The 66050-nt window shown below is 47.5% G+C and overlaps 1 protein-coding gene and 1 long non-coding RNA gene across 2 annotated transcripts; both read right to left on the minus strand.

Moving 5' to 3' along the window:
- Positions 1-14758: 14758 nt before the first annotated feature.
- On the minus strand, positions 14759-39771 carry sec22bb (SEC22 homolog B, vesicle trafficking protein b). The gene is made up of 5 exons (XM_085982127.1): positions 39404-39771; positions 35325-35434; positions 29775-29935; positions 20145-20291; positions 14759-15436 (listed from the first exon to the last, which is right to left on the minus strand). The coding sequence occupies exons 1-5, from the start codon at positions 39476-39478 to the stop codon at positions 15282-15284; spliced, it is 648 nt and encodes a 215-aa protein (XP_085838253.1). The 5' UTR covers positions 39479-39771; the 3' UTR covers positions 14759-15281.
- A 3676-nt stretch (positions 39772-43447) lies between these two features.
- On the minus strand, positions 43448-56451 carry LOC147121676 (uncharacterized). The gene is made up of 3 exons (XR_015077594.1): positions 55917-56451; positions 55721-55789; positions 43448-44842 (listed from the first exon to the last, which is right to left on the minus strand). It is a non-coding gene; the product is annotated as an uncharacterized LOC147121676 (long non-coding RNA).
- Between the last annotated feature and the right edge of the window lie 9599 nt (positions 56452-66050).

Genomic DNA, 66050 nt, shown 5'->3' on the forward strand with positions numbered 1-66050 from the left:
CGGCTTCTTTACGTCGGGCTCTCGGTCTGTTTGCATACTACGCTAAATGGATTCCTCATTTTTCGGACAAAATCCAACCCTTGCTGCATGCTAGATCATTTCCACTGGGAACAGCGGCTGTTGCAGCCTTTAACCTTCTCAAAAAACAGTTGGAGAAAGCGGCTCTTCACTCCATTGATGAGAATCTCCCTTTCGTGGTTGAATGTGATGCCTCGGAGGTGGCGATCTCGGCTACTCTGAATCAGGAAGGTCGTCCTGTAGCATTTATGTCCAGGACCTTACAAGGTGCCGAGCTACATTATCCTCCGGTTGAGAAAGAAGCCACAGCCATCATAGAGGCAGTACGGAAGTGGAACCATTTTCTAGCTCGCCAGCACTTTACATTGATCACGGACCAACGATCAGTCGCCTTCATGCTCGATAATCGAAAACGAACCAAAATTAAGAATAATAAAATACAACTTTGGAGGATGGAACTGGCCTCTTTTGGTTATACCATTCTCTATCGGCCTGGCAAGGAGAATGTGGCCCCGGACACCCTCACACGGGCATTCTGCTCCACTATGTCATCCTCCACCCTCATGGATGTCCACAATGGTTTGTGCCATCCTGGCGTTACGCGCATGCTACATTTCGTACGATCACGGAATCTCCCTTTTTCCACTGGAGATGTAAAGAAAATATGCTCAGAATGCCAGCTTTGTGCGGAATTAAAACCTCAGTTCTTCCGCCCCTCAGATGGTATACTCATACATGCAACCCAACCGATGCAACGACTTAGCATCGATTTTAAGGGCCCAGTGCCCTCTTCAACTCGGAACACATATTTGCTCGCCATGATCGACGAATATTCACGTTTTCCGTTTGCCTTCCCCTGCTCCAATATGCTGGCGTCCACAGTAATCTCCTGCCTTGAGCAGGTATTTTCTCTCTGTGGCATGCCGGCTTATATTCACTCAGATCGGGGTCCATCCTTTATGTCGAGGGAACTCAAGGACTACCTCTCAGAACGGGGAATTGCTACAAGCAAAACAACACCATACCATCCCATCGGAAATGGGCAGGTAGAGAGGTATAACGGTATCATCTGGAATTCCATACGTCTCGCTTTAAGATCTCGGGGCCTACCAGACCAGCAATGGGAAACAGTGCTTCCGGATGCATTGCACTCTATACGGTCCCTGCTTTCTACAGCCACAAATACTACACCTCATGAGCGGTTCTTTGGATTCCAGCGTCGCTCATCTCATGGGACATCACTCCCGTCATGGCTAACTACTCCTGGACCTGTATTACTCCGAAGATATGTTCGGACGTCTAAAAATGACCCTCTTGTAGACGAGGTCGAACTAACTGATGCCAACCCCACCTATGCAAACATACGATATTCCGACGGCCGAGAATCTACCGTATCATTACGGGATCTGGCTCCCTGCCCACCAGGACCTAGTGGGACATCGGGTGATGGCATTTCACCAGGAAACTCTTGGGACCTATCGGGTACCCCTCTCCAGGATCCTGATCGGACACCAACTAGCTTGGTGCCGGTAGAACCCCGTGCTCAAGGTTGCGACCCTCCCAGTACCACGCATGAAAGTACTGGTCTGCCACAGACCAGCTCTGCACCTCCCTCTGAACAGAGGCAGTCTGACTTTGAACCTATTGGGGCTCGTACTCGAAGCCATGATCTCCCCGACCCTTCACAGGGCAATCCAGGCCACACGGACTCTGGCCAATGGCCAACCGCATGTAAGCGGACCAGCGACCCTCTACGACGGGAATCCAAACGGGTGCGACTCTTCCTTGTTCGGCGGCTGCGGACCAAAAGGTAGACCACAGCCTCCTAAACCTGCAGGAGGGAAGAATGTGATAAAAATAATAACTTCCGGGAAGTTATGTCATCACTTCCTGTGAACTGTGAACTATGAACTATGAACTGTGTACATACCTCACTTCCTGTCATGTGTCACTTCCTGTTGGACTGGTATAAATACTGGTCTGTTCAATATTGTAAGAGGCTTCTACCAGAGGCATGGTAAAGACCTCTCTTGTATATAGTGTGTTTATAAGTTACTTAAAGCTTACTTTAAAGTTACTTGATGGTAAGCCTCCTTTTTCTTACATCACCTTCGGTCCCTTCATCCAAGTCATTTATATAAATTGTAAAAAGTTGAGGCCCCAGCACTGATCCCTGGGCACACCACTCATTACATCTTGCCAACCAGAAAATGACCCATTTATGCCTAATCTCTGTTTCCTGTTAGCTAGCCAATCTTCTATCCGTGCCAATATGTTACCCCCTACACCATGAGCTTTTATTTTCCGCAATAACCTTTGATGTGGCACCTTATCAAATGCCTTCTGGAAATCCAAGTACAGTACATCAATCCGGTTCCCCTTTATCCACAACACATGTTACTTCCTCAAAGAACTCCAATAAAGTGGTTAAACATGATTTCCCTTGCTCAAAACTGTGTTGACTCTGCCTGATTACCTTGAACTTTTCCAAGTGCTCTGCTATAAAGTCTTTAATAACAGCTTCTAACATCTTCCCTATGACAGATGTTAAGCTAACTGGCCTGTAGTTTCCTGCTTTCTGTCTCCCTCCCTTTTTGAATAAAGGAGTTACATTCGCTATTTTCCAATCTAATGGAACCTTCCCCAAATCTAGGGAATTTTGGAAAATTAAAACCAACGCATCAACTATCTCACTAGCCACTTAGTTTAAGACCCTAGGATGAAGTCCATCAGGACCCGCAGCTCCAACAATTTGCTCAGTACCACTTCCCTGGTGATTGTAATTTTCTTGAGTTCCTCCCTCCCTTCCATTTCCTGATTTACAGCTATTTCAGGGATGTTACTTGTATTCTCTATAGTGAAGACCGATGCAAAATACCTGTTCAATTCAACTGCCATCTCCTTATTTTCCATTATTAATTCCCCAGACTCACTTTTTATAGGACCAACGCTCACTTTGTTAATGCTTTTCTTTTTTAAATATCTATAGACACTCTTACTATCTGTTTTTATATTTCTAGCTAGCTTTCTCTCGTACTCTAATTTTTCTCTCATTAATCTTTGCTGTTTTTTATATTCTGTCCAATCTTCTGACCTGCCACCCATCTTTGCGCAATTATATGCTTTTTCTTTAAGTTTGATACTATCTTTAACTTTTTCAGTTAACCACGGATGGTGGGTCCTCCCCTTGGAATTTTTCTTTTTCATTGGAATGTATATATTCTGTGTATTTTGAAATATCCCCTTAAATGTCTGCCACTGCAACTCTATTGACCTATCCCTTAATTTGCCAGTTCACTTTAGCTAGCAATCCAAAGAACACTACCTTTGAGATCCTGCTTTTTTACTTCCTCACTAGCTCTTGAAACTCTGACTGCAGGACCTCAACCCTTTTCCTTCCTATGGATCCACAGGGGCTACGGCTTCTGGTTCTTCCCCTTCCCCCCTCAAAATGTTCTGCACCCTCTCAGTAATATCCTTCACCCTGGCACCAGGGAGGGAATACACCATGCAGGACTCATGTTGCAGAAATGCCTGTATATTCCCCTGACTATCGAATCCCCTATGACCACTGCATTTCTACACTTTGCTGTGGCTCCCTGTGCAGTCATTTGCCCCACAATGTTGTGGATATGCTCTGGATTGCATTCCCCCAGGTGTCGACACCCTCATCGATATTCAGCGCTGAAAACCAGTTCGAGAGTGCCACACTCCAGAGGATTCTTGCACTGCCTGCCTTTTCCTACCATGCCGGATTGCCACCCACTTACTATTCTTCTGAACTCTCTGTAGCTGCAGGGTGACCACCTCCTGGAACGTGCGCTCCAGGAAATTTGCAGCCTCCCATATACTCTGCTGTGACTCCATCCATTCCTCAAGCTCGAGCTCAAGTTCGAGCAATTTCACACGTGGTTATCCAGAACATATCCTGGAGTTCCCACATGGCACAGGAATTGCAGGCAATGGGCCTCAGCTGTCCCATCATTTTTCTTTAAAAAATCCCTTTAGATCTAATTGATTACTGATTATTTATATATTTACTGTTGCTCCTTGGTTTAAAGCACTTAAAGAAAGACTTGCATTTATATAGCGCCTTTTGAAACCACTGGACCTCCCAGAGCACTTTACAGCCAATGACATACTTTTTGAAGTGTAGTCACTGTTGTAATATAGCCCCTCCTTCCCCCTCTGCACCGAATTCCCACTCTCACCAAATTCCTGTTGCCACTCCATTTAGTAGATTCTCCCAGCTGTGTGTGTTTGGCAAATATCCTTCAAATATATACCTTTTAGAAACACCCTAATTACAACTACAACTTGGGGAAATAAAATGGACAACAATATTGGCAAACAATGATGTAGAACAGCAATGGGAAACATTTAAAACCGTGTTCAACAGACTCCAGGAAAAATATATTCCACTAAAAAAGAACTAAGCACTAATGAGACACCATGGATGAATAAAGACATAAGGGAAAATTGAGGCTAAGTAAAGAGACATACACTAACTACATGGACAGCAGGGAAGAGCATGACAAGGGAGAATACGAAGGGATTAGGTGAGAAGTCAAGAAAATAATTAGGAAAGCAAAAAGGAACCATGAAATTAAATTATCAAGGAACATAAAATAAAATAGGAAAAATATCCTACAGGCACATCAATAAAAAAAGGTCAGGATGGGAATAGGGCCACTAAGGGACGGTCAGGATAAAATCACAGGCAGCGATAGTGAAATGGCAGAAATATTAAATAATTATTTTGCTTCAGTATTTACCAGGGAGATAGATCAGGTGGACATGACATTGTAAGATTAGAAATGATATAACCACATTTAAAATAAAGAGAAATATTAAATAAACGAATTAAACTCAGAGGATAAAACCCCTGGTCCAGATGGATTGCATCCGCGCATTTTAAAAGAATCTAGGGAAGAGATAGCAGAGGCGTTATTACACATATTTAATAATTCATTAGAAAAAGGTGTAGTGCCAGAGGACTGGCGGATAGCTAACATTATACTTATATTTAAGAAGGGAGATAGAATATGTCCAGGGAACTATAGAGCAGTCAGCTTAACATCGGTGGTAGTAAAGATAATGGAATTCCTACTAAAAGGAGAAAATAGAAAAATATCTAGAAATCAAAAGAAAAATGATTGCTCAATTCAATTCAATTTTATTTGCCATATGTAACCAGTACTAGTACAATTACAATGGAATGCTTACTCCCCGTAGGGACACGTCAGCTATTCTTACAGCGCCATGTTCAGAAAGTCAGTTCAATGGCTTCCAGTGGCAGTGGGAGCACGATGTCCCTCAGCTGCTCCGTCCTCCTTGTCACCGCGGCCTCCTCCTCACTGTTGCCGGCTCCACGTGTGGTGGCCTGCTTCTCCCGCTCACGATCCGACCTCTGGCCGCTATGCCTGGCTTCCCTCCTCCCAGTCGGACTGCGAGCTTCCCGCCATGGAGCTGCTGGCCGACGTGCTGCAGCGGGTCATCGTGGCTGCTGCTCGTTGCGCTGCGCTGCCTCCGCCCGACTCGCCGAACACATCGTCGGGATGTGAATGCTCCGGTCGCCGGCTCCACGGTCCGACAGCCCGGGGCCTGCTTCTCCCACTCACGGCCTGGCCTCTGGCCGCTATGCTCGGCTTCCCTCCTCCCAGTCAGAATGCCTTCCCGCCGAGGAGCTGCCGGCCGACGTGCTCCAGCGGGTCGTCGTGGCTGCTGCTGCTGGTCGCGCTGCGCTGCCTCCGCCCGTCTCACCGAACACTTCGCTCTGGTTGCGGGAGCGAGCGGCGAGAGCGGGCCGCCCAAAGCAGGGAGAGCGCGCTAGCACCGGACCGTCTCGGCTGCCATCTTGACTTGGCTCGGCGTGGATTTCAAAAGGGAAAGTCTTGCTTGACCAACCTCATTGAATTCTTTGAAGACGTAACAGACAGTAGACAAAGGTAATGCGGTAGGCATAATATATCTAGATTTCCAAAAGGCCTTCGATAAGTTACCACATAAAAGACTAATGAATGTCAGAGCATGCGGAGTCAGGGGACAAGCAGCAGAATGAATAGCTAGCTGACTGCAAGAAAAGTAGAGAGTTGGGGTAAAGGGTATCTACTCAGTGGCAGAGTGGCAGAAGGTGGGAAATGGGGTCCCACAAGGATTAGTGCTGGGACCACTGTTGTTCACAATTTATAGTAAAGATTTAGACTTTGGAATCAAAAACACAATTTCTAAATTTACGGACGACACCATTTTTTTTGGGAGGGGGCGCGGAGATAGTCAATTCTGAGGACGACTGCAACAAATTACAAGAAGACATTAATAAACTTGCCGAATGGGCATATAATTGGCAAATGACTTTCAACATAGATAAGTGTGAGGTATTACATTTTGGTAAGAAAAATAAGGTCCACATATTACTTGGAAAATAAGAATCAAAATGGGGTAGAGGAGAAAAGAGATCTGGGAGTACAAATGCACAAATCACTAAAAGTAGCGAAACAGGTTAATAAGGCCATAAAAAACACAAACCAAGCACTAGGGTTTATTTCTAGAGGGATGGAATTGAAAAGTACAGAAGTTATGCTAAACTTGTATCAAACCTTGGTTAGGCCACACTTGGTGTACTGTGTACAGTTCTGGTCACCATATTATAAAAAGGACATAGAGGCACTGGAGAGGGCGCAAAACAGATTTACAAGGATGGTACCAGAATATCAGGAAAGAATGAACAGGCTGGGTCTCTTTTCTCTTGAAAAGAAAAGGCTGAGGGGTGACCTAATAAAGGTCTTTAAAATTATGAAACGTGTTGATAAGAGTGGATAGAGAGAGAATGTTTCCACTTGTGGGGAAGAGCAAAACCAGAGGCCATCAATATAAGATAGTCACCAAGAAATCCAATAGGGAATTCAGAAGAAACTTCTTTACCCAAAGAGTGGCGAGAATGTAGAACTCACTACCACAGGGAGTGGTTGAAGCAAATAGTATAGATGCATTTAAGGGGAGGCTGGACAAGCATATGAGGAAGAAAAGAAGAGGGTTATGCGAGTTAGATGAGGAAGGATGGGAGGATAATCGAGTGGAGCATAAACACCGGCATGGACTGGTTGGGCCAAATGGCCCATTTCTGTGTGGTGTATTCTATGTATTCAGTCAACAGCCAACATAACAATTAACACCTAAACACCTAGTGAGACACACTTACAGCTGATTGACTATTAATTGCCACTGACTTGCAGTTTTAAAATTTAAAAAAATTAAATTTCAGGTTGATAACAGTATCTGTACTATTTACCCATTACTTACCAGTGAATTCCCACTCTCACCAAATTCCCTTTGCCACTCCGTATAGCAGATACATCTAGCTTGAGCACACAGCTACCCAAATTGAGCTCTACCCAAATCCCAGCTTTCTCTGACGAAGGGTCATCGATAGGGTTGCAAAATTCTGGGAATTTTTAAAAGAGGAAACTTTCCATGGGAATTTTCGGGAATTTAGAGTTTTTTTGCACACTGATGGTTTTTGTCTCTGACCCTTATATTATCTTTGTCGTCAAAATAGACGTACTGTTCCATACAAATAAAAACAGGCTTTCAAAACTTTATTTAGGTTATCATTTTGAACTTTATTGAACCCCCACAAAAAAGACCCATCTAAAATAAAATAAAAAGAGCGTCAGCTTATTTAGCCTGTAATTTGTCCTTATTTTGTCCCTTTGAGTCTTCTACTCATGAGTCTTCTACTCTTCATTGCTCCTCCTGATTCTCTGACTCTGACCTGTCCATTTCCTCCTCTGTGTCAGTGTCTAGCTGTGTGGTGGACACTTCTGTATCTGGCTCAATAAGTTGTAGGTTCGCCCGGATAGCCACCAGTTTCTCCACTCTCTTGTTAGTCAGCCTGTTGCGCACCTTTGTATGCATATTCCCAAAAAGTGACCAGTTTCGTTCAGAGGCCGCTGATGAAGGTGGGATTTGGAGTATCACCGATGCAATAGGTGACAGGGCCTCAGATGCACAAAGTCCCTTCCACCAGGTATGTGCACTGATATGCTTGCATGATTCCCATATCCCATCCCCATTCCAAAGACCTTGCTTGGTAGAGAACTTTGCCAGACTTCCCAGAACTTTGCCCACATCCAGATTGAGATGGTGTGAGAGGGTAGAAATCACACTGTAAGCGCTGTTGATCTGTTCTCCAGAAAGCATTGGTCTCCCAACATGCTTTGGGTCCAACATGTATGCTGCAGCATGAATCGGCTTGACACAAAATTCTTGACGCGTCTGTATGAATTGAACAATTGCCTTCTCCTCTGCTTTGAGCAGCAGGGATGTGGGTAGGGCAATGCTGATTTGTTCTTTTAAATCAGTAAAAAGCCTGAGAACATCTGACAAGACAGCGTCATCTCCTTCAATCTGAGCAATTGCAGATGCTACTGGTGAGAGTAGTTTAAGGCTGCAAACCACTCTCTCCCAAAACACATCATCCAGCAGTATTTTCTTGATGGTGGTTTCCATATCCCCAGACTGGGATATTGCCATTTCTTGCAGCGACTCCTTACCCTCCAGAAGGCTGTTGTACATTATGACAACGCCACCCCATCTAGTGTTGTTGGGCAGCTTCAGTGTGGTGTTCTTGTTCTTTGTCATTTGCTTGGAGTTGTAGGTTGCTGCAACTACCTGTTTTCCCCTGACATACTTAACAACTTGCTTGGCTCTCTTGTACAGTGCTTCCATGGTTCTCAAACCCATGATGTCCTTGAGGAGCAGGTTAAGCCCATGAGCTGCGCACCCAATAGACGTAATATGAGGGTAGGCCTCCTCCACTTGAGCCCAAGCAGCCTTCATATTCGCAGCATTGTCAGTAACTACTGCAAAGACCTTTTGTGATCCAAGAGCGTTGATGACCGCTTTCAGCTCATCAGCAATGTATGTGCCTGTGTGTCTGTTGTCCTTCGTGTCTGTGCTCTTGAAGAACACTGGGAGAGGAGTGGAGACGATGTAGTTTATGATGCCCTTCCCTCGTACATTTGACCACCCACAAGTGACTGGTTTATTTGGTATAAAGTCTGATTTACTTACTGCATCATCACAACATCAGCAGAAAACAAAATGACTTCCCTCAGGACCCCTAACCTGGATCTTAAAAAAGCTATAGCAGTCTTACAGATGCCTGCAGGCCAATCACAATTCGATATGCAAATATTACAAATAGAGGGAGCTAATCGCTCATCCAACCAATCAGGACACATTTGTTCACAGTCACACACAAAACTTGTAATTATTAAAACAAGCCAAGTAAGAAGATAAACATATATTGATTAAGAAATTCCTTAATAATTAAGATTCCATCTCTGTTAGTAATTTTGAGAGAGGACCTGTGGAAAAAAAAGAAATACAAAAAAAACAATATTATGCTAGCATGTGCTTTTTTGGGCAAAATTCCCAAGCTAAACTTCCCGTGGAAAATTACCGGAAACTTTTCACCCCTTTGCAACCCTAGTCATCCACCTGAAACGTTAACTCCGTTTCTCTCTCCACAGATACTGCCTGACCTGCTGAGTATTTCCAGTTTTTATTTCAGATTTCCAGCATCTGCAGTATTTTGCTTTTTGTCCCAGCTTTATGTGGATAGTGGCTGGTCTTCAATCTCCCACCTTGAGCTCGAGCACCCATTTCATACTGTGACCCCTCTCCAACCTCCTTTCCCTGATACTATACAAGCATGTAGAACATTTAAGTGCCTCAGTGAACTAATACTTTTAGCTGAACAGCCCTTCAGTTTTTAAAAAAAATGTACCTTTACAGTCTGCAAATACACAATAATCACCCGTAGCGCTTTGAACAGAATACCTGTAGTAAGACCAGTGTCACTTTGGAGCTGTAGAGGCAGGAAGTAGCAGCAGCCAAGGAGATTAATTCACTGCTGCGCGATGGCATGGCCAATGTGCTCTGAATTCACCATTGCCCGCTGCTCCATTTATTAATTAACTGACATCGACAAAGCTCTGCTGCAATCTTCATCACAGTCCATTCATTGTCAGTGTGATTTGCTTATTTCTGTGGTTCATCGTTCCTGTTTTAATTGCATGGTATCCAAAAAATAAGTTTTGTTCAAATTTAATTTCTCCAAAGTATTCTGTGTTTTAATCCCCATGTTAGTGCAGTGGCACCTTCTGTTGCCTGCTGTTTTTTAGTGTGCATTGTTATTTTGTTCTTTGGGAAACATCAGAATAAAACTGGTCAACACAATACAGGTCTGAGCTCGCTGTATACAATGCTACAGCAAATCGAGTATTCAAATTCTTGCCAGTTGCATGCACAATGTCACTTTTTGGATAATGCTTTTTGGGTAAGCATTTTATCAGTGTTTCACAGAAATCACAGAAACCCCACAGTGCAGATAGAGGCCATTTCGGCCCATCGAGCCTGCACCGACACATATCCCACCCGATCCCCGTAACCCCTACACCAACACATATTCCCACCCTATCCCCGTAACCCCACGTATTTAACCTCCCTAACACTAAGGGTCAATTTATCATAGCCAATCAACCTAACCCGCACATCTTTGGACTGTGGGAGGAAACCGGAGCACCCGGAGGAAACCCACGCAAACACGGGGAGAATGAGTTAAAGAATAATTGATTGACAAAATACTTTTTGGAAAAAAATTTCAACCGCTAATTTTCTTGAGTAACTGAAATTTCAATTATCTAAAATAAGGTTTAAAACAAAATTAAATAAAAAAATATGTTCATTGATTCACTGAATGTGTTTTTTAAAACTGTCATTGTTTAATTGAAGGCGGCAAATTCGGCAGCTTTGATGGCGATACTTTTGGCCAGAGGGCGGTCTGAGCATGTGCAGTGGGCACAATTCCACCGAATGCAACAGCAGCATTCGGCAAGTCAAAGGACAGAAAACCTCTTCGTCTCAACAAAAATGCATTTGGTTGTTTTTCAAAATTATTTGAAGACAAGCCAGAGGAGATTTCAGAAAGCTTGAGTCATGTAAAATTTAGTGTTTTAAAAAAAAGAGGGTTCCGTAGATACTTTCTCTGATTTAGTGACATCGCTTGAGCAGTCTGAACACCTGACTTTTCTGCGAGCTAGTATTTCGTCAATCCCTCTGATGGCATACCAAGTTTCCACTAGACTTGACACAAAACCTTAAGTTGCTTTATTCTACAGTAAGGTGAGCATGTAGAGCAACAGTTATGACTAGGTTCATGGAGGTTTAACTGGGAAACCTCATCTCCAAGTAAGTATTCAAAAGTAATTAACGCGTTACACTAACCTACCTTAGTTCAGTGGATCATCTTAATTACATAGCATTTTACAGCCAAATAGGTCCATGAGCCTCCTCCCACCTTACTTCATCTAACCCCGTCAACATATTCTATTCCTTCCTCCTTCATGTACTCACTAGTTTCCCTTTAAATGCGTCTATACTATTCGTCTCAACTACTCCGTGATAGAGTTCCACATTCTAATCAGAGTAAAGAAGTTTCTTACCTCACCACGACCTCTGTTGACCCCTCCACTGCCCCCGATTTGTCACGCTACTCGTCTAACATCCAGTATTAGATGAGCAGAAATTTCCTCCAATTAAATATTGGGAAAACCAAAGCCATTGCCGTTGGTCCCCGCCACAAGCTCCGTCCCCTAGCCAATGACTCCATCCCTCTCCCTGGTCACTGTCTGAGGCTGAAGCAGACTGTTCACAAACTTGGTGTCGTATTTGACCCCGAGCTGAGCTTCTCATCACATATTCACGCCATCACCAAGTACGCCTATTTCCACCTTCCTAACATCACCAGTCTCCACCCCTGCCTCAGCTCATCTGCTGAAACCCTCATCCATGCCTTTGTTACCTATAGACTTGACTATTCCAACGCACTCCTGGCCGACCTCCCATCTTACACCATCCATAAGCTAGAGCTCATCCAAAACACTGTCCATATCCTAACTCACACCAAGTTCTGTTCACCCGTCACCCCTGCGCTTGCTGGCCTACATAGACTCCTGATCCGGCAATGCCTCGAATTTAAAATTCTCATCCTCGTTTTCAAATCCCTCCATGGTCTTGCCCCACCCTATCTCTAACCTCTTCCAGCCCCACAAAACCCTCAAAGATCTCTGCGCTCCGACAATTCTGGCCTTTTTTCTGATCCCCGATTTTAAAATCGCTCCACCAATGGTGGCCGTGCCTTCAGCTGCCGAGGCCCTAAGCTCTGGAATTCCCTCCCTGAACCTCTCCGCCTCTCTCCTCCTTTAAGACGCTCCTTAAAACCTACCTCTGCCTATAATTTTGGTCACCCGTCCCAATATCTCCTTTTGTGGCTCCGTGTCAAATTTTGTTTGATAATCGGCCCTGTGAAGCACCTTGGGACATTACATTCATTAAAAGCGTTATATAAATGTAAGTTGTTGAATTCCTTATTGGTGACCATATTATATTCAGACTCCCCCACAAGTGGAAACATCTTCTCTGCGTCTACCCTATCAAACCTATTCATAACTTTAAAGACCTCTATTAGGTCACCCCTCAGCCTTCTCGGGGGGGGGGGGGGGGGCGGTTCCGAGGTGGTCGGGAAACACGGGAGACCAGGTTTCCCGCAGGCTATGCCGACTTGATTTCCATGTGAGGCTTCCGTTTACAACCCGCAGCCAACCAGATTAAGAGGCTGGCTGTTTGAGAGCGGGTAGGCCTGCGACACTAGGCCGCCCAGAGGAGGGAGGGATCACGGGGGGGACTGGGGTCGACCGGAGGAGCACGGGCGGGTGCGAGGAACATCGGGGGCTGGCCGGAGGAACAATTGGGGGGATGGGTGGCGGTCTGCAGAAGATCGGAACCGGTAGGAGCACGAGGAAGGCTGGAGGAGTGGGGAGGGGGGAGGCCTTGTGGAGGGATCGGAGGCCTCATGGGGAGGGTCTCTGATCGTGGGGGATGGGCTCGGCTGGGCACTTACCTCCTGGATGCAGCAGTCCTCAACTTGCTGTAACTACTGGGTTTTACGAAGTGTGTAAAACCCGACCACAGTTAAAAACAAAATGGAGGTTAAAGAGGCCTCCAGCCTCATTATAATATGTAAATTGACATCCCGCCTCCGTTAAAACCAGAAGTGGGTGGGTTGAGGTCTGGGTTCCAATTTTTAAACTTTAATTACCCCCACGTTCCAACCCACCATTTTATTTAGGTTAAAATTCCCCCCAATAACTCTCCATCTGTCCTACAGCCCAGGGCAGAACCTCCTCCCCCTGCAGCTTAAAGAAGTGTCAGTTTTATTCAAATCTGACGACACCTCAACAGTGGGATCCACCAGCCAAGCTCAGTAATGACCCCAACTGAGTTCCAATGAGCTCCGCCTGCTTCACGACGACATGCAAGCCGTGATCCTGACCAACGGTTCCACCACAGACCCAATTCACGTACGAACTGGGGTCAAGCAAGGCTGTCATCGCACCAACGCTCTTCTCAATCTTCCTTGCTGCAATGCTCCATCTCACCCTCAGTAAGCTCCCCACTGGAGTGAAGCTAATTTACAGAACAAACGGGAAACTGTTCAACCTCCGTCGCCTCCAGTCCAGATCCAAGGTCGTCCCATCCTCTGTCGTCGAATTACAGTATGCAGACGATGCTTGCGTCTGCGCTCACTCAGAGGTCGAACTCCAAACCATCGTAAACACCTTCACCGAAGCATACGAAAGCATGGGCCTTACACTAAACATCCGTAAGACAAAGGTCCTCTACCAACCTGCCCCCGCCACACAGTGCTGCCCCCCCCCGATTATCAAAATCCACGACAAGGCCTTGGACAACGTGGACCACTTTCCATACCTCGGGAGCCTACTGTCAACAAGGGCAGACGTCGACGACGAAGTCCAACACCGCCTTCAGTGTGCCAGTGCAGCCTTCGGTCGCCTGAGGAAGAGTGTTTGAAGACCAGGACCTCAAACCCGGCACTAAGCTCATGGTCTACAGGGCAGCAGTGATACCTGCCCTGCTGTATGCCTCAGAGACATGGACCATGTACAGCAGGCACCTCAAAGCACTGGAGAGGTACCACCAACGCTGCCTCCGCAAGATCCTGCAAATCCATTGGCAGGATAGGCGCACCAACATCAGTGTTCTCGCTCAGGCCAACATCGAAGTTCTGACCACGCTCAATCAGCTCCGATGGACGGGTCACATTGTCCGCATGCCCGATACGAGACTCCCAAAACAAGCGCTCTACTCGGAGCACCGGCACGGCACGAGAGCCCCAGGTGGGCAGAGGAAACACTTCAAGGACACCCTCAAAGCCTCCTTGAAAAAGTGTAACATCCCCACCGACACCTGGGAATCCCTGGCCCAAGACCGCACAAAGTGGAGGAGAAGCATCCGGGAAGGCGCCGAACACCTCGAGTCTCTTCGCCGGGAGCAAGCGGAAGCCAAGCGCAGGCAGCGCAAGGAGCACACGTCAACCCAAGCACCCCACCCACCTGCCCCTTCAACCACCGTCTGCCCCACCTGTGACAGAGACTGTAGGTCCCGCATTGGACTCATCAGTCACCTGCGAACTCATTTTTAATGTGGAAGCAAGTCATCTTAGGTTCCGAGCGACTGCCTAAGAAGAAGAGAAGAATGAATAGGGTTGCCACAGCAACCAGAGGCGTGAACGAGTGCTGGGATGGCAAATGATCTCCCTGTACCAGCATCCAAGAAGCTGGCTGTGTGCATGTTCCTATAACTGACAAAGACATTCTTAGCATAAGTGATTTTATTCAATGAATATACGTGTACTGTCAATATCCACACAGTTACAGCACAATCTATATCTTTCAGGCAGCAATTTGGTCCCCCTGAATGTAAAGACCAATGAACAGAGAGAGGAGGCGAGATCACAGAAGGTCATTCATTCTACAGCGCATCTTAACTACATTTTTCAACATTTCAACCCTTCATAATGATTCTGAGCAAAATGATCATTTATTATTGGTTAGAATTTGAAATATTAGAATGCACAGTCCAATGGGGTGAAGGAAAAGGGATTCTTCAGTTCAACACAACAGCGTTTAATGCAGTCTGATGGTGCTGGATGTGGAAGGCCCCCATCACACCCACATTAACTACAACAAAAAGGAGCTATAACCTGACTGACTGGGCGATGAACCGGAGGCTCTAGGAAGAGAGCATGCGCTCACGGTACAGCCCTCCTGGAAATCACGGGAACGGACGTGCAATGAGCTCAAATCAAAATGCGTCAGCACCACACTGAGCTAGCTTCAGAGCCACCAGAACCGCACGTAAACTATTAGCATGACCGAGAAGACTGCGACGGCCGCCAGCTTGGCGTATGTTGAACGCATGTTCAAGTACTTGGCATCTTGTCGGTACTTCTTCGACAGGCTGGACAAGCTGCTGGCCTTACTGTCCAAAGCTACATCAACAAAGAGAACAAAAGAACATAATTATTTCAAACACAACAGCTGGAAGCTGGAAATAGAGACTAATGAGGGGGCAAAGTAGAGGCACAAACTGTCAATACTACTGAACACAACACTAGGCTTCAGCCCCTCCGATTCCATTACAAACTGAGGAGACAGTCAGTGGGAGCGGTGTGTGGTCCAGGGACTCGATCCCACCCATTTAATCTCCTTCCACACCCCATAGAAATCATAGAAACTTACAGCACAGGAGGCCATTCAGCCCATCAGGCCTGTGCTGGCTCATGGAAAGAGCAGTTGTGCTCAGTCCCACATCCCTGCTTTTTGACCGTAACCCTGCAAGTTCCTCATCCTCAAGAACCTGTCCAACTCCCTTTTAAAATTATTGATGGAATCAGCTTCCACCACCTTTTCAGGTACAGAGTTCCAGGTCCCAACAATGCTGAATGAAAGAAATTCTCATCTCCCCTCGAGCCTTTTCCAATGATTTTGAATTTATGACCTTTGGTTATTGACTCACTCATATTTTTTCCCTATTTACTCAAAACTCTCATTATCTTGAAAACCGTTATTAGGTCACCTCTTAACCATCTCTGTTCCAAGGAGAACAGTCCTAACTTTTCCAACCTCTCCTCATAATTGAAGTCTCTCATCGCTGGTAACATCCTCCGTATCCTTTCTAATGCCTTTACACCTTTCCAGAATTGTCCACAATACTCCAGCTGAGGCCTAACCAGTGATTTATAAAGTTCTACCATGATATCTTTGCTTTTATATTCTATTCCTCCATTTATAAACCCAAGTAGCCCAAATGCTTTTTTAACCACTTGATCAACTTGCCCTGCCACATTTAAGGATGTGTGTATATGGACACCAAGGTCTCTCTGCTCATCTACACTTTTCAAAATCGTGCCATTTATAGTGTACAGGAAACTTTGCGATATCCGGCACCGACGGGACCGAGCTGCTGCCGATCTATCAAAACTTCCGGATAGACCAGCGCTAATGTTGAAGGATACGGAGGTTTTCATCTCCGTATCTGACAACAAACACTGTTGCTTAGCAACAGCTTGTAAACACTCAGCCCGTACCTTGGAAGCATCTCTGAAGCTGTTGCTAAGCTACAGAGACGCTTTCCAGAGCCTGACTGTTAACAAAATGCTAGGAGAAGAAAAAAACCTAACCAAAACGGCTGCTGATTTCTGCCGTTAGATCAAGGTTTCCGGACATACAACCTCCGGATAAACCAAAGTTTCCTGTACTATCTTTCCATATTCGTCCTCTGCATTGAACTCCATCTGCCATGCTTCTGCCCATTTCACCATCCTGTCTGTCATCCTGAAGTCTAACTATCCTCATCATGATCTACTACTTTGCCAAGTTTATCATCTGCAAACTTCTCCCTACACCCGAGTTTAGGTCATTTATAAAAGTTGAAAAGGATATTGGACCCAAAATTGACCCTTGGGGAACACCACTGCAAACTACCTCCCAGTCTGAAAAACATCCATCACCACCCTTTGCTTCCCAGTAACTTCGCCACCACTAATGTTAGGCTGACTGGCCTATAGTTCCCTGGTTTATCCCTCGCCCCTTTCTTGAATAGTGGTATAACATTAACAACACTCCAGTCCTCCGGCACCACTTCTGTATCCAATGAGGATTGAAAGATTGTGACCAATGCCTCTGCTATTTCTACCTTTGCTCCTATCAGCAACCTAGGATAGATTCCATCTGGACCAGGTGACTTACCAACTTTCAGTATTGCTAATCTTTTTAGTACATCTTCTCTATTACTGTCTTGTCCATAATCTCCTTCTCTTTTAGTGTAACCTTCACATCACCCGCTTCCTTTGTGAAGACAGATGCAAAGTACTCATTTAATACTTTAGCCATGTCCTCTGTCTCTACAAGAAGATTTCCTTTGGGTCCTCAACAGGCCCAACTTTTTCCCTAGCTAACCACTTATACTTTATAGGTTTATAAAATGTTTAGGGTTTAATTTAGTTTTGCCTGCTAATCTTTTCACGTTACCTCTATCTGCCTCCGGTAATTTTTTCCCAATTCCCTCCTGTACTTTCCATAATCTTCCTGGTTATTAATGAATCTTGTTCCTGACATTTGTCATAAGCCTCCTTTTTCTGTTTTATTTTAACTTATTTCCTTTGTCATCCAGGGTACATTAACTTTGGATGCTCTACCTTTTCCCTTCAAAGGAATCTGCCTAGTTTGTACCTGAACTATCTCTTCCCTGAATGCCCTCCATTACTGTTTCACCATGAAATCACCTTTTCCAATCTACTTGTGCTGGGCCCCTTGCTAAATCACTGAACTGAGCTCTTCCCCAGTTCAGCATCCTTGCCTTTGAGAGTTTCTGGTCTCTTTCCATAATTAGTTTAAACCAAATGATGTTGTGGTCACTGTTAGCTAGATGATCTCCTACTGTAACACATGCAACTTGCCCTACTTCATTTCCCAGAACCAGATCCAACACTGCTTCCTTCCTTATTGGATTGGAGATATAATGATCGAGAAAGTTCTCCTGTACACATCAGAAATTTTTCTCCTTTCTGACCTTTAGCACTGTTTTTCCCAGTCTATACTGGAGTAATTAAAGTCTCCAAATATTACTACTCTAGTTTTATTACACGCCGTTGAAATTTGCCGACAAACTTGCTCATCTATCTCCTTCTCACTGTTTGGAGCTCGAAAAAAACCTCCCAATAATAACAGCTCCACCTCTGTTCCTCAACTCAAGCCAAACAGATTCAGTCCTAGAACCATCAAGTAAATCCTTTCTATTTCAAACTGTATCATCCTTAATCAATACTGCCACGCCACTCCGCTATCATTCCTGAATACTTGGTAACCAGGAATATTAAGAACCTATTCCTGGCCTTGTTTGTGCCATGTCTTGGTTAATGCAACCACATCATAATCCCATGTAGCAATTTGTGCCTGCAGCTCACTAACCTTATTAGTTACACTACGGCCATTGACGTACATACAATTCAATACCTCCTTTGTCACTTTTGCTATTTTCCTGAATCTGGTCCCTGCAATTTTGGGGATATTTCTAATTTTACTGCTGTTTATAGCACTCTGTCCTCTGATCTCATTTCTGCTCCTCTCTACTATTTTCTGGTTTCCCTCCCCCTGCCAAATTAGTTTAAACCCTCCCCAACAGTACCAGTTAACCTCTCAGCAAGAACATTGATCCAGGCTTTGTTCAGGTGCAACCCATCCATCTTGTACAGGTACCCCTTCTCCCAGAACCGGTCCCAATGCTCCAAGAATCTGAAACCCTCCCTCCTGCACCACTTCTCCAGCCACACATTTACGTGCACTATCGTCCTGTTTCGACACTCACGAGCACGTGGCACTGGGAGTAATCTTGAGATTACTATCTTTCAGATCCTGTTTTGTAATCTTTTTCCTAGCTCCTAAAACTGTGCCTGAAGGACCTCAACACTTTTTCTAACTGTCATTGGTTCCAATATGGACCACTACTTCTGGCTGTTCCCCTTCTCCTCACAGAATATCCTACACCCACTCAGTGATATCCTTTACCCTGGCACCAGGGAGGCAGCATACCATTTGAGAATCACAATTGCAGTTACAGAAACGCCTGTCTATGCCCCTAACTATCGAATCCCCTATGACTACTACATTTCTACTCTCTTTTTCCCCTCTTTGTGCAGTCACCCCTGCCATGGACTCTATCCACCCATTTAATGTCCTGAGGGAAAGCTCGATGTACTTACTCCCCAACTTGTAAGAGAGTGAAGCCAAACTCCAGAGATTCTAACATTTGAACCTAATTTTCTACAACAGTGACTACGCTTCAAAAAGTACTTCATTGGGTGTACAGCGCTTTGGGATGTCCGATGGTCATGAAAGTCGCTATATAAATGCAAGTCTTTCTTTTCTTTTGATTGAACGCTACTCAGTTACTTTGCACTGTTGACATTTCCGTGGTGCGAGTAAATACAGGAAGCCCTAGTTCCTTGCGGAGTCTTTGTCTGGGTTGATGTTTAATATATACACCTCTATTTCCAGCCAAATATTTAAATTTATTAATATCCCTCCACTGCTGAAGATGCAGCGCTATGGAGTACTGTTCCACAATCATACAGGGCAACATGTGGTAATGCAGCAAGTCCATTACTGGACTAATAATCCAGAGAACGCAAGTTCAAATCCCACCACGGCAGTTTGAGAATTTGAATTCAGTTTTGTAACAAAAGCTGGTATCAGTAAAAGTGACCATGAAGCTGTTGGATTGTTTTAAAAACCCAACTGGTTCACTAATGTCCTTTAGTGAAGGAAACCCGCTGTCCTTACCCAGTCTGGCCTATATGTGACTCCAGCCCCACAAATCAATGTCATCAAAATGGCATCACAGCCAAATCCAATCCAATGCACGCACTCACTTACTACGTGTGCTTCTTAGGATAGTGATCAGAAGTAAAATTGGAGGCCGATGTTCTGCAGGGGCATGGAGGTCAAGTGAAGCGCCCCAACACCTAGTCATGCTGAGCTCCACACAGGCCAGAGATATTCTGGTCTACCAGGCTCAGCTCAACACTGGGTAGGCCATGAAGTTGACAATAATTCATCAGAGGAACTCTACTCCACTCCCTTTTGAAAGAGCTACTTGGCACAGCTCGAGTTGCTGTTGCTCAGACTCCAAAACTTTACCAGAGAGTGCCTCTCCTCGCTGTAACACCTCCTCAATATTCGCCACCATTATTCTCTGCACATCTTGCAGCTCTGTGTTTATGGAGCCAAGGTTCCTGCGTGCTCTGCTGTCGATGTAGGATTTCTTTGTTTTTTGAATGTATGTGTCTGAAAGAAAAAGCAGACAGCAAGTCACCACCACTACTCTACATAAAAAAGGGCTGGCAATATAACCATTTACCCTGTGCGCAAGCTTTGATTCATCCGTGTTGTAGTCAGCGGACAGCGGGTTTTGCAAAAGGGCAGGTGAGGGAGAACAGTGCCAGGAGATGGAAGGGGTGGGGGGGGGGGGGGGGGGGGGAGGAGACGGGGGAGAGATGGGGACAGAGGGACAATGGGAGAGATGGAGAAAATGGGGGAGACGGAGAGACAGGGGGGTGGGTGGGAGACAAAACGTCATCTCCTGAAGTTTACGGAGGGTGCAAGGTCGGCCAGGAGAGCATTGGAATAGTCGAGTCTAAAGGTAATAAAGTCATGGATGAGGGTTTTAGCAGGAGATGGGCTGAGGCAGGGGCGGAGATAGCCAATGTTACGGAGGTGGACAGAGAAGGGCTTGGTGATGGAGTGGATATGGGGTTGGAAGCTCATCTCGGGGTCAAATTGGACAATCTGCCCTAACACTGTTAAATGCCTTCTGGAGGCCCATATACACAACATCCATAGACACTACCTGATCTACCAAGTTAGTAACCTCAAAAAATTCAACTAGGTTATTCAGACATGACTTACCCGTTACAAATCCATACTGGCTCTCTCTGATCAGCTCATATTTATCCAGCTGCTCAATTATTCTGTCCCACAGCAGGGCTCTGGGGAAAGAGCAGGGGAATGGGACTAATTGGATAGATCTACCAGAGTCGGCACAGGCACGATGGGCCAAATGGCCTCCTTCTGTGTTGTATCATTCTATGATCCTAGCATGACATTCTAGTAACTACCACACAACTGATCTGTAGTTACCTGGTTTCTCTCTCCAACCCTTCATAATCGGGCTGTTTGGTTGCTGTGGCAGGGGCGGAAACCTGATTGGTGAGATTTGAAAGGTTTGAAAGGGAGGAAGAGAGTTCCCGAGGAGAGGGAACTGTTTACAATGCCAGGTACAGAAGTTGGATGGTCAGCAGTTTAGTAAGGAGTCAGGGGAGTAAAACTTGGGTCTCACGGACAAGACGATGTCAGAAGGCACAAGGAGAGAAACGAGAGAGAGAGAGATGCAAGTTCAGGGCTAGGGCAGAGGGGAGCCTGTGGGGAGGTGGGTGAGGAAAGGGGAGAAAAAGCAGCAGAGACAGCTGAACAAATGGTCTCAATCTTGGTGACAAAGAAGTCCACGAGCTTCTTGCACTTGTTGTATGTGAGGGTGGAGGCGGCAGGGGGTTTAAGGAGACGATTGGTAGCAAGAAGCCATGATGTCATCTTTGCTCTGCAGGATGATCCTAGGGTGGCGGGCAAAGATCCCTGTAGGCTGTACTATGTTCTGCGTGGCTTGTTTCTTTCAATGCGCAGTCCCTTTAAGTTTCTGCAGGACCTGCGTGGGACCTTGCAGATTACTGCGCAGCCGTGCACGCATGCAGCTTAGAGTGAACATTGGTGGTGGGTGGGTTGGTTTAGCAGGTGAGTGTGGGTTGGTTTAGCAGGTGAGAGCGAGACCTGATAGCGATTGATATGGTTCAATACAAGGGCATCAAAGATGGAGGTGAGGGATTGGTTGAGTATCGCAGTGAACAGAGGGTCGAAGGGTTGGCGGGGAGAGTGTGTGTGGAGGGAGAGGTTTCGGGGAGAGTTTATATGGAGGGAGAGGTTTAGGGGAGAGTTTATATAGAGGGAGAGGTTATGGGGAGGGGAAAGGGCAGCAGTTTTAAAGGAGAGGCAAGAGGGGTGAAACAAAATGGGGCATCTGAAGGTGGAGAAGCTACCAGAGGAGTAGGGAGAGGGACCAAGGTGTAACTTGGTGATGAGGGTCACACCACCACCAGTTTGGGTGAGTTAGGTGGTGCAAAGTATAGCCAGGAGAGTAGGGGCAATGCCAAGACAACAGCATGAGAACAGGGAAGGCAGAGGAGTAAGCTGAATGGGCTCTTTCTGTGCTGGAACATTCTATGACTGTTTTCCTTTTGTGGAGCTAGCTATTACCATTTCTACTGAAAATATATCCATCTTATATTACTGTTACTTATTCACTTAGCTATTACTAAATAAATTCAACCAATAGCCAAAATAAGATAGGATGACGCTTTTAGCAGACAAGAGAAAGATCTACAGATAGACCCACTTGATAAAGTATCAACAAAGCATTTTTTTTTTGTTACCCTCTGCATTTTACCAATACTGTAGCTGGATATCAGAAATTGTGGAGATACTCGAGATCATAGGAAGTCAGTATTCACAGACGAGTGATCGAAAATGCAGCAGCCGAAAAATTTAGTGTGAGAAAACACCTCAAAAAATGCAACAATATTCTTTTCCCCACTGCTGGGAGAGAATGCACAAGTGAGAAAGAGAAAGAAGGTCAAAGAATCAGCAAAGCTGGAGCGTCCGAGGATAGCTACAGGCTCGGCGTGCCAATATGCACAGGGTTGTCTCAAACATTGAGTATCTGAGTCAGATACTGTAGACAACCAGCTCCAGTAATACTCTGGAGGATGAGGCAACGTGTTCCTCTGAGTCAGATACTGTAGACAACCAGCTCCAGTAATACTCTGGAGGATGAGGCAACGTGTTCCTCAGAAATATGCCGTCTGACACCAGGATCATCTGCATGACATATCCACCTCTGTAACCTCCTTCAGCCCTACAACCCTCCAAGTTCTCTGCCCTCCTCTAATTCTGACTTCTTGCGCATCCCCAATTTTAATCGCTCCACCACTGGTGGCCGTGCCTTCAGCTGCCAAGGTCCTAAGTTCTGGAATTCCCTCCCTAAGCCTCTCCGCCTCTCTCTCCTCCTGCAAGACGCTCCATAAAACCTCTTTGACCGAGCATTTAGTCACCTGTCCTAATATCTTCTAATGTGGCCCAGTGTCAAATATTTTCTGATTACGCTCCTGTGAAGCACCTCGAGACATTTTACGACGTTAAAGGCAGTATATAGAGCAAGTTATTGTAGTTGCTTTCTGCACTACTTCCAAAACCCGGATGGTTCCCTTGTGCCTCAATGAACAGTACTGAATGCAATACTCAGGTGCGGATGGACAAGACCGCCATACAGGTTCAGAGCGATGCCCTGGGTTCTCCCAAGAGTGATTCCTGGGACACTCCACTCAGTACATTTCACGTACATATCCTTGCCATCTCACGTGGCCATGCTACGCCCATCGTGTCAATCACAGGCAAGGCCATCTCTGATCACTTCCTTGTATCCTTCTCCACCCACATCCCCCTCCCAACCCACTTCCTATCGTGTCCGCCCTGTAAAAATCTCTCCCCCAAGTCACTTACTATGGCACTTTCAAAATCCCAACTGTCTAGCCTTTGGCCCAAAATGACATTTCTGCAGCTAATGATCTGCTCAATCACACCCTCACCTCCACCTCGGTGCCCTTGTCCCCACTAAAACCATTAATCTCTCCCATCCTGGTCGTTATCCCTGGTATGGCTCGCTGCGTAAGTCCAAGGGACGCAGACTTGAACGGATATGGCGGACAACTGTTTAACCATTCATCGCCTGATCTGGCTGGACCACATAAAGCACTATCGGGTCCTGCTCTCCTCTGCCAAAACTGTTCACTATTCCAGGATCATCCTCCAAAAACCCTCTGCCCTGCCTCCTCCATCCTCACCTCCAACAAGTTTGAGGGGCTCATGGACTTCTTTGTCACTAAGATTGAGACCATCCATTCAGCTGACGCTCCCGCTTCCCTTCCTTGCCCACCAAGCCAAACTTCCCCCAACGATCCCCCCCTGCCCTAACCCTAATCTAGTTTCTATGCCATCTCCCCTCATGCCCTCTCCGAGCTCATCTTGTTCACGAGACCCACCTCATGCTCCCTCGACCCTATTCCCACTAAACTGCTAACCACACGACTTCCATTCCTAGCCCCCATATTAACTGATATTGTAGCAGTTCCGTCTCCTCAGATACTGTCCCTCTCCCCTTCATCACCCTTCTCAAAAAAACCTCTTGACCAATGTTCCTTCTAAGCTGCGCTTTATCCGGTTCCGTTTTGTTCGTGGCGCCTTTAAATTTCCACGTGGTATTTACAAGGGGGACCTTTCCCATTGCTGCACGGCCGTGCAGCTTACAGGGAACATTGCCCCGGACCCGTCTGTTCTTGCATCGCCAGCCTCCCTTCCTCTTCAAAGTCCTTGAACGTGCTGTCGCCTCCTAAATCCGTGCCCATCTTTCCCGCAATTCCATGTCTGAATCACTCCAATCAGGTTTCCGCCTCTGCCACAGTACTAAAATGGCCAGTCACAAGTGACACCCTATGTGACTGTGGTAAACTATCCCTCTTCATTCTGCTCAACCTGTCTGCAGCATTTGACACAGTTGACCACCAATGTTCCCTGTAAGCTGCGTTTTGTTCTGCGCAGCCTGTTTCTTTTAATGTGCGGTCTCTTTAAATGTCTGCGCATGTGCGGTATTTACAATGTCAATACTGAGGAGGACTGCAACAAATTACAGGAGGACATTAATAAACTTACAGAATGGCAAACAATTGGTAAATGAAGTTCAACACAGATAATGTGAGGTATTACATTTTAGTAGGAAGAATAGGGAGATCACGAGTCTGGGTGGGGTAGAGGAACAAAGGGATCTCGGAGTACAAATACACAAATCACTAAAAGTTGCGACACAGGTTAGCAAGGCCATAAAAAAACAAACCAAGCACTAGTGTTTATTTCTAGAGGTATAGAATTTAAAAGTAGGGAAGTTATGCTAAATCTGTATCGAACCTTGGTTAGACCACATTTAAGAGTATTGTGTACAGTTCTGGTCGCCATATTATTAAAAGGATTATAGAGGCACTGGAGAGGGTGCAGAGAAAATGCAAGGGTATACATATCAGGAAAGGATGAACAGACTGGGTCTCTTTTCTCTTGAAAAAGGAAGGCTGAGGGGTGACCGAGTAAAAGGTCTTAAATTATGAAAGGTTTTGATAAAGTGGATAGAGAGAGAATGTTTCCACTTGTGGGGAAGAGCATAACTAGAGGCCATCAATACAAGATAGTCACCAAGAGTGGCGAGAATATGGAACTCACTACCACAGGGAGTGGTTGAAGCAAATAGTATAGATGCATTTAAGGGGAGGCTGGACAAGCAAATGAGGGTTATGCTGATAGATTTAGATGAGGAAAGACAGGAGGAGGCTCGAGTGGAGCATAAACGCCGGCATGGACTGGTTGGGCCGAATGGCCTGTTTCTGTGCCGTATGTTCTATGTAATGTAAAAGCCGGTGAGCAGTCTGCGCAGGACCTTTGAGTACTGCGCGGCTACGCGTGCGGCACTTTAGTGGGAACATTGTTGGCCACACCATTCTCCTCCAATGCCTCTCCTCTGTCGTCCAGCTGGGTAGGACTACCCTCGCCTGGTTGCATTCTTATCTATCCAGTCGTAGCCAGAGAATCACCTGTAATGGCTTCTCTTCCCGCTCCCGCATCGTTACCTCTGGAGTCTTCCAAGGATCTATCCTTGGGCCCCCCTCCTACTTCTCAACGACATGCTTCCCCACGGCAACATCATCCAAAAATACATTAGGTTCCACATGTACGCTGATGACACCCAGCTCTACTTCACCACCACCTCTCTTGACCCTTCCACTGTCTCTAAATTGTCAGACTGCTTTTCCGACATCCAGTACTTGATGAGCAGAAATTTCCTCCAACTAAATATTGGGAAGACCAAAGCCATCGTCTTCGGTCCCCGCCACAAACTCCATCCTTCTCTGAAGCGGAACCAGACTGTGCAACCTTGGTGTCGAATTTGACACCAAGATGAGCTTCCAAACACATATCCACTTCACCAAGACCGCAGACTTCAACATCTGTAACATCGCCCAACTCCGCCCCTGCCTCAGCTCAGCATCTGCTGAAACCCTCATCCATGCCTTTGTTACCTCTATACTTGACTATTCCAACGAACTTCTGGCCGACCTTCCATCTTCCACAAACTTGTGCTCAGCCAAAACTCAGCTGCCTATGTCCTAACTCGCACCAAGTCCCGTTCACCCAACACCCCTGTGCTCGCTGTCGACACCGACTCCCAGTCCAGCAATGCCTCAATTTTTAAATTCTCATTGTATTCAAATCCCTCCATGGCCTCGCCCCTCCCTATCTCTGTAGCCTACTCGGACCCTACAAGCCCGTGAGATCTCTGTGCTCCTCCAACTCTGGCCTCTTGCGCATTCCTGATTTTAATTGCTCCACCAATGACGACCGTGCCTTCAGCTGCTTAGGCTGTAAGCTATGGCATTCCCTCCCTAAACCTCTCCTCCTTTAAGATGATCCTTAAAACCTACGTCTTCTGTCCTAATATCTCCTTATGTGGCTTGGTGTAAAATATTTGTTTGATAGCCCTTCTGTGAAGCGCCTTGGGACGTTTTACTATGCTAAAGGTGCTATATAAATGCAAGTTGTTGTTGTTACATCTCCCAGCTCCGATCCCTGGGACACTCCACCAAGTACATCTCCCCACCACCGATATCTGGGACACTCCACTAAGTACATCTCCCAGCACCAATCCCTGGGGCACTCTACTCTACATCTCCCAGTGCAGATCCCCGAGACACTCCCCTCAGTATATTTCTTCAGAATCACATTATTTCTCTAGCTTGTACCTGCTGCTTTCTGTCTCAACCAGTTCATTATCCACCTCCAAATTTTATCTAGGAGACCAGTGTCCTTCGCTGCTGTACAAGTTGTTCATGAGGGACTTAATGAAAGGCCCATGCGCTCCAGAAGTGTACAGCAGAGGGCTTTCCAACATCCATTGTGTATGTTACTTCTTGAAAAAAGTCAAGGAGTTTGGGGACGTCCATCTGCCCATTCTGGACCAATGTTGGCTGCCAGCTATTGTCATACAAGTACTTGAGGTTCTCTCTAGGTGACTGATTCCAACATTTTGCCAATCTTACTGATGTAAGCCTAATGAGTCTGTACTTGTGGCTTTTTGTTTTGAATCCGATTGGCCCTCCGCTGTATTCACATATTCCATCAGGAGATCAGCACGGTGTAGATTTTGTCCCAATCTCACTTGGCACCCTTGGGTATAGTCTATCACTCCCTACAGATTACTTGGTTTCAAAGAAAAAAAGGTGGGACTAACAAATCTAGAGCCCCCTGGATGTCTGGTGACATACAGGGTAGGATAAAGAAAAAAAGGGAGGTGTATGACAGATACCGAGGGCTAAATACTCCAGAATCTTTAGAGGAGTACAGAAAGTTCAGGAGTGCAATTAAAAAGGATATTAGGAAAGCAAAGAAAGAGAGAGCATGAAAAATTCTTGGCAAGTAAAATCAAGGAAAACCCCAAAATATTTTATAAATATATTTAAGAGGAAGAGGATAACTTAAGAAAGGGTAGGGCCTATTAGAGATCATGAGGGTAATGTGTGTGTGGAGGCGGGAGACATCGGTAGGGTTCTTAATAAATACTTTGCGTCTGTTTTCACAAAGGAGAGGGGCGAAGCAGACATTGCTATCGGGGGGAGGAGTGCGAAATATTAGATAAAATAAACAGAGTGAGAGAGGAAGTATTAAAGGGTTTAAGCAGCTTTAAAAGTGGATAAATCCCCAGGCCCAGATGAACAGTATCCCAGGCTGTTAAGCGAAGCAAAAGAGGAAATAGCAGAGGCCCTGACCATTTTTAAATCCTCTCTGGCTTCAGGTGTGGTGCCGGAGGACTGCTAATGTGGTACCCTTGTTTAAAAAGGGAGAAAAGGATAGACCGAGTAATTACAGGCCAGTCAGCCTAACCTCGGTGGTGGGAAAATTATTGGAAAGAATTATGAAGGATAGGATAAATCTTCATTTAGACACAGATTAATCAAGGATAGTCAGCATGGATTTGTTAAGGGAAGGTCATGTCTGACAAACTTGATTGAATTTTTTGAGGAGGTAACAAGGAGGGTAGATGAGGTTAGTGTGTTTGATGTAGTTTATATGGACTTTAGCAAGGCTTTTGATAAGGTTCCACATGGCAGACTGGTCATGAAGTTGACCATGGGATCCAGACAAAGTATCAAGTTGGATTCAAAACTGGCTCGGAGACAGGAAGCAGAGGGTAATGGTTAATGGGTGTTTCTGACTGGAAGGCTGTTTCCAGTGGGGTTCCACAGGGCTCAGTACTAGGTTCCTTCCTTTTTGTGGTATATATCAACGATCTAGACTTGAATATAGGGGGTATGATTAAGAAGTTTGCAGATGATACTAAAATTGGCTGTGTGGTTGATACTGAAGAAGGAAGCTGTAGACTGCAGGAAGATATCAATAAATTGGTCAGGTGGGCAGCACAGTGGCAAATGGAATTCAATTCGGAGAAGTGAGAGGTAATGCATTTGGGGAGGGTTAACAAGGAAAGGGAATACACATTAAATGGTAGATCACTGAGTGGTGTAGAGGAACAAAGGGACCTTTGAGTGCATGCCCACAGATCCCTGAAGGCCAGGTAGATAAGGTGGTTATGAAGGCATACGGAATGCTTGCCTTTATTAGCCGTGGCATAGAATACAAGAGCAGGGGGTTATGCTTCAACTGTATAAAACACTAGTTAGGCCTCAGCTAGAGTACTGTGTGCAGTTCTGGTCACCACATTACATGAAAGATGTGATTGCACTAGAGAGGGTACAGAGGAGACTTACACGGATGTTGCTGGGTGTAGAGAATCTTAGCTATGAGGAAAGACTGGATAGGCTGGGTCTGTTTTCCTTGGAACAGAGGAGGCTGAGGGGAGACCTTATTGCAGTGTATAAAATTATGAGGGGCATAGATAAAGTGGATAGAAAGGACCTATTTCCCTTGGCAGAATGGTCAAAAACCAAGGGGCACAGATTTAAAGTAATTGGTGGACGGTTTAGAGGGGATTTGAGGGGAAATTTCTTCACCCAGAGGGTTGTGGGGGTCTGGAACTCACTGCCTGAAAGGGTGGTAGAGGCAGGAACCCTAACCACATTTAAAAAGTACTTGGATGTACACTTGGGATGCTCTAACCTGCAGGGCTACGGACCAAGAGCTGGGAAGTGGGATTCGGCTGGATAGCTCTTTGTTGGCTGGCGCAGACACGATGGGCCGAAATGGCCTCCTTCCGTGCTGTAACTTTCTATGATGCCCTTCTACGTGAGTGAGATCAAAGTCATTAAATTTAATTGGGGAACTTGCTTAGGTGGCAGCTCCTATTGTCTCTCTATTGAACACTTTCAGCGATAATCATTTAGCTTGTGAAATACTTTTGGCTAATCCTCCATTTCAACCCTGTGTAAAGGTTCTCAATTCTCCTCTTAGTGTTATACCCAGACTGATTATTTATAAACTGAATTGAGGGACTGGTGTCCACTGAGAGAACTTGAGTTCCCATCACCTGTCCTTGCAGGTGAGAGGCAAAGGGGCACGAGGAGCTCGAGTAGCAATAAAAACAAAGGCAAGGCTTGTGAATTGTACACTCACCAAATTCAATGAAAGAGTAAGGGCGAGAGACAGTCGGCACCCTCTTGCCATGCTGTTCGTCGAACTCTGCCTGCAGGTCCTCCAGGTATGCAAAAGCCAACTTTTTTGGATACGCTGCCTCGCACAAGACCAGGTAGCAGACGCCCTTCTCTATGACATAGCTGTAAAACAGAGACATTGTGCTAAAGGATCAGCCAGTCGAAGGTGAAATCTCAACTCCTGTTAAGGCAAGAGCTCTCTGACCACATAGCCTTGAATGCACCAGAATGCCTGCTTCTCTCCAAAAAGTACAGTGGGATCACCAACATGCACCTGAATCAAAAGTTGCAGATCCTCAGACTAACATCTCATCCAAAAAATGGGACCTCTGACACTGGAACCCACCCTCAGTGAAACACTGAAATGTCAGCCTTAAATAGGGGGTCAATCCACAAACAGTTACTCCAGCTCAGACTCCCAAGTCACAGAAACTCAACCAGTCACAAATCTATCTGATTATTTATATAGTGTCAGACACTGCCTGTCCATCACTGATTTATAGTGTCAATGTGATTGACTCTTAACTGCCCTCTGAAATGGCCTAACAAGCCACTCCGTTGTAACAAACCGCTACGAAACACAATAATAAGAATGAAACCGGACAGCCCACCTGGCATCGACCTCGGCACCGGCACACCCAGCCCAGTCAACCCTGCAAAGTCCTCCTCACCAACATCTGGGGACTTGTGCCAAAATTGGGAGAGCTGTCGCACAGACAAGTCAGCAACAGCCTGACAGAGTCATACTCAAAGAATCATACGTTTCAGCCAATGTCCCAGACTCCTCCATCACCATCCCTGGGTATGTCGTGTCCCATCGGCAGGACAGACCCACCAGGTGGCACAGTGGTATACAGTCGGGAAGGAGTGGCCCTGGGAGTCCTCAACATTGACCCCGTGAAGTCTCATGGCTTCAGGTAAAGCATGGGCAAGGAAACCTCCTGCTCATGAACACCTACCGCCCTCCCTCAGTTGGTGAATCAGTACTCCTCCATGTTGAACACCAGTTGGAAGAAGCACTGAGAGTAGCAAGGGCACAGAATGTACTCTGGGTGGGGGACTTCAATGATCATCACCAAGAGTGGCTCAGTAGCACCACTACTGACCGAGCTGGCCTAGTCCTAGAGGCATGGCAGGGCAGCTCACATCCTGTGCCATGTGGGAAGTCCTGGATGCTTCGCGTAGCCTGGACGACTACATGTGCAGGAAGTGTCGCCAGCTACAGAACTTGAGCTCCGGGTTTCGGAGCTTGAGCGACGGCTGGAGTCACTGTGGTGCATTCACGAGTCTGAGAGTTACATGGACTACATTTGTAGAGGTGGTCACCCTGCAGCTTAAGAGTATGCAGGCAGAGAGGGAATGGGTGACCGCCAGACAGAAAAGGAGGATGAGGCAGGTAGTGCAGGAGTCCCTGAAGTGCACTGCACTCTCCAACCAGTACTCCCCTCTGGGGAGTGCAGCCAGAATCAAGTCCACGGCACCAAGGGTGGCTCAGCTGCACGGGTTTGGGGGGGGGGGGGGGGGAAGGAAAAAGAGTGGAAGAGCAATAGTGGTTGGGGGATTCGATAGTTAGGGGAACAGACAAGCTTTTCTGCAGCCTCCAGGATGGTATGTTGCCTCCCTGGTGCCAGGGTCAAGGATGTTACCGAGTGGCTGCAGGACATGGGGGGGGGGGGAAAGAGAGAGAGAGAGAGAGGGTGAACAGCCAGAGGTCGTGGTCCATATCGGTACCAACGACATAGGCAGAGAGAGAGATGAGGTCCTGCAGGCAGAGTTTAGGGAGCTAGGAAAGAGCTTAAAAAGCAGGACCTCAAAAGGTAGTAATCTCCGGATTACTCCTGGTGCCACGTGCTAGTGAGTACGGGAATAGGAGGATAGAACAGATGAATGCATGGCTGGAGAGATGGTGCAGGAGGGAGGGCTTTAGATTCCTGAGGTATTGGGACCGTTCTTAGGATAGGTGGGACCTGTGCAAGCTGGATGGGTTACACCTCAACAGAGCCAGGACCAATATTCTCACAGGGAGGCTTGCTAGTGCAGTTGGGGAGGGTTTAAACTAGCTGGGTAGGGGCATGGGCACCAGCATATAGGAGTAGAAAAGAGGAATAAGGTGCATAAAAGAGTGAGTGTGTTGGATAGTACTAGAGAAGAAAGTAGTACTAGAGGCGGAAGTAGTACCATATTAGATAGGAGCAGACTAAGAAAGACTATGAAAAATTCAAAAGTGAGTTTAGAATGCATGTACGTAAACGCACAAAGTGTGGTGAATTAGGTTGTGAGCTACAAGCACAATTAGCCGCGTGGCAATATGATGCTGTGGCAATAATGGAAACGTGGCTTAAAAACGGTGAGGACTGGGCACTTAATATTCAAGGATAGAAGGTGTTCAGAAAAGATAGGGAAGGAAAAAGAGGTGGGGTGGCAGTGCAGATTAAGGAAGACATTGTAGTGTTGGAAAGGGAGGATGTTCTTGAGGGGAGAAGGACAGAATCCATTTGGTTAGAGTTGAGGAGCAAAAAGGGTATGATCACACTATTGGGGGTATTCTATAGGCCTCCAAATAGTGAGAGGGAGGTAGAGGAGCAAATCTGCAGAGAAATCACAGAGATATGCAAGAGCTATAGAGTGGTGATATTGTGGGACTTTAATTACCCAAATATCGATTGGGATAATGCTGGGGTAAAGGGAAAGGAGGGGGAGGAATTTCTGAAATGTGTTCAGGAGAATTTCCTTGACCAGTATGTTCTTGGCCCAACTCGGAAGGAGGCATTGCTGGATCTGGAATAACAACAGAAAGTACTGGAAACACTCAGCAGGTCAGGCAGCATCGAGGAGAGAGAAACAGAGTCAATGTTTCGGGTCGAACCCTCCGTCAGATTGTATTGTATTGCTGGATCTGGTGCTGGGGAATGAGGTGGGCCAGGTCGACCAAGTGTCTGTGGGAGAACACTTGGGTACGAGTGATCATCGTATCATAAGATTTAGATTAGCAATGGAGAGGAGCAAGGAACAATTTAGAGTGGAACTTCTAAACTGGAATAGGGCTAACTTCAATGGGATGCAAAAGGATCTAGCCAGGGTAAAATGGAACCAAAGACTGACAGGAAAAACTGTAACGGAACAATGGGTGATCTTTAAGGAGATGTTCCAAGTACAGGCTAGGTACATTTCAACAAGAGGGAAGGGTAAAGGGATCAAAGCAAGGGCTCCTTGGATGACAAGGGAGATAGAGAAGATGATGAAACAAAAAAGAGGGTGTATGATGCATGTCAGGTGAATTCTTCAAGGGAGAACCAGCCCAAATACAATAAGTTGAGAAGGGATGTGAAGATGAAAATAAGGTTGGCAAAGAGAGAATATGAGAGTAGAATGGCAGTTAACATAAAAGGGAACCCAAAAATCTTCTACCAGCATATAAACAGTAAGCGGGTAGTAAGAGGCGGGGTGGGGCCTATTAGAGACAAAGAAGGTGATATATGCGTAGAGGTGCAGGGCAAGGCTAGAATACTCAATGAGTGTGAGATGATGCATTTTAGCAGAAGGAACAGGGAGAGGCAATATACACTTAATGGCACAGAGGACACCCTCCATCGTGTTGTGTGGCACTACCAATGTGCTAAATGTGATAGATTCAGAAGAGATAGCAGCTCAAAACTGGGCATCCAGGAGGCACTGTGGGCCATCAGCAGCAGCACAATTGTATTCCACCACAATCTGTAATCTCATGGCCCAGCATATCCCGCACTCTCCTATTACCATCAAGCCAGGTGACCTACCCTGGTTCAATGAGGAGTTCAGAAGAGCATGCCAGGAGCAGCACCAGGTGTACTAAAAAATGAGGTGCCAGCCTGGGGAAGGTGCAACACAGGACTACATGCATGCTAAAAAAGCAGAAGCAGCATGCTATAGACAGGGCTAAGCGATCCCACAATCAACAGATCAGATCAAAGCTCTGCAGTCCTGCCACATCCAGTCGTGAATGGTGGTGGACCATTAAATAACTAACGGGAGGAGGAGGCTGCATGAATATCTCCATTCTCAATGATGGCGGAGCACAGCACGTGAGTGCAAAAGAAAAGGCTGAAGCGTTTGCAGCCATCTTCAGCCAGAAGTGCTGAGTGGATGATCCATATCGGCCTCCTCCTGAGGTCCCCACCATCACAGAAGCCAGTCTTCAGCCAATTCGATTCACTCCACATGAGATCAAGAAACAGCTCAGCGCACTGGATACAGCAAAGGCTATGGGCCCCGACAACATCACGGCTATTGTGTTGAAGACTTGTGCTCCAGAACTAGCCACGCCTCTAGCTAAGCTGTTCCAGTACAGTTACAACACTGGCATCTATCCGACAATGTGGAAAACTGCCCAAGTCCACAAAAAGCGTGACAAATCCAATCCGGCCAATTACCGCCGTATCAGTCTACTCTCAATCATCAGCAAAGTGGAAGGTGTCAACAGTGCTATCAAGTGGCACTTACTCACCAATAACCTGCTCACTGATGCCCACCAGACCACTCAGCTCCCGAACTCATTACAGCCTTGGTCCAAACATGGACAAAAGGAGCTGAATTCCAGAGGGGAGGCAAGAGTGGCATCAATTGACCGAGTGTGGCATCAAGGAGCTCTAGTAAAACTGAAGTCAATGGGAATCAGGGGGAAAAACTCTCCACTGGCTGGAGTCATACCTAGCACAAAGGAAGATGGTTGTGATGGTTGAAGGTCAATCATCACAGCCCCAGAACATCGCTGCAGGAGTTCCTCAGGGCAGTGTCCTGGGCCCAACCATCTTCACCTGCTTCATCAATGGCCTTCCCTCCAACATAAGGTCAGAAATGGGGATGTTTGCTGATGAGTGCAGTGTCCAGTGCCATTCACAACTCCTCAGATAATGAAGCAGTCCATGCCCGCATGCAACAAGACCTGGACGACGTTCAGGCTTGGGCTGATCTGTGACGCGAATGTTACCTGCCACTTAAGTGCCAGGCAATGACTATCTCCAACAAGCGAGAGTCTAACCACCGCCCCTTGACATTCAACGGCATCACCATCGCCGAATCCCCCACCATCAACCTGGGGGGTCACCATTAACCAAAAACCTAACTGAACTAGCCACATAAATACTGTGGCAACAAGAGCAGGTCAGAGGCTGGGTATTCTGTGGCAAGTGTGTCACCTCCTGACTCCCCAAAGCCTTTCCACCCTCTACAAGGCACAAGTAAGGAGTGTGATGGAATACTCTCCACTTGCCTAGATGAGTGCAGCTCCAACAACACTGAAGAAGCTCAACACCATCCAGGACAAAACAGCCCGCTTGATCGCTGGGTCAAAATCCTGGAACTCCCTCCCTAACAGCACTGTGGGAGTACCTTCGTTCAGGTGACATGATGCCAAGGTTCATTTCGTCAGTCAGATTAGACACCCTTGGAACTGCATTCCAGAATGAGTGAGTGGCTTCAGAAGATGGGGAAAGAATACAAATCTGGTTCAATATCATGGAAGTGTAGCACTTACTGGAAGGACATGGATCCTGCTTGCAGAGTACAGCGTGTAGGAGACTGCTCATTGAGTTTGCGGAACAGCTGTTTGGCCTGGCTCTGGTAATGTTGCAGATCTCGTCCAGACTGCAAGAAGCAAAATAATGTTTTGAGCGAAGACTGGATTAAGGACACAAGATTCGAAAAGTGACGGACTCCAAATCCTTGGATTAGCTGTTCGAAGCACAATCTTAAAACACCTCCCCACATTATGCATACCCTTGCATGATGAAAGAAGTGAACAAGATAACTAATACCCACACAGGGTTTGTGACATTTTCAAATCCCACCCTCTTAAACTTGGCAATGTCTGGACAAAGGGATATAACACAAGAGTGAAGTACTGGTGGGTACAGCTCTATCAATGGGGCAGGCAGTGCTGGGAGGTAGTGATTTAAGGAAAGAGTGAAGGGGAATGAGGAAGAGCGGCAGGGGAGGAACAGAGGGAGAGGTGAAAGGGGTAGATTTATATCTCCAATTCACTCCTGCTATTGATTATATACAATGGCCCAGAAATTCAGGTCGGAGGCTTCCCGCGGGTGCAAGCCTCCAACCTGCACTTACCTTGCGTGCCGGCCGTTGAGCTGTGGGCCCCCGTGGAATTGCGATCCTGGGCCTCCTCTAACTGCCGGCGCGCAGTGCTTGCGTATCCCTAAGATCACATGGGCCATGGAGAGCCAATGGTAGCAGGGAATGCTTCATTCATAAGTTTGACAGGAAGGCCTGTCAAACATAAATACTATAAGCCCCAAAACATCACTAAATCTTTAAATAATTTTTTTTTTTTTTTTTTTTAAATCACATTTTTAAAATAAACTATAAATTACATGAAATAACTATTTTAAACAATAATTTAAATTTTTGAAAAAAGTTACATTTTCTAACGGGGCTAAAAATAAACTTACCTTTCTTTAAAGTATTTAAAAATAATAAACCTGTGGAAAAAATGTTTTAATTTTAATTAATTCACCACTTACCTTGTAAAAAGCAGGCCTTGCGACTGCTTTTTACATGTCTAACTTCTGGAGACTTACCCTCCCAGGAAAACCTGCAAAAGAAACGTAAGTTCGATGCACACGCACTGCCTCTCCTGCGCACGCGTTCGACTTCTGAACACCTTCTTTCAGGGGAACAGAAGTGCCGGTTTCCCGCACATGCGCATTGCATGCACGAAACCGGCACTTCCATTGGGCTGATAGCAAAATACTGCAGATGCTGGAAATCCAAAATAACAACAGAAAATGGTGGAAAAACTCAGCAGGCCAGGCAACATCCGTGGAGAGAAAATAGAGTCAACGTTTCAGGTCAAACCCTTTGTCAAGACTGAAGGCCAGGCTGGGAGAGAACAAAAGAGAAGTGAAGAGACATTAAGAGGTATTCAAAACAAGACGAGATGGTGATAGGACTAGTGGAGACAAAAGACGGCTCTAGATTAGGTGTGAAATGCACTGGCAGAATGGGAGACAGCTGCCATGTGGGACAGAAAAAAAAATGGGGGGGGGGGAAAAAGGGCCAAAACAAAGATGTGGATAAAAAATAAGCAAAAATGTAATGGGGGCTGAGGTTACGATCTGAAATTGTTGAACTCGATATTGAGTCCGGAAGGCTGTAAAGTGCCTAATCGGAAGATGAAGTGCTGTTCCTCGAGCTTACGCTGAGCTTCCGTGGAACAATGCAAGAGCCCGAGTACAGTGAGGTCCGAGTGGGAATCGGGCAGTGAATTAAAATGACAGGCGACTGGAAGCTCGGGGTCATCCTTACGGACTGAACGGAGGTGTTCCGCAAAGCGGTCACCCAATCTGCATTTGGTCTCCCCAATGTAGAGGAGACCACATAGTGAGCAGCGAATACAGTATAATAGATTGCAAGAAGTACAAGTAAATCGCTGTTTCATCTGGAAGGGGTGTTTGGGGCCCTGGACAGTGGGAAGGGGGGGAGGGGGGGGGGGGGGGGAGGTATAAGGGCATGTGTTGCATCTCCTGCACTTGCACGGGAAGGTGCCAGGCGAAGGGGAAGGGGTGATAGAGGAGTGGACTAGGGTGTCTCGGAGGGAGCGGTCCCTACGGAATGCTGAAAGGGGAGGGGAGGGGAAGATGTGTTTGGTGGTGGGATCACTTTGGAGGTGGCAGAAATGGCAGAGGATGGTCCACTAAATGTGGAGGCTGGTGGGGTGAAAGGCGTGGACAAGGGGAACCCTATCGTGGTTCCAGGGAGGGAGGGGCAGGGGTGAGGGCAGAAGTGCGGGAGATAAAACGGACATGGTCAAGGGCCGTGTCAACCACAGTAGAGGAGAATCCTCGGTTGAGGAAAAAGGAAGACATGTCGGAAGCACTGGTGTGGAAGGTGGCATCGTCGGAGCAGACGCGGTGGAGACGGAGAAACTGGGACTAGACAAGGGGAGAGTCCTTACAGGAGGCGGGGTAGGAGCAAGTGTAGTCCAGGTAGCTGTGGGAGTCAGTGGGCTTGTAGTGAATGTTGGTCAATAACCTATCCCCAGAGATGGAGACGGAGAAGTCGAGGAAGGGAAGGGAAGGGTCAGAGATGGACCATGTGAAGGTGAGGGAAGGGTGGAAATTGGAAGCAAAGTGAATGAAATTGTCTAGTTCAGGGCGAGAGCAAGAAACGGCACCGATACAGTAATCAATGTACCGGAAAAAGAGGTGAGGGAGGGGACCCGAATAGGACTGGAACAAAGAGTGTTCCACATATCCCACGAAAAGGCAGGCATAGCTAGGACCCATGCGGGTACCCATGGCAACACCTTTGATTTGGAGGAAATGAGTGGAGTCAAAGGAGAAGTTGTTCAATGTGAGAACAAGTTCAGCCAGGCGGAGGAGGGTAGTGGTGGATGGGGACTGGTCGGGCCTCTGTTCAAGGAAGAAGCAGAGCGCCCTCAGGCCATCCTGGTGGGGGATGGAGGTGTAGAGGGATTGTACGTCCATGGTGAAAAGGAGGCGGTTGGGGCCAGGAAACTGTTAAAGTGGCGGAGGGCGTTCGAAGAGTCGCGGATGTAGGTGGGAAGAGACTGGACAAGGGGAGAAAAGATAGAGTCGAGATAGGAAGAGATAAATTCGGTGGGGCAAGAACAGGCTGAAATGATGGGTCTACCAGGGCAGTCCTGTTTGTGGATCTTGGGAAGGAGGTAGAAGCGGGCTGTGCGGGGTTGGGGAACTATGAGGTTGGTGGCCGCGGGGGGGGGGGGGGGGGGGGGGGGGGGAGATCTCCAGAGGAGATGAGGTCAGTGACAGTCTTGGAAACGGTGGTTTGATGTTCGGTAGTGGGGTTATGGTCCAGGTGGAGGTGTCAGAGAGTTGGCATTCAGCTTCCTCTAGGTAGAGGTCGGTGCGCCAAACAACAACAGCACCACCCTTGTCAGCAGGTTTAATGACAATGTCAGGGTTGGATCTAAGAGAATGGAGTGCTGCAAGTTCAGAGGGAGGTAGGTTGGAGTGAGTGAGGGGAGCAGAGAAATGGAGACGGCCGATGTCACGGCGGCAGTTAGCGATGAAAAGATCTAGAGAGGGTAAGAGTTCGGGGGGCGGTCCAGGTAGAACAGGAATTCATAAAGCAGGAGAAAGGGTCAGCCGTGCGGGGGGGAAGACTCCTGGCCAGAGAGGTGGGCACAGAGATGAAGGCGGCAGAAAAAGAGCTCAACACCGTGCCGAGCTCGAAATTCATTGAGGTGGGGGCGTAAGGGGATGAAGCTCAGGCCTTTGCGGAGGACTGATCGTTCGGGGTCAAAGGGGATAGTGAAGACGCGGCAGGGGGCGAGATTGGGAGAAAGGGGGTCAGAGGAAAGTGAAGGGGAAGGTGGTTCCGGAGGGGCGTTGGTGTCCAAGAGTTGATGAAGCTTGCGCTCCTTGACATCGGAAAGGAAGAAAAAAAGTTTCTTCCATTGGGCTTACGGGTGAGTACCCAGTGCGTACTCGCCCGTGGAGACCTGAATTTCTGGGCCATAATATTTATATCTCTAATTCACTCCCGGTATTGATTATATACAATATTTATATCTCTAATTCACTATTATCAATAATTATATATTTATTGATTTCTAACCTGTTCATCCTCCTGCATGGAGGCTGCGAGAGGGAGTCCGTCCGCCACCCGCGCGATCATCGTCAGGAGAACCATCCTCCGCCGGGCTTCGGTCTCCCGGTGCGCTGGGCCTCGGTCTCCCGGTGCGCTGGGCCCCGGGCCTCGGTTTCAGGAGAGGCGGCGACTCCGGCTTCACCTGCTACCGCCCGGTCCGGACTGCGTGTCGAGGGAGAGAAGCGAAGTGTGGGTGAGCGTGACCGGACCTGCTACTGTCCCTGGGCCTGAGGGTGAGGGTGACGAGCCTAGGCCTGCCGGTGAATGGGAGCGGCTCCGGGAAGAGCTGCCGCCGGTCAGTGGCCCCGCCCCGGGTACAAACCCCGCCCTGCAACACAAGTGTTGTCTGCCTGTAAATGTTCGCTATTAATAGCTCCTTTGCACCTTACGTGTGGAAGAATTTATTAAATCCTAAATTTACAAAAGCGAAATACCGCGGATGCTGTGAATCTGAAATAAGAACGGGGGAATATTCAGCAGGTCAGGCGACATCTGACCAAAGGTCACCGAGCTGAAACGTTACATAGAAACATAAACATAGAAGATAGGAGCAGGCGTAGGCCATTCGGCCCCTCGAGCCTGCTCCGCCATTCAATGCGATCATGGCTGATCATCCAAATTCAGTACCCGGTCCCTGCTTTCTCCCCATACCCCTTGATCCCTTTAGCCTTAAGAAATATATCCAACTCCTTCTTGAATATATTTAATGAATTGGCCTCTACTGCCTTCTGTGGTAGAGAATTCCATAGGTTCACCACTCTCTGGGTGAACAAATTCCTCCTCATTTCTGTCCTAAATGGCTTACCCCTTTATCCTTAGACTGTGACTCCTGGTTCTGGACTCCCCGACCATCAGGAACATCCTTCCTGCATCTAGTCTGTCCAGTCCTGTCAGAATTTTATAAATTTCAATGAGATCCCCTCTCATTCTTCTAAACTCCAGCGAATATAAGCCCAGTCGACCCAATCTCTCCTCATACGTCATTCCTGCCATCCCAGGTATCAGCCTGGTGAATCTTCGCTGAACTCCTTCCATGGCAAGAACATCCTTCCTCAGATAAGGCGACCAAAACTGCACACAATACTCAAGGTGTGGCCTCACCAAGGCCCTGTACAACTGCAGCAAGACATCCTTGTTCCTGTACTCCAACCCTCTCGCTACGAAGGCCAACATACCATTTGCCTTCTTAACCGCCTGCTGCACCTGCATGCTTGCCTTCAGCGACTGGTGCACAAGGATACCCAAGTCTCATTGCACTTCCCCTTCTCCCAATCTATTGCCGTTCAGATAATAATGTCTTCCTGTTTTTGCCACCAAAGTGCATAACCCACATTTATCCACATTATATTGCATCTGCCATGCTTCTGCCCTATCACCCAACCTGTCCAAATCATACTGGAGTTTCTCGGCATCCTCCTCACAGCGCACACGCCCACCCAGCTTTGTGTCGTCTGCAAACTTGGAGATATTACATCTAGTTCCCTTGTCTAGATCATTAATATATATTGTGAATAGCTGGGGTCCAAGGACCGATCCCTGCGGTATCCCACTAGTCACTGCCTGCCACTCGGAAAAAGACCCGTTTATTCCAACTCTTTACTTTCTGTCTGCCAACCAGTTCTCTATCCAAGTCAATACCTTGCCCCCAATCCCATGTGCCTTAACTTTACACGCTAATCTCTTATGCGGGACCTTATCGAAAGCCTTTTGAAAGTCCAAATACACACATCCACTGGTTCTCACTTATCTATTTTACCAGTTACATCCTCAAAAAACTCCAGTAGATTAGTCAAGCACGATTTACCTTTTGTAAATCCACGTTGAAAGATGGCCTGATCTCTGGTTGGTTCCTCGACATATTGGTCCAGGAAACCATCCCGTAAACACTCCAGGAATTCCTCCTCCACAGTATTGTTACTAATTTGGTTAGCCCAATCTATATGTAGATTAAAGTCACCCATGATGACTGCTGTGCCCTTATTGCATGCTTCTCTAATTTCCCTTTTAATGCCATCCCCAACCTCCGCATTACTGTTTGGAGGTCTATATACCACTCCCACTGTTCTCTGCCCCTTGGTATTTCTCAGTTCTACCCATACAGATTCCACATCATCAGAGCTAATATCCTTCCTTACAATTGTGTTAATCCCTTCTTTAACCAGCAATGCTACCCCACCTCCCTTTCCTTTTTGCCTATCTTTCCTGAATTTTGAATACCCCTGGATGTTGAGTTCCCTGCCTTGGCCACCCTGGAGCCATGTTTCCGTAATCCCAATCAAATCATATTCGTTTACCTCTATTTGCGCAGCTAATTCATCCACCTTATTACGAATGCTCCTCGCATTAAGACACAAAGCCTTCAGGCTTGTTATTTTAATGCTCTTAGACCTATTAAAATTATTATTTACTGTGGCCATGTTCGATTTAAACCGTTGATATCTCTGACTGCCACTTTTGTTTTTCTCCTTCCTATCTTTTGCTTTTATCCTTGTTTCCCTTTCCTCTGTCTCCCTGCTCAGGTTCCCAACCCCCTCTGATTCTCTCTCCACAGATGCTGCCTGACCTGCTGAGTGTTTCCAGCATTTCCCGTGTTTATCCTAAATTTATACGATGTGCCCATTTGCTGTTCAAGGACTGCTCCACCCCATCGACCATTTGCTTAACAGGAAATGAACCAGGAGCAACAAGCACAGTGCTCACCACATGCTCGATTGGTGCACACTCGGTGGGACTGGGCTAAAATTCCAGGTCCACATTCTCCCTTGTGGAAGCAGAACTTCCCACTTATTTTGATACCAAACCCCAACATTAACGATGAAAGCCAGCGACTTGAATTAACAGCACCAGTAATGGCGGAGGCAGATGGCACATGAGAGAAATGGAGGAATAAACAGGGCACTGAGCGACTTTACCCACTCGACCTCATCACCATAAATCCTGTAGTGACAAAAGCAGCTGCCTCCTCTCCAACCCTTTCACAAATAGCCGGCAGCATCTCAAAGGGCACCAGCGCCCAGCCTAGGCCTATCCGCCCGTCAGAGAAGCACATGGCCATGAATATAAAGCTCCGAGTCTGAGGTACGAGGAAAAGCGTGATAACGCCTTCAGCTATTTTATTAACTCAGCCTGAAGTCATTGAAAGAGAGAGTCAGACCGATTATTACGGCCTTGCCACAGGCCCGGAGCCTGCAAAGTCTTTTTCATTCCTTCCCCCGCCCCCAATAAGGCCACCTCTCTCCATGACGGCACTCTTCAAACGCGCAAGCGGTTTCCAACAGACACAGGGCGGCTCCGCATGAGGGGAAAGAAAGGGTTGAAAGGAGAAAGCTCACACGGCCTCGGCCCACACAACGCTGGACTAACCCGCGGATTTCCCCACTCCAACTCAGGAAAGAAAGACTTGCATTTATATAGCGCCTTTCATGACCACTGGATGTCTGAAAGCGCTTTACAGCCAATTTTTGAAGTGTAGTCACTGTTGTAATGCGGGAAATGCAGCAGCCAATTTGCGCACAGCAAGCGCTCACAAACAGCAAAGTGATAATGACAGAGAAATCAAGGGTTTAAATCAAACATAGCCACAGTAAATAATAATTCTAAAAGGTGTAAGAGTGTTAAAAAAACAAGCCTGAAGGCCTTGTGTCTTAATGCGAAGAGCATTCATAATAAAGTGGATGAATTAGCTGCGCAAATAGGGGTAAACGGATATGATATGATTGGGATTACGGAAACATGGCTCCGGGGTGACCAAGACTAGGAACTCAACATCCAGGGGTATTCAATATTCAGGGAAGATAGGCAAAAAGGAAAAGGAGGTGGGGTAGCATTGCTGGTTAAAGAGGGGATTAACACAATTGAAAGGAAGGATATTAGCTCTGATGATGTGGAATCTGTATGGGTAGAACTGAGAAATACCAAGGGGCAGAAAACATTAGTGGGAGTGGTATACAGACCTCCAAACAGTAATGTGGAGGTTGGGTGTCGAAGTTCGAGCAAGACTCAGACGCCTGGTAACTGGCAAACAATACCTTTATTTACTTGTACAAGGGGAAAGCAGTACAATCAAAGGTTGATACTTACAACTCCAATGAACGTTTACAAGAGGCTCATATTTATACATTGGAGTAAACAAGTTCCAGATAATCACGTGGCCATTACATCATTGGTCAGCAACACTAATTTCTTAACAAAACAACTATTATTAAACAAAGCCTATTCTTTCAATTCCGCTTCTTATCCCTACCAGTCTAACCACCTGGACCACAAGCTCCTATCTTGTCTCACCGCAGCGTATGCCTTTCTGAGGTGCCGAATTGTGATTGGATACCGTACAATAGCTAGTTAACCAGATCCTGTAGTGATTCAATCTTCTACCTAGCAGTTAAGCCCTCGTGACCTTTATTGTTCCTTAATACTAAACCACAGGTCTACGTGCAGATGTCCCTCTTCTTACCTGCCAGTTCTGCTTTGCTTGCACTTAGCAAAGCTGAAATTCCTCTTTTACTCCCTTTTCGAAACTAAAAACATCTATTATTACTTTGTGCAATTCATTCCTATGCGAAGCCATTTGCGAAGCCATTTTGCTAGCTAGATTGTTGGCCATTTTATTTACACTTCCACATTCCCCCCTTTTGTCCTTTCCAAGGACAATCTTTAAATTTAAATCTCAATTTTGTTCAATCGTTCTATCTCCTCCTCTTCTGGACTTTTGATTTCCATCTGGACCATCAGCTTCGCAGGCCCTAGCTTAGTTAACATTTGACCCATGTTATTACAACAGCATTTAAGCATAGCCAGAGTTAGGAAGATACTAATTATTATTACCACTAGCCAAATTAGTCCATTGACTAGCCAATCCCACCAACTCCCCATGGCCAAATTGCCAAAATAGTCTCCCCATTCTCAGGTGCTGTCTTTCCACTTTCTCTCATTTTGTCTACAAGACTGTATACCTCTTCTGAGTTATCAGGGATATAAGTGCAACATGTAGGTCCTATTATAGCGCATGTCCCTCCTTGTTCTGCTAGTAAGTAGTCAAGTGCACTCTTTTCCTGGTTACTTCCTTAGCTACGTGCAAGCTGGTTATTAGGGCAACACACGCGAACAATTTTTGGAACATGGTTTCAATAGTCCTTTAAAGTCTTTTCTTTCTCTTCGCTATTTCCTTCTGGGCCTTGGTTCAGAGCTGGAGCCTTCTTACATTGTGATGCGTGTATCCATGTAGGCCTTTCCCTGATTTTCACGGCAGTGTTGGTGGTAAGGAGGATTTGGAACGGTCCTTCGAATCGAGGTTCCAGGTCGTTCTTTCTTCTGAAGATCTTTATATAGATGGTGTCTCCTGGCTCGAGGTTGTGGCAACGTTCATCTGCAGGTTCAACCTGGGCCTCCTTTACCTGTTGGTGGAAACTAGAAATACATTTGGTTAGTGCAATGCAGTAGTTCAGCATATTTTCTTCCATCTTGTGAATGTCCATTTGCTTGGCCATGAAGGGTGCTGAGAAAGGTAGTCTCTGTGGCCTTCCCATGACGATTTTGTGTGGTGACAGTCCTGTAGTCCTGTTGGTTGCGGATCGCATCGTCATCAATGCTAAAGGTAGTAGTTCAACCCATTTAAGTCCTGTTTCTTCACTGAGTTTTGCGAGTTTTTTTTTTCAGCACTCCATTATATCTTTCCACCAATCCTGCTGATTGGGGATGGTAACTGCAGTGGAAGTGCTGATTAATCTGTAGAGCTTTACATAGTTCTTTAATTACAGTTCCTGTAAAATGGGATCCGTTGTCACTTGACAATTGTAGGATTCGCAAAAATCCATAAAATACAGTATACAGGTAGGGCCCCTGAAGTGGCCACATTGTGAGAACACAGAATGGAGTTGGCAGTTCTCATGGCCCAGTTCAAAAGGACGCACACACTGAGTCATCATCGATTAGAAGAATCCAGAACCTTACTGTTTTTGATATTGTAATGTGGTTACAGCAGTAAACAAAACTATTAGCACCTGAAGGTGCGCTAATCGCTGGCAGAGCGGTAACCGATCTCAGAAACCGCTGAGCACACACAAACGGAGGGACACTAAACGGATTCCCATTATGGCAAAGCGGTAACCGATCTCAGAAACTGCTGAGCACACACAAACGAAGGGACACTAATCGGATTCCCATTAGTTCGATTTGCGAGCAGTTAAAATTAATGTGCTTGCTTTTGTTAAAGCAACCTTAACAAAGGAAAACGGTTGATTTGGCGCCAAGATTAGGGCCAGAAAAGAGTATAACCGTTCAGGTAAATCGTCAGCAAGTCAGTCTAAGATTCGACCAGAGTAAGGAAGACTCCTCCGGAGACGGTTCACACCGTGAAGTCCAAGTCCAGTTACCATCAGGAGTTCGAGGACCGCGCGGAACAGAAAACGGCTCGAGGATTTCGGAGGACTTCCAAAGTTTGTACAGGAGAGCGAGTCCAGGAGCCGGTCCCATAAGGAAGGTCGGAGGTCCCAGACGACACCAAGTAACAGGGTCCAGGAGCCGGTCCCATAAGGAAGATCAGAAATTCCAGACATAACAAGAAGTACCAAGGTCCAGAAGGGTTTTGAAATTCTGGTGAGCATAAAGGCCCAACCCTACCTAACTGACATAATTGAGGTATATTCAGTAACGGGAGGGTTTGTAACGTTAAGGGTATTTGTAAGTCAGGAGTGTGATTTATCCCTCGATGTGTCCGTGCGCTTCCCTCACCCCCACTTTTAGCTTATCACTATTTTAGAACTGTTTATATGCTTTAAAGTTATTTTTCTCAGTATAATTTAGTCCTCTGTGAGAAACGTTATTTTTTGTCTGCATTTATTCTTGCCATTTTTCTCTGTGTACATTCTCTTTCAAAAATAAAGATCGTTTTGATTTAAAACTCAATCTGTCTCATCTGACCATTTGTCTTCCGAGTCACGAGTTGGGCCAACACACAAAGGTTGTCTGGCAATAAGCCCAGTGTCTAGAACCGTGAGGGGGGAGCGCTTCGAAACCGCTCACGAGTAGTGCGAAAATCAAAACCGATTTAGCACACCATAAGCTCGTTAAAACGACCCCTTACAGAATGGCGACCGTGGCAGGACACTGGCTACAGAAACCTTGTGTGGTGGACAAAGACTCGGGTGAGACAGATGTGATGGAAGATAAGTTAGCTTCCTACGTGTGTGGGAAAGTCAATGTAGCGAAAAAATGGGTGTATGACATGTTAGGAGCCGAGCGTCCCCTAAAGGCAGCCGCTCAGTGGACGGCTAGTAAAAAGCACCGCAAGGGCATTGAGAAAGCGGTATGGCTCATGTGTTATAAAAAGCAGGTTCTGGTACTGGACCACGCGGTGGCCAGTAAAGAATCTAAGATTAGGCATTTGTCCCAAGAGCTGCAGGAAAAGGTTGCAGCAGAAGGGAAAGTGCTAGTGGCCCTGGAGGCAATAAGCCAAGAGAGGGCAGTGATGGTCCGGGATCATCGGGGCAAAGTAGAGCACATGGAAAGCCAGGCCACTGAAGTACAGCGTGAGCACCAAGCCAGGGTAGAAAGGCTAAAGGGCAAGATAGCTGAGTTAGAGGGGAGTGCTAGTTTTAGGGTAGAACATGTTGAGTACCAAGCAAGAGAATTCAGGGAAAGAGAAAGGAAGTTAAAGGCGGAAATTAGCAGTCTCACGGGGGAACTTAAGGCACAGGAGGAGAAAGTAGCCGAGGTAAAAGCAGCTTATAAGGTGGCTTGCGCTCAGGGGTTTGAGGAAGCAGACCACGGCCCCTGTAGGCAGGAAATTGAAAGCCTACATATGGAGTTGGCCAAAGCAAAGGGGATGATATGTCTCATTAGCCCAAAAATCGGCCAGGCCGAATTTAACGGCAACCCAGTCAGGGCAGTCCCGCAGGCAGCCCCTAGAACTAAACGGGTTAGGGAACCTGAGGTTGCACAGCCACCACCCCTAGCCCTTAGTTTTCCAGAGGTCTGGGAACAGGAGCAGGTGGGGGATGAAGAACCCCAGGTAGACCAGGCTAGCCCAAGAGAGAGTCAGGGACCGGGACCGGTGTACCCCGTTATACAGCGGAGGTACGGACCACCCGGTAACGACGGGGAAACTGGGGACATCCAGAACCAATTCCAGATTCCACACGGTACGCAACAATTGCGTTCCATGGTGAGCTACATCCCCAAGCTCACCATGAGGGGGGACCCTTCCCTGCACTTTAGGGAGATAGAGCAGGCGGCCTGTGTGAATGACTGCGACGAGGCAGAAAAGGCCAAAATGATGCTGTTCTCCCTGGGTAGCGATCTCCTCCAGATGCTACCCGATGAGTGTAAGAGGGGTCAGGAGAATTATGGCAAGCTCAAGGAAGAGATCCTGGAGGCCATGGGGATGAACGAGGGGAGTCCGTTCTCCCGGGTAGAGAGAACAGTCCAGCTCCCCGGGGAATTCCCGCAGGCGTTCGCGGACAGGCTGTGGCCAGTCTACCAGGATGCGTGCCCGGGAATGCCGGCGCGAGCGCACCTGAACGGGGAACAGTTAGTTCACTGGCTAAGGTGCCTTATGAACAACTCCCTGCCCCGCGTTCGAATGCAGGCAATGGCCTGGTTCGACCCCCGAAACCCTCTGACCACGGAGGCAACGGTAATCCGCCAACTCACCGTCACCTTTAGAAACGGGAGGGATAGTGAGACACCCCAGCAAAAAGGGGAGGTTTGTGAGGTCAGGCCTGGTGACCAGCCCCGTAAAGAGTGGCGCCAGGAAGGGAGCCGTCCCAACCAAAGCAGGCAAACGTGCTACGGTTGCGGGAAGGAGGGGCATTGGCGCAGGGACTGTAAGAATCCCTGGAAGGACACAAGGGAAAAGGTTCCCACAGCCCCAGTCCAAAAGGCAGAGACAGAAATTGCTCCCGCTGGGATCGAGTCATTTTTAGAGGCCATGCGGTTTCTTCTGACTGGCCAGGGAAGTACAGCTGCTGTAGTTCCCTCCCCCACCTCTGCCCCCCCACAATGACTAGAGCCAGCGCAGCCTGTCGACCTGTGTCCCCCAGAAAGACATGCACAGGAAAAGACCTCCAGTAAAATGGAGGAATAGCTGCGGTGCCAGGTTGCGGAGGCTAAGTTAGTTGAGCAGGCTTTAAGGGAGGAGAATGCTAGGTTAACAGCGAGGGCTGGCAGTTTAGAGGGTCAGCTAAAGGTTTTTAAAATGGTTCATGAAGATTTTCAGCCACCAGCAGCGGGTGGTGAGGGGATACCTGCCCCCAGTACAGGAGTGGGTAGGGAAGAGGAGATAAAACTAGATTACTGGCTAGCTGCCAGGTATATTAAACAGTGCAAGCTGTTTAAGCCGGAGGCAGGGAAACAGACAGCAGGGGCTGAAAAGGCCAGTAAAGAGTCAAACGCTGTAGAGGAGCTGCAGCCACAGGTCACACAGGCTGGACGTGCAGCCTGCGTGAGGGGAGGAGTGGTCTCATCTAAACGGGAGACTCCCCCATTGTTCTGGGACCCAGGAGGGGAGGAGCCGGAGGTCTTAGGTCCTGTCCCTGGTTACCCAGAAGGGGAGGAGCCGGAGGTCCCAGGTCCTGTCCCCGATCACCCAGAAGGGGAGGAGCCGGAGGTCCCAGGTCCTGTCCCTGGTCATAATGAAGCCGAGTCGGAGGACGAAGGTCCCGCCCCCGACTGCGGCGAAGGGGAGGAGCCGGAGGTTTTAGGTCTTGCCCCTCAGTGTAGCATTAGAGAGGTGGCGTCTGGGGGCGGGGACTCTCAACCTGGAGTCCCAGGTAGCAAAGAGGTGCCTGCCGCTGACCCAGAGCCTAGGGAGGCGGAGCCTGCGGGAGGAAGCCCACAGCCGGCAGTCGTGGGGAAGCCACGAACTGCAGCCAGGGCCAAAACTCCAGCCAAGGGTCCGACCTGTGAGGAAACCTCATATGTGGTGACCGTCAGACGGTCAGAGAGAAAACCGCAACCGAAAAAGGTCTGGTCGCCGGTTTTCGCAAAAAGAAACCCCCGTAAGAAAGCTGCGGGAAATTTAAACAGTCCACAGCCAGCAGCCACAGGCTGCCAGGGACTAGCAGCTGAGACTGATGTGGGAACGCCACAGGGGGAGGCCTGCGACAGTCCCCGCAGATTATAAGCTGGCCGCCCGGAGACGGGCGGCAGATGTACATAGATATATATAGTTTTGGAGAATAAGGTTTAGTTATTGTTATTTTAGAATGAATGTATAAGGTATTCCATTGGATTGTTTTGTACATTGGATGGTTTTGTATTATTGAAATAAGATTATGTTATGACTCTAGGCGAGTCTGTACATTGTTTGAATGTTTTCTCCGATAGGAAATGTTTTCTCAAACTTCGTTGTTCGGAATGAGGAAAGTGCGGGCGAGGTACACTCCATGGCAAGGTAAATTACGGGGAAGGTCAGTTGGGGAGGGAACGGATTTGTGCTCACCCAAAGACATTTTATGATACAAAGACGATTGAAGATGCTCATTGTATCACAGGGGGGACTGTAGGATTTGCAAAAATCCATGAAATACAATATACGGGTAGGGCCCCTGAAGTGGCCACATTGTGAGAACACAGAATGGAGTTGGCAGTTCTCATGGCCCAGTTCAAAAGGACACACACACTGAGTCATCATCGATTAGAAGAATCCAGAACCTTACTGTTTTTGATATTGTAATGTGGTTACAGCAGTAAACAAAATTATTAGCACCTGAAGGTGCGCTAATCGCTGGCAGAGCGGTAACCGATCTCAGAAACCGCTGAGCACACACAAACGAAGGGACACTAATCGGATTCCCATTAGTTCGATTTGCGAGCAGTTAAAATTAATGTGCTTGCTTTTGTTAAAGCAACCTTAACAAAGGAAAACGGTTGATTTGGCGCCAAGATTAGGGCCAGAAAAGAGTATAACCGTTCAGGTAAATCGTCAGCAAGTCAGTCTAAGATTCGACCAGAGTAAGGAAGACTCCTCCGGAGACGGTTCACACCGTGAAGTCCAAGTCCAGTTACCATCAGGAGTTCGAGGACCGTGCGGAACAGAAAACGGCTCGAGGATTTCAGAGGACTTCCAAAGTTTGTACAGGAGAGCGAGTCCAGGAGCCGGTCCCATAAGAAAGGTCGGAGGTCCCAGACGACACCAAGTAACAGGGTCCAGGAGCCGGTCCCATAAGGAAGATCAGAAATTCCAGACGTAACAAGAAGTACCAAGGTCCAGAAGGGTTTTGAAATTCTGGTGAGCATAAAGGCCCAACTCTACCTAACTGACATAATTGAGGTATATTCAGTAACGGGAGGGTTTGTAACGTTAAGGGTATTTGTAAGTCAGGAGTGTGATTTATCCCTCGATGTGTCCGTGCGCTTCCCTCACCCCCGCTTTTAGTTTATCGCTATTTTAGAACTGTTTATATGCTTTAAAGTTATTTTTGTCAGTGTATAATTTAGTCCTCTGTGAGAAACGTTATTTTTCGCCTGCATTTATTCTTGCCATTTTTCTCTGTGTACATTCTCTTTCAAAAATAAAGATCGTTTTGATTTAAAACTCAATCTGTCTCATCTGACCATTTGTCTTCCGAGTCACGAGTTGGGCCAACACACAAAGGTTGTCTGGCAATAAGCCCAGTGTCGAGAACCGTGAGGGGGGAGCGCTTCGAAACCGCTCACGAGTAGTGCGAAAATCAAAACCGATTTAGCACACCATAAGCTCGTTAAAACGACCCCTTACACAATTTAACCGGTATCCCGAAGCGAGGCACAATATCTTTCAACAAGCATTTGGCTACAGTAACAGCATCATTTTTCTTACACGGAAAAGCTTCAACCCATCTTGAAAACATCTCTATAATGACTAATACATATTTAAATCCCATACATGCTGGTAATTCTATAAAATCCATCTGTAAATGTACGAAAGGACCCGTGGGGTTTGGATGGGAGGCAGACAGTACTTTCTCTGTCTTACCCGGATTCATAGTCTGACAGGTAACACAATTGGCGCAAATTTCTTGTGCAATAGCCGAAATGCCTGGTGCATACAAAGTTGTTAAAATATAATCTGCCATCCCCCCTTTGCCCGCATGGGTGAATGTTTGAACACATCGGGCAATCCATGGTAAAAGAGATTGAGGGGCCACCATGCGGCCGTCATGATGGACCCATAAACCGTCTGTATTCTTAAAGCACTGATTTTTAACCCATCCTGACACTTCTGCGCTTGCTTGCGATTGATAGGCTAGCACATCATTAACGGTGGGTGGTTGTTCTACTGCTTTTCTTTCCCTAACAGGGAAGGCTAAAACTTGTGGGCCCTTGTCAGACAATGCGGCCAATTTGGCTGCGTTATCTGCCCTAGCATTTCCAAGTGCTACTACATCCAAATGCCCAGTGTGTGCTTGGCATTTAATGATAGCCAAATGTTTTGGTCTCTGAATGGCTTGTATAAGCTTCTCTACCTGCTCTGCATTTTTAATGGTTGTCCCTGATGATGTCAGGTAACCGCAAATTTTCCAAATCTGTCCATAATCATGAGCTACCCCAAAGGCATATCTTGAGTCGGTATAAATGTTCACCGATTGGCCTGTGGCTAGAATACATGCTCGAGTTAAGGCGAATAATTCTGCTTGTTGAGCTGAAAAGGAGTCCGGGAGCGCAGCAGCTTCGACATCCTCATTCTGGGGGACCACTGCGTATGCAGCTCTAGGCTGACCCTGATCATTTCTTAAGGCTGACCCATCTACATAGTATACTTGATCAGGGTTGGATATTGGTACATCGGTCAGGTCAACTCGTGGTTTGGTGATTAGCTGGGTTACCATCTCACAGGAATGAGGCTCTCCGTCCTCCTCAGTAGGGAGTAAGGTAGCTGCATTCGGCACCACCGGGTATGTGGGGAATACGGCATCGTTGACTGTTCTTAAGTCTTGTACAAATCTCCACCTCTCGCTATTGGCTTTTTCTACTGACAAAATAGGTGTGTTACATGGACTTGTCGTCGGGATAATTATACCTTGTGTTAGCAATGATTCAATTACTGGTTCGATCCCTTTTTCCGCCTTCCCTGACAATGGATACTGAGATTTCTTGGGCAATGGTGCTGCTGGATTAATTGTGACCTTGTAAGGTTGTGCAGTCAACATTTTTCCTACCTCCTTTGAGTGTTTCGCCCACATGACGTCAGGTACCTCCTTTAAAAGCGTTTCTGCTTCCTGGCACAGCCACAGTCCTGCCCTTGGCCTCTTTTTTTTATCAGAACTCCATCGACAACTAGTTTCCAATTGAACGTGACTGAGAAACCTTCTTTTCCATATTCTGTTAACGTGGCTCCAGTTCTTTCCCACGTTTTCGATGTTGTCAGCATTTGCATTCGTCTGACCATTGGACCTAAATCTTTGGAATGATAGGATTGAGCAACTGCAAGAGTGCAGTGTGGGTAGGCATCTTTTAACCTTATAGAGTGTTCCAGTAATAGATGATAATTCAACAGCTGCAGCAATACCCTCTGGACCTATAAAAACTTGTTTTATGCTCAGGCGATATTTTAGGTTTAGGAATGGTTGGTAAAAGTTCTGCATAATAAGGTCCTGTCCTGTTTTATCATAATAGGCTGTACAGTATAGTTTCAAATGCCACTCTCAGTTTTATAGACTTCTGGTACTGTATTATCGAATTAGTGACGCATCCCCAAGCACCCACTAGACTAGCGAGTTCCGGGCTTATATTTGGATCTAAAATTTCCCATGCATAGAGAATAGGGAGTTTTACCTCTACCACTGGATACGCATAACATTTGTCTACAGGAATCTCAACTGTAACCCCCGCTGGAGAGCAAATAATTGTGGCGTTCATTTTGCACAACAAGTCTCCTCCACATAAATTCATAGATGCTTCGTCCGATAGCAAAAATGAGTGGGTTCCCTTATATATATTCTTCAATCTCTACAGCGATAGGTAGTGGTGCCTCCATTTGTTGGGTTATTCCAGTTAGTCCTGCCACCGGGGTTTTCTTTCCAGATAAGGGCATTCCCACTGAATCACCTTTTCCTAACATTGAAAAAGTGGCACCTGTGTCCACTAGGAATGATACAGGCCGACCATTCACTTGTAATTCAATTTTGGGCTCACTTTGTGAATTTAGGGATACTACGGGCATCTGGTTTCGGGGAGCACTTGGATCTGCTTCGGGTAGTCAATAGGTCCGATTCTGATCTTGTCTATAGTAACGATCATCTTGTCGATTGTTTCCGAACGGATTTTGTACAGTAAAATCTGTCTGTGGCCTTTGATATGCTTGGGCTGGATTCCCGTTGGGTCCCATCCCATGATTTTGAGGGGAGGTACTATATCCTCCAGTTTGGTTCCAAGGACCTCCAAACTGTTGGGTTTTTGATGGACAATCTCTGGCCCAGTGTCCTGTTTGGCCACAGTTATTCCCTTGTCCACCTTGCCCCATATTTCCTCTATTTCTGCCTCCGAAACCTCTCCTGTTTCCACGTCCCCTTCCCCTATTTTGTTGGGGATACATTTCTATCCTGTAAGTCCTTTAATATGGAGATTAACCGGGGAAGGGTCTCCTGTCTCCACCCAAGGCAGACTAATTTTAGGGGTTCTTTTCAATCTGGCCTAAGGCCATTTACCAATGCGCTGACCATGGGCGCTTGATAATCATCCTTTTCCATTCCCGAGTATTGAGCCATAATTTCCTCCATTCTCTCCACATAATCTTCTACATGCTCTTTGCCTTCCTCGACTTGCTTTTTCTTTCTACGGCCTGCATTACTAGCCTCGATACTTTGCTCACGTCTTTTCTCAGCTTCTCGTTTCCAGTCCCCAAACGCTGACCAGTTCACCTTCTTCTTACCACTCCTTCCTGGGTCCCCATTTAAGAGGCACTCCTCGAGACAAGTTACCCTGTCGAGGTTAAATGTACCATCTGGTGGAAATGGTCTATTTCCCTTTTTGGTCCATTTTGCCCATTTATTGATGTCTGACCACAATTCTGGAGCATATAACAGGCTGGTGTGCCTTTTTCTGGTATTTTACTTGCTCCGGCACCCATTCTTAATGGTTGAGGTTATCACAGGTATTCGGTATCACAATCCTTCCGTTCCAACCGAGTTCTCTACGCCCACTTCACCTGGCCGTCACGTGACCCATTTGGGCTCTTAATTCGGGCTCAGTCTGGGTGCGTGAGATACTGTTGGACACAGATCACGGGTGTGTCGATCAACCGATCACTGTTTACTCTCCACCAATTTAAGTGTTTCTGAGACACAACCTCCTTTATTGAGTTCCCTGTTATGTCTTCCTACGAGCTCACAGACAATTGACGCACAAAAATATGCACATAATAATATTACGAAGATAATAAAAAATCGCGAAAACCCAAAGGGGTATACAGATCATAATCCTTATGCTCTAACTAAACATATAGTCAATTCTCAGTCTGCGTTTTACGTCCCTACAGACTGAGTCCTTAACACAGCAACTTAACAACTTTAGGATCCTATCACACAAGGATCACGCCCCTTCTTATTTCTCCCTATCACACAAGGATAATTGTTTCCATCATACAAGAAACAGGAACCTTCTTAACCTGACGACGTCTTTCTTACCTTCTTAACAATTAATACTTTGATTCCGTAGCATAAAATTATACACCACAATATGAGGATTATAATTAACAATCCGAACAGTTGTCGCAACACTTCATCAACATTATAAGAATTAACAAAATCAGACATAGCAATTAACAAACATTATCAGACAATCCTAGTGGTCTTTATCAATATCGAACCAGTGTCACAGAATCTCCAACTTTCGCCGCTCAAGGTGTCTCAGGGTCTTGGCGCCTACTTTATGGTCCTGGCCTTCACGTGGGGCATTTGCCCTCTTAATAACCGGCCTGAGGCTAGGCGTTAGAGATTTAACACTCTCCTTGTCCGTTTGGGCTCAGTTGATTGGCTGTGACAAGGCTCGAAACCGAGAGACCACCACGAACAATAAACACGAATTTAAGTACTTACAGCAGCAATTTATTACGCCACGCGGATTCTTAACCTATTCTTTCTACCGGGACTCTAACCCGCCTCCACCTCCTTCTTCTATTTGGGATTCCAACCCGCTGGTTTTCCCACTATTGGGACTTCAACCCGTTACACATCCACTTTTAGGGACTTTAACCCACCAACCAGTTTAGGATTCCAACCCGCCGGTTTTCCTACAACTATGCTACTCCTTCATTGGTAGTAGTCTTAACCTTCTGCTGTCCGGACAGTCTTAACCCTTAAACCTTACCGGTATCTCTTACTCTCTACGTGCCAGTACTTTCAGGGTCCGACTTTCCGAGAACCGATCCTCTCTTTACTATAGTCGATAAAGGAGAAAATGATTACTTAAAGTCAACCGAACCCTGAACTGAGTCTACTCACAGATCGCAGTACACTTGCCGACGAGCGGGACTCAATTGTACCTGTTACCGGGGAAGACTTACTGGTTTTGAGTGTTCAAGAGACACTCCCTGGCCAGTCAGGGACCGTTCCCCGGAACGTCACAACTTTGGCGTCCGCTCCCTGTCAAGTAGTAAGCGATCTCGGTGGGACCTCCAAGAAATACTGTAGAAGTTCGAGCAAGACTCAGACGCCTGGTAACTGGCAAACAATACCTTTATTTACTTGTACAAGGGGAGAGCAGTACAATCAAAGGTTGATACTTACAACTCCAATGAACGTTTACAAGAGGCTCATATTTATACATTGGAGTAAACAAGTTCCAGATAATCACGTGGCCATTACATCATTGGTCAGCAACACTAATTTCTTAACAAAACAACTATTATTAAACAAAGCCTATTCTTTCAATTCCGCTTCTTATCCCTACCAGTCTAACCACCTGGACCACAAGCTCCTATCTTGTCTCACCGCAGCGTATGTCTTTCTGAGGTGCCGAATTGTGATTGGATACCGTACAATAGCTAGTTAACCATATCCTGTAGTGATTCAATCTTCTACCTAGCAGTTAAGCCCTCGTGACCTCATTGTTCCTTAATACTAAACCACAGGTCTACGTGCAGATGTCCCTCTTCCTTCTTACCTCAGTTGGCAAACTGCCAGTTCTGCTTTGCTTGCACTTAGCAAAGCTGAAATTCCTCTTTTACTCCCTTTTCGAAACTAAAAACATCTATTATTACTTTGTGCAATTCATTTCTATGCGAAGCCATTTGCGAAGCCATTTTGCTAGCTAGATTGTTGGCCATTTTATTTACACTTCCACAGGGGATGGCATTAAACGGGAAATTAGAGACGCGTGCAAGAAGGGCACAGCAGTTATCATGGGTGACTTTAATCTACATATAGATTGGGCTAACCAAATTAGTAACAATACTGTGGAGGAGGAATTCCTGTAGTGTATACGGGATGGTTTCCTGGACCAATATGTCGAGGAACCAACTAGAGATCAGGCCATCTTAGACTGGGTATTATGTAATGAGAAAGGATTAATTAGCAATCTTGTTCTGCGAGGCCCCTTGGGTCGGAGTGATCATAATATGATAGAGTTCTTCATTAAGATGGAGAGTGAAGTAGTTGACTCAGAGACTAGGGTCCTGAACCTAAATAAAGGAAACTACGATGGTATGAGGCGCGAGTTGGGTAGGATTGATTGGGGAATGTCACTCAAAGGGTTGATGGTGGATAGGCAATGGCAAACATTCAAAGATCGCATGGATGAACTACAGAATTTGTTCATCCTAGTTTGGCATAAAAATAAAACAAAAAAGGTGACTCAACCGTGGCTAACAAGGGAAATTAGGGATAGCATAAGATCCAAGGAGAGGACATATAAATTGGCCAGAAAAAGCAGTAAACCTGAGGATTGGGAGCAGTTTAGGATTCAACAAAGGAGGACAAAGGGATAAATTAAGAAGGGGAAAATAGAGTATGAGAGTAAGCTTGCAGGGAACATTAAAACTGACTGTAAAAGCTTTTATAGGTATGTGAAGAGAAAAAGATTGGTGAAGTCAAGCGTAGGTCCCTTGCAGTCAGAATCAGGGGAATTTATAATGGGGAACAAAGAAATAGCAGACCAATTAAATACATACTTTGGTTCTGTCTTCACAAAGGAGGACACAAATAACCTCCCAGAGATGTCGGGGAACATATGGTCTAATGAAAGGGAGGAACTGATAGAAATCAGTATTTGTAGGGAAATGGTGTTGGAGAAATTGACGGGATTGAAGGCCGATAAATCCCCAGGGCCTGATAATCTACATCCTAAGGTACTTAAGGAAGTGGCCCTAGAAATAGTAGATGCATTGCTGGTCATCTTCCAAAATTCAATAGACTCTGGAACAGTACCCATGGATTGGAGGGTAGCTAATGTTACCCCACTATTCAAAAAAGGTGGTAGAGAGAAAACGGGGAATTATAGACCGGTAAGCCTGACATCGGTTGTGGGGAAAATGCTAGAGTCCATTATAAAAGATGTAATAGCAGAGCACTTGGAATAACAGTGACTGGATCGGACAAAGCCAACATGGATTTACAAAAGGTAAATCATTCTTGACTAATCTACTGGAATTTTTTGAGGATGTAAAAGGTAAAATAGATAAGGGAGAACCAGTGGATGTGGTGTATTTGGACTTTCAAAAGGCTTTTGATAAGGTCCCGCATAAGAGATTAGCGTGTAAAGTTAAGGCACATGGGATTGGGGACAAGGTACTGACTTGGATAGATTCACCAGACTGATACCTAGGATGGCAGGAATGACGTATGAGGAGAGATTGGGTCGATTGGGCTTATACTCGCTGGAGTTTAGAAGAATGAGAGGGGATCTCATTGAAACTTATAAAATTCTAACAGGACTAGACAGACTAGATGCAGGAAGGATGTTCCCGATGGCCGGGGAGTCCAGAACCAGGGGTCACAGTCTAAGGATAAGGAGTAAGCCATTTAGGACAGAGATGAGGAATTTCTTCACCCAGAGAGTGGTGAACCTGTGGAATTCTCTACCACAGAAGGCAGTGGAGGCCAATTCATTAAATATATTCAAGAAGGAGTTAGATATATTTCTTAAGGCTAAAGGGATCAAGGGATATGGGGAGAAGGCAGGGACAGTGTACTGAATTTGGATGATCAGCCATGATCTCATCGAATGGCGGAGCAGGCTCAAGGGGCCGAATGGCCTACTCCTGCTCCTATCTTCTATGTTTCTATGACCAGATAATCTGTTTTAGTGATGTTGGTTGAGGGATAAATATTGGCCAGGACACTGGGGATAACTCCCCTGCTCTTCTTCGAAATAGTGCCATGGGATCTTTTACATCCACCTGAGAGAGCAGACGGCATCGGTTTAACATCTCATCCAAAAGACGGCACTTCTGACAGTGCAGCAGACCCTCAGCACTGCACTGGAGTGTCAACCTAGCTTTATGTGCTCAAAGAACGGAGAGGTACTCATCAAGGACAGAGAGGCAGTCAGTGCCCGCTGGAAGGAGCACTTCGAAGATCTCCTTAACCATGATTCTGTCTTCAACACGAGTGTCCTCAACTCCATCCCACAGCATGCTACCCACCACCATCTCAGCACAACCCCAGCCCGGCATGAGGTTGAAAAGGCCATCCGACAACTGAAGAAGAACAAGGCCTCAGGAGCAGATGGAATCCCCGCCGAGGCACTAATGCATGGCGGAGAAGCACCACTGGCCTAATTTCATGAACTCATTTCTCTTATCTGGAAGGAGGAGAGCATGCCAGGGGATTTCAGAGACGCCGTAATTGTGACCATCTTCAAGATGATTGCGGTAATTACAGAGGAGTTTCCCCGCTGCCTGCCACAGGGAAAGTCATCGCAAGAATCCTCCTCAATAAGAACATAAGAACATAAGAAATAGGAGCAGGAGTAGGCCAATCGGCCCCTCGAGCCTGCTCCGCCATTCAATAAGATCATGGCTGATCTGATCCTAACTGCCAATCCACTATCACAGAACCATCTCCTGAATCTAACAGAATTAGACACACGAAATAGGAGCAGGATCAGGCTACACGGCCCCTGGGCCCGCTCCGCTACCCACAGGGCCATGACCGATCCGAACCTAGACTCATGTCCAAATTCCTGCCCGCTCCCCGTAACCCTTAATTCCCTTTACTTCTAGGAAACTGTCTATTTCTGTTTTAAATTTATGTAATGATGTAGCTTCTACAGCTTTTTGGGGCAGCATATTCCATGGACCTACCACCCTCTGAGTGAAGTAGTTCCTCCTCATCTCAGTTTTGAAAGAGCAGCCCCTTATTCTAAGACTATGCCCCCTAGTTCTAGTTTCACCCATCATCGGGAACATCTTCCCCGCATCCACCCGATCCAACCCCTTCACAATCTTATATGTTTCAATAAGATCGTCTCTCATTCTTCTGAACTCCAATGAGTAGAGTCCCAATCTACTCAACCTCTCCTCATATGTCCATCCCCTCATCCCCGGGATTAACCGAGTGAACCTTCTTTGTACTGACTCGAGAGCAAGTATGTCCTTTCTTAAGTATGGACACCAAAACTGTACGCAGTATTCCAGGTGCGGTCTCACCAACACCTTGTACAACTGAAGCAATACCTCCCTATTTTTATATTCTATCCCACTAGCAATGAAAGCCAACATTCCATTGGCCTTCTTAATCACTTGCTGCACCTGCACACTAACCTTTTGAATTTCGTGCACCAGGACCCCCAGATCCCTTTGTAATTCAGTACTTTCCAGTTTCTTGCCATTAAGGTAATAACTTGCTCTACAATTTTTCCTGCCAAAGTGCATAACCTCACACTTTCCAGTATTGTATTCCATCTGCCAAATCTCTGCCCACTTACTTAGCCTGTCTATGTCCCCTTGCAGGTTTTTTATGTCCTCCTCACTCACTACTTTCCCTCCCATCTTAGTATCATCTGCAAACTTTGATATGTTACACTTGGTCCCCTCCTCCAAATCGTTAATATAGATTGTAAAGAGTTGGGGACCCAGCACTGACCCCTGCGGAACACCACTAGTTACTGATTGCCAGTCTGAGAATGAACCATTTATCCCAACTCTCTGCATTCTGTTAGATAGCCAATCCTCTATCCATGCCAGAATATTACCCCCAATCCTGTGATTTTTTATCTTAAGCAATAATCTTTTGTGTGGCACCTTGTCAAATGCCTTTTGGAAGTCTAAATACACTACGTCCATTGGTTCCCCTTTATCCACCCTATATGTTACTTCCTCAAAGAACTCCAGCAAATTTGTCAAACATGACTTCCCCTTCCATGCTGACTTTGTCCTATTAAATTATGATTATCCAAATGTCCTGTTACTGTCTCCTTAATAATGGACTCCAAAATTTTACCTACCACAGATGTTAGGCTAACCGGTCTATAGTTTCCAGCCTTCTGTCTACTGCCCTTTTTAAATAAGAGTGTTACATTAGCAGTTTTCCAGTCTGCCGGGACCTTTGCCGAGTCCAGGGAGTTTTGGAAAATTATTACCAATGCATCCACAATCCCTACCGCCACTTCCCTCAAGACCCTAGGATGTAAGCCATCAGGTCCAGGTGATTTATCCGCCTTGAGTCCCATTATTTTACCGAGTACCACTTCCTTAGTGATTTTGATCGTGTTTAGCTCCTCCCCCCCTTTAGCCCCCTGTTTGTCCAGTGTTGGGATATTCTTAGTGTCTTCTACTGTAAAGACTGATGTAAAATATTCATTCAGTGTTTTTGCCATCTCCATATGTCCCACCATTAATTTCCCGGTCTCATCCTCTAAGGGACCAATATTTACTTTGGCCACCCTTTTTCTTTTTATATAACTATATAAAATCTCCTCCCAGTGGCTGAAGAGCTCCTCCCAGAGTCGCAATGCGGATTCTGCCCACTAAGGGGCACAATGGACATGATCTTCACCGCACGTCAGCTACAAGAGAAATGCAGGGAACAGCACCAACCGCTGTACATGGCCTTCTTTGATCTCACAAAGGCCTTCGACACTGTCAACCATGAGGGATTATGGAGTGTCCTCCTCAAATTCGGCTGGCCTCAAAAGTTTGTCATTATCCTCCACCTGCTTCACGACGACATGCAAGCCGTGATCCTGACCAACGGTTCCACCACAGACCCAATTCATGTGCGAACCGGGGTCAAGCAAGGCTGTGTCATCACACCAACGCTCTTCTCGATCTTCCTTGCTGCAATGCTCCATCTCACCCTCAGTAAGCTCCCCACTGGAGTGAAGTTAATTTACAGAACAAACGGGAAACTGTTTAACCTCCGTCGCCTCCAGTCCAGATCCAAGGTCGTCCCATCCTCTGTCGTCAAATTACAGTATGCAGACGACGCTTGCGTCTGCGCTCACTCGGAGGTCGAACTCCAAACCATCGTCAACACCTTCACCAAAGCATACGAGAGCATGGACCTTACACTAAACATCCGTAAGACAAAGGTTCTCTACCAACCTGCCCCCGCCACACAGTACCGCTCCCCGATTATCAAAATCCATGACAAGGCCTTGGACAACGTGAACCACTTTCCATACCTCGGGAGCCTACTGTCAACAAGGGCAGACATCGATGATGAAGTCCAACACCGTCTTCAGTGTGCCAGTGCAGCCTCCAGATGCCTGAGGATGAGAGTGTTTGAAGACCAAGACCTCAAACCCGGCACTAAGCTGATGGTCTACAGAGCAGCAGTGATACCTGCCCTGCTGTATGCCTCAGAGACATGGACCATGTACAGCAGGCACCTCAAAGCACTGGAGAGGTACCACCAATGCTGCTTCCGCAAGATCCTGCAAATCCATTGGCAGGATAGGCGCACCAACGTCAGTGTTCTTGCTCAGGCCAACATCCCCAGCATCGAAGCTTTGACCACACTCAATCAGCTCCGATGGACGGGTCACATTGTCTGCATGCCCGATACGAGACTCCCAAAACAAGCGCTCTACTCGGAGCACCGGCACGGCAAGAGAGCCCCAGGTGGGCAGAGGAAACGCTTCAAGGACACTCTCAAAGCCTCATTGAAAAAGTGTAACATCCCCACCGACACCTGGGAATCCCTGGCCCAAGACCGCACAAAGTGGAGGAGAAGCATCCGGGAAGGCGCCGAACACCTCGAGTCTCTTCGCCGGGAGCAAGCGGAAGCCAAGCGCAAGGAGCGCACGTCAACCCAAGCACCCCCACCCACCTGCCCCTTCAACCACCGTCTGCCCCACCTGTGACAGAGACTGTAGGTCTCGCATTGGACTCATCGGTCACCTGCGAACTCATTTTTAATGTGGAAGCAAGTCATCTTCGGTTCCGAGGGACTGCCTAAGAAGAAGAAGCTGTGCTCAAATCCCTGGAGTAGGACTTGAACACACACCCTTCTGACTCAGAGGCGAGTTTGCTACCAACTGAGCCACAGCTGACTTTTGGAGTACTTTTGGAGTGTAGTCACTGTTGTAATGTGGGAAGAGAAGTTATAACTTCCACTATTTTATTTAATAGTTAAAAGCAGCGAGTGGTTTATGAACGTGGAAGTGATTAGGGCTGGATCAAAAATAAGAGATAACACTGTAAAAGTCAGTGACACACAAAAGGACTTGTCTAAATGTCGAAAGGGGTATTCAACAGTAAGAACTGAATTGACTGCTCAGTCTTTGTATCGCTGAGACTATTCCGCTCGCCTCAATATAAGGGGGAGACTACTAAGGTTTATGCCATAAATATCAGTAGTCGCCCCTGTATATTGCTGGGACAAACCAACTGGCAGACCCCTTAAAATCTTCTCGCAGACTCCTAGGGGGCTGCGGATCCCCAGATGAGAACCCCATGAATTAGAAAATGTTAATAATTGTAAAATTTGTTGACGCTCTTCTGATTGGAATTGACCTTGGACAGGAGATGCAATGGTTCTTTACACCAGACTGAATTTTTTTTCTTTAATTCGTTCATAGTTTATGGGCATCATTGGCAAGGCCATCATTTATTGGCTACTAGCTGAAGTGCCCGGCGGTGCCGAGGCTTTTTCGAGGGCATGTTGTTGTTGGAAGAGAGAGAGAGAGAGCGACTGGGGGGGGGGGGAGGGAGGGCGGGGGGGGGAGGGCGGGGTGGGGGAAGGGAGGGCGTGGGGGGAAGGGAGGGGGGAAGGGAATGGGAGGGGGGAAGGGAGGGGGGGGAAGGGAGGGGGGAAGGGAGGGCGGGGGAAGGAAGGGATGGCGGGGGGAAGGGGGGGAGGGCGGGGGGAAGGGAGGGGTGGAGGGTGGGGGGAAGGGGGGGGAGGGGGGGGAAGGGGGGGAAAGGGGAGGGGCGGGGGAGGGGGGAGGCGGGGGGCCCCCCCCGAGGGTCGCGGGGCCCCCCCGAGGGTCGCGGCCCCCACCGAGGGTCACGCCCCCCCGAGGGTCGCGGCCCCCCCCGAGGGTCGCGGCCCCCGAGGGTCGCGCCCCCCCCGAGGGTCGCGCCCCCCCCCGAGGGCCGCGGCCCCCCCCGAGGGTCGCGCCCCCCCGAGGGTCGCGCCGCCCCCCGAGGGTCGCGGCCAACCCCGAGGGTCGCGTCCCCCCCCCCCCCGAGGTGAAGACCGCCGATTGCGGCTGTGTGAGACGGCCGGCGGGCCCGGTTGCCAGGGTAACCGTTGACGCTCAGCAAGCCCCGCCCCCCCAGCCGAGCCAGAGAGAGACGCCGCGTCTCAGCTCCTGCTGCGCGCGCACCCGAGGGTCGCGCCCCCCCCCCCCCGAGGTGAAGACCGCCGATTGCGGCTGTGCGAGACGGCCGGCGGGCCCGGTTACCAGGGTAACCGTTGACGCTCAGCAAGACCCGCCCCCCCGGCCGAGCCAGAGAGAGACGCCGCGTCTCAGCTCCTGCTGCGCGCGCACCCGAGGGTCGCGCCCCCCCCCCCCCGAGGTGAAGACCGCCGATTGCGGCTGTGCGAGACGGCCGGCGGGCCCCGGTTGCCAGGGTAACCGTTGACGCTCAGCAAGCCCCGCCCCCCCGGCCCGAGCCAGAGAGAGACGCCGCGTCTCAGCTCCTGCTGCGCGTGCACCCTTTAGGTAAGGTAGCGGTGCTGGGCTGAGGCCCGCACGCCCCTGCAGCCTTCGAGTGGGGCCGGGAGGTGCCTAGCTCGGGCATGGGTGTGGAGGAGAAGCCGAGGCTTCGAGGCCTACCTGGAAAAACGGGGAAAGGTAGGAAAATTAATGAGATTAGATAAGTTAATTCGTTTCTAAATCATTTAAAAAAAAAACAATATGTGTTTTTAAAAGCAACGTTTTTTTTAAAGACGCAGAAAGCGGGAAAAAGAAAGGAAAAATTTGGAATCAAGATGGCGGCGACTCACCTCGGTTCAGAACGATAAGGCCCGGCCACACACGCACCGATTGGCCCGGCGGCACACGCCAGCAACCCGGCGTACGATTGGTCGAGCTCGAGGTCAAACTGTCGCTAATGAGCGGATAATGAGATGCTAATGAGCAGAATGTTGAAGGTTTTGGGATACCGCGGGCACGATTTTAGCCCGGCCGAAACGTAAATACGCTTAAAACCGTCTCGGAAGCGTAAGCTTTCTTTGGAGGTAACACGCGCGTAGGTACGCCCTGTAACTTTCGAGCGCATAGCCCGCCAGACGCACACGCGATGACAGACAGAATGACAGAATGACAGACAGAATGACAGAATGACAGATCGAACCGATTTATATATATAGACTAGCTGAAGTGCCCGGCGGTGCCGAGGCTTTTCGAGGGCATGTTGTTGTTGGAAGAGAGAGAGAGAGAGCGACGGGGGGGGGGGGAGAGAGCGATGGGGGGGGAGGGAGGACGGGGGGGGAGGGAGGACGGGGGGGGAGGGAGGACGGGGGGGGAGGGAGGACGGGGGGGGAGGGAGGACGGGGGGGAGGGAGGACGGGGAGGGAGTGAGGGCGGGGGGGGAGGGAGGGTGGGGGGGAAGGGAAGGGAGGGCAGGGAGGGAAGGGAAGGGAGGGCGGGGGGGGAAGGGAGGGGGGGGGAAGGGAGGGCAGGGGGAAGGGAGGGGGGTGGGGGGGCGGGGGGAAGGGAGGGGGGCGAAGGGAAGGGGGAGGGGAAAGGGGGGGAAAGGGAGGGCGGGGGGGGGGAAGGGGGGTGATGGGGGGAAGGGGCGGGGGGGAGAAGGGGGGGTGGTGGGGGAAGGGGGGGAAGGTGGGGGGTGGGAAGGGGGGGGCGGGGCGGGGGGAAGGGGAAGGGGGGTGGGGGGGGGCGGGGGGGGAAGGGGAAGGGAGGAAGGGGTTGGCGGAAGGGAGGGCGGGGGGGGAAGGGAAGGGAGGGTGGGGGGGAAGGGAGGGCGGGGGGGGGAAGGGAGGGGGGAAGGGAGGGGGGAAGGGAGGGGGGGAAGGGAGGGGGAAGGGGTGGAAGGGAAGGGGTGGAGGGGAAAGTGGGGGGAAGGGAGGGCGGGGGGGAAGGGGGGGGCGGGGGGGAAGGGGGGGTGGGGGAAGGGGAAGGGGGTGGGCAAGGGGGGGTGCGGGGGCGGGGGGAAGGGCGGAAGGGGAAGGGTGGGCGGGGGCGGAAGGGGGGGAAAGGGGGGGTGCAAGGGGGGGTGAAGGGGGGGAAGGGGGGAAGGGGAGGGGGGCGGGGGCAGAAGGGGGGTGCGGAAGGGGGGGGCGGAAGGGGG

Source organism: Somniosus microcephalus, chromosome 3 (genome assembly GCF_052327205.1).
Source record: "Somniosus microcephalus isolate GS21.2 chromosome 3, FLI_Smic_1.0, whole genome shotgun sequence".
NCBI lineage: Eukaryota > Metazoa > Chordata > Chondrichthyes > Squaliformes > Somniosidae > Somniosus > Somniosus microcephalus.

Bases quoted from the DNA above. Each gene is read 5' to 3' on its own strand.
- sec22bb (XM_085982127.1), bottom strand. From the start codon at position 39,478: ATGGTTCTCCTGACGATGATCGCGCGGGTGGCGGACGGACTCCCTCTC. The intron at 35,435-39,403 runs GTTAGAAATCAA...TGCTTCTTGCAG, and splicing joins CCATGCAGGAGGATGAACAG to TCTGGACGAGATCTGCAACA. The intron at 15,437-20,144 runs GTAAAGTTTTGG...TTGTTGATGTAG, and splicing joins GCGAGGAGAGGCACTCTCTG to CTTTGGACAGTAAGGCCAGC.